The sequence below is a fragment of the Cucurbita maxima genome, unplaced genomic scaffold (genome assembly GCF_002738345.1).
Source record: "Cucurbita maxima cultivar Rimu unplaced genomic scaffold, Cmax_1.0 Cma_Scf00044, whole genome shotgun sequence".
NCBI classification, from domain to species: Eukaryota; Viridiplantae; Streptophyta; class Magnoliopsida; order Cucurbitales; family Cucurbitaceae; genus Cucurbita; species Cucurbita maxima.
In genome coordinates this window covers 876,408-946,512 of record NW_019272060.1, presented here as the reverse complement: position 1 = coordinate 946,512, position 70,105 = coordinate 876,408, and the positions used below count along the sequence as shown (strand labels likewise).

Genomic DNA, 70,105 nt, shown 5'->3' with positions numbered 1-70,105 from the left:
TTTGTTGTCTAGTTTCCCCTTTCTTTTGTGGGTTTTTTATGTATGTCCTTGTATTTTTTCACTTTTTCTTATCGAAGGTTCGGTGTATCCTTTAGTTAATTGCCCAACTTAATTGCTTCAGAACGAATTAGAAAAGATGTAAAATTTTAAACTATACTGTTTCCAGTTTCAGCTAACCGAAGGATCTACTATACTAATATCTAACAAACCTTCTTTCCAGATTCAGATGACTCTGCAAGAGAGGAAAAGCGGCAAAAGAAAGGGAAATCTGGTTTTCTTGCTCCTCTTCAACTTTCGGATGCTCTGGTGACATTTCTTGGTACTGGAGAGAATTCATTGTCTCGCTCTGATGTAGTGAAAAGAATGTGGGATTACATAAAGCAAAATAACCTTCAGGTAGTTGGCCTTTAGAAAGAAAGAAAGATTCTTTGATAGTATAGTAACAATATCTGCTTATGAGTCGGCGGATAGCTTAGCTATTATTTGGGAAATTAGAGAGAATATGTGAATCTTGGAAAACATGCTTGATTTTAGTATTTTTGTAGGTGTTCAAATCATATGCTAGTATTCATCCATCATTCATGGCTTTTGTTTTCAGTTAGGTGATCAACTTGGTTGTTTCTTCATCGCATTAATCAATTTTTTCTCATTGTATTTTGACTTGCATGTTCTTTTATCATGCATTATCGCTCCAAACCAATGTGATTTATGACCAGAATATATATCTATCTATCTAGATATATATATATATTGTTCTTACCCAGCCATTGTTTTCATGCTATTTAGTTATATATTCCATCCTCTATGTGTAGCATATAATTGTACCTATTTTTTAGAAGTTTTTAGAATATGTGGATTCTCTTAGCTGACATTGTTTACATACCCCAGCTCTTGATCTTGGGATAGTTTTTTTTTTCCCCCTTGTTTTTGTGTATGGCTTGAGCTTTTAGAAGCGTAACTTATTATAATGGAATAAATGTTAAAAGTTCTCTGTTGGACCTTTCATTTCTAAAGATTATTGTTATCATTGTTTAAAAATTCTTGTTCCTTTTCATTTTATGAGTGAAAAATTCATATTGGTAGAATCTGGAAAGTTCTAATAGTTGAGTGAAAAGTTACGTGAGGAACACCCCAGCCCAGGAAAGCTTTCAAGAATTTCTCCAAGTTGAATTAATAAAAATCAATGCTCACAAGAGGCTAGAGGGAGTAAATCAATAGGAACTCAAGTGCTGGCTCTACTCTCACTCTTTCTGCTGCTCCCTCCTTTCTCTCGTTCCGATTGGTAGTCATCATAGGCAGTACTTTTGAGGAATCTTTTCTTATTTGAATATGATTTTAATGGTCTATAAGTAGGTCAACTTATGGTGATTTCACGTAGTATTAAAGCTGAAATCTTGAATTCAAATCTGTCTGTTTGGGGTTAGCAAGTTAAATTCGATATCCAAGCCTACATGTTAGGCATAATGTTGAGGATATTCACATATATTGAATTGATTAGTTCTGTAATACAATCATTTTAGCTTGGATTTAGTGCTCTGATTTATTGGCAATCCTATCCCATTTCTTCATTATTTTGGATTCCACTTGTTTAGAAGGTAGCCAAATTCCTTGGAAGGTGGGAAATGCCTCGTTTTACTTGAGAGGATAGACGTGCCTTTATTCACTGTATTTTTCCACGTACCATCTCTCTTTTTATGTCGCCTTGCACACCAGTTCTATCATGCGAGTTCAATCTAGTGAACTAGTTTGTTGTAATAGCTAAGTCCACCGCTAGCATATATTGTCCTCTTTGACCTTTTCCTTTTGGGCTTTCCCTCCGTTTTTAAAACGTCTATTAGGGAGAGATTTCCACACCCTTATAAAGAATGTTTCGTTCTCGATCTCACCTTTATAGTCTCCAAGAATTCATTTTTCATAGTGAAAATAGGGTTACCTTTCCAAAAGAAGGAAAAGAAAACCCCAGCTTTTCTGTTGGAATCCTGGCACTATTTGGAGGCACAGAATTCCTTGGAGCAAATAAGAGTAGTTATTATGGGTGCCCATCTTTTGTGTGTTTGCGCTCGTGCAAGAAAAATGTTGATAATGAACATAGAAATTATGTTATTTTGACGATGCATCATTTAACATCTGAAAATGTTTCTTAATTGTTCTTGAAGGACCCTTCTGACAAAAGGAGAGTAATTTGTGACGAGAAGCTAAAGGAACTCTTCGATGTCGATTCCTTTCACGGCTTCACCGTTTCGAAACTCCTGGCCACTCATTTTGTAAAGACAAAATAGTGAGTTTCTCCTACACATTGTCTTTGAATGATGCAAGAGAATCTGGAATTTTGCTTGAGATAGTTTTAATCGCCTCTTCTTTCTGCTCTGTTCTCTGGAATTCACCAACAAGGCAATGGAAATCTATTTTATTGACCTTGAGTTATCTCCTCTTTGGTTGCTGGGTATGTTGCAAAATCCTTCAGAATTATTGAATCAACGATTAATAGTTCTTCTATGCTTCCTTACCTTTCAAGTAGCTGTTACATTTACAAAAAAAGGATGAGAATTTGCCTGCATGTTGGCCGAACTACATTTCTTTTGTTACTATTCATAGTTTTGGTTTGTTCTCTCTCTCGTTCTTCTCTCTCTAACACTTCTATTAAAGGTTCTTGACTGAAGCATGTGGTAAAGCATGAGAAAGGAAAACAAAACATTTTCTCCTGATATTAAGCTTATTGTCTGTTGTATACTGTGCTTGTTATCCTATTATGTTTGACCACAACTAGGCAACATTCGCGAATAAAGACTGGCATGACACTCTAAAATGCATGTTGGGTCGAGTAGACAGTGACTCGAGACCCTACAAGCAGGATTGCATGGAGATTATTTATTTATTTATGTATTTTTCGTTTATATTTTCTACTGAGATTCTGATTATTGTTTAATTGGTTATATGCCCTTAAGGACATACTCTTCGTTGTTTATGTTCGTTTTTTGAAAAAGAACGGTTGTAATGATTTGATCTTCTTATCTATTATGTGTGGAAATGATTAGGTTTGCTCTTGAATAAAAGGAGCAGTATAGAGGAGATGGAAAAGTTGATCCAACTGCTATAATAATCATGGTGACAAAATGATTTTCTTTTGCTCTTAATATTGATTACTATCTTTAAATTTTGGCAATTAATTTATTATGGTTATTTGTGATGGTAACTGCTCACTTTGCATATTCATTACCAATCTTGTTATTTAAATTAAATTGGCAGTTTGAAATTATTATTGTTAATTTCTTGATTATTTTGAGTTGAATTTATTTGCATGAATTCTTCATCTATATTCACTACCATCTCTTTAAACTCGTTTTGGAGATATACGATTTCATTCATAACTATCTTCGTGCCTCCTTTTGTAGGCAAACATTGCGCCGAGCTCACCCAACTAATATTGAAAATTGAGTAGATAACTCGTGTTGAGTCTTTTAAAAATTTCATTTTTTCACTACCTCTATTGTAATACGACCGAGGCATCATTGACTCAAGAAGACTAATTAGCTCACTTAGAGTATGAGCTCGTTACCTAGAGTGAGATCATTTTCTCTTTATCTTCGATAGTGCAACTTTCTTGTATTTTCCTACTCATTATTCTTTTGCTAGTTTGATATAATTGAGAATTTTCTCGAAAACTTCCATTAATGGAACGTTGACATGTGTCCACTTGATAATGTCCTAGAATTTCTTGAACTCTACTATTCTTCAATTTTGTTTCTAGCTAATCCATCTAGACCCTCCATATTTTGCAACGAACCATTCACTCTTTCACGAGACTTTTGACGTTGATGCTTTGAGTCAATTCTTATGGTGTTGCTTGTGACTTCCTTCTCTATTGGGCATACTGTTGTGGTTGAAAAAATCAATTTAAACTGATCCGACCTAACTTGAAACGCCAATAGAAATCAACTATATAATTCGGGTTGGATTAGTTCAAATTGTTGGGTTATCGGGTTAAATATACACCCCTATTCTTGATTATACTATTCGAATATGAATTTGATTCCCTTTATTTTTGGACACGTAATTTCAACAAATTGGATTTAATGTTATTAGTAGTTACGAAAAATATGTGGAAGATCCATGTAATGACGTCGTTGAAGGCGGTGATGTCATGATGATTTTACTGACTTCAATGATGAAGAGTTTTAAGCTCAATTAAAATTTCATAAAAAAAAGTGATGATAGACAATAACAACATCAATAACACAACGTAAAAGTCGTAGCTAATATTATCGACCCTGTCAACGGTCTTACAAAGGACAATTTTAAAAGCCTTTAATTGAAATATAAACTTAGTGGAGAAAGGGTAAATTGATACTTTTGTTCAAATTTAAGATTTAATTAGATAAAATTAAAATCAATTTAATGAAATATAAAGTTTGTAATTAAAATGGATAAAATATATTAAATGAATTTGTTTTGCTATGATTGATAAAATATATAATATTTGATTTGATTGGTGTAATGTCAAATCCATGCAGGATACAGACAGAACAATAAAGGGTTTTTTTTTTTTTAATTATAATTTTTGACCATTCGGTCTGAATTTGAAAAGTCAAACAGTGAAAACGGCACGAAAACATAGGAACCATTTATTTATTTATTTATTTTTTTATTTACATAAATTGGTGGGACCCACTGCCACCCCCTCGTCCTTCCTCCTGAAAATCTCCCTATAAATGTTCTCCACAATTATTATTAGATTAGGTTGGATATGAATTTATTGAATTGTGTTTTATTTCCATAAAAATACTAATTTTATTCATTAATTATATATATATATATATAATATATATATTAATACAATTATATATACCTACATAATTTTGAGTTATTTGAAAGATAATTTTTCAAATATATATTTAAATTAAATTGTTAATTATAAACTAAGGAATAAACTACGTATTTATAACCCACCATACTTCTCTCAAAATTATAAGCTCATGCGTTCTTCGACCCGAGAAGTCATTTTTGGGTGGAGAGACTATGCGTTTTTGGGATCTGCGTGCTCCTTGGTTAGAACCACTAAGGGGTCCTAATGGTTTGGACTTGAGTAGGCTGAAAAAAGATATACAACGTTGACAAGAACGACGTTCCGCGGAATATATGACCCATTCTCCTTTAGGTTCTTTAAATTCCGTGGGTGGTGTAGCTACCGAAATTAATGCAGTCAATTATGTCTCTCTTAGAAGTTGGTTAGCTGAAGTAACAAACTAAGGATTCATAACCCACCATACTTTTTTAAAAGAGGTAGAGATCAAATATAGTGTGCTTGAAGTTGATGGAGAAGAAGAAAATGGTGATAGAGGGTGTAAGTAGCTCGACTAGACTGTAAAGTCTAGGATGTAAGCTGCTCATTAAGTCGGTCATCGATTGCTAAGAACTCGTGATATCCAACAGTAGCATCTCATTGCATGCGAGAGATAACTATGCAAGTCGTTATTCTTGGCTCTGTTATATGCGAAGCCAGGAAAAGTTCGTTGCGGAGAAACTTGAGTGTGAAGATAAGAAAACATGTCTTTAATGCCTAGACTTATATAGGTGCAAACACCCTCGGTATAGTCTATACCATGTTGTTGTGCATAACCTTTTGCTACCAACCTAGCCTTATATTTGTCAACTTCGTCATTTTCATTGAGTTTGGTTTTGAAAACCGGCTTTACTCCAATCTTCTTCATTCCTTTAGGCAAATCTATCAACTCTCAAGCCTCATTTTGCTCGATGGCTTCTATCTCCAAGTCCATTGCAATTCTCCATTTTGATATTTGAACAACTTCTTCAAAGGTAGTCGGATCTGTAATTGAGGTTAATAAAATTAAATTGTTGTTTCAGCTTCTTCAGAAAATTCTTCCCCGCTCACATAATCATCCATTCGTAATGGTGCTCTTCTGTTCCTCACTTTTGGTGTGATCTCTTCACATGTTGAAGAATTTAATTCAAATGACTCACGGGAAGATATACTAACTTCCCCTTCTACTATCTTCTCATTCAATGGTATCTAGTCTAGCTTCTTCCTTACTATTTTCCCAATTCCAACACTTATTCTCTTCACTCCTCCCTAGCAACACACACCGAAAAGTTTTAACATCTAACTTCTTTCTCTTACTGTCTGATGCATGAACATGGCCAATGCATCCAAAAACTCGAAAGTAATCAACATTAGATTTTACGTCACTTCAAGCCTCCTTAGGAGACATATTTTTGCACTGTCCAGTTTACTGCTTCCAGCCAGAAATCCTTTGGAACTTGCTTCTCTAATAATATACTTCTAATCATGTTCTTGCACTCAGCTACACCATTTTGTTGGGGAGTGTAGGCTGCAGTAAGTTGTCTATTGATACCATTAGTTTTGCAAAAAAATATTGAACTGTGAGAAGTGAACTCTCCACCCTTATCTGTGCAACAACGAATAAAATCTCCAGTCTTATTCTCAACAAGATTTTTGTAATTCTTGAAGATAGTAAAGGCTTCAGATTTTTCAGTAAGAAAATATATCCACACATTGTCGGTGTAATCATCTATAAAGCTTATAAAATATCTATTCTTACGGTTGGAAATAGGTTTAATGGGTCCACAGATGTCTACATGTACCAATTACAGCATTGGTGCTGCTCTCCATAAACTTCTCTTTAGAAATGCATCCCTATGTTGCTTTCCCACCATGCAATCAGTGCATATGTTAGACGATGCTTTCAATTGGGGTAACCCTCTCACCATTTACTTATGTTGCAATGTTCTCGAACCCTTGAAACCTAGATGCCCATATCTGCGGTGCCAAAGATGAGTGTTGTTTTCTATAATTATTTGGAAGCAAGTGGCGGTTTGTGACATGATTCTTGCAAGTAATATCAACATTCTATTCGCAGACATTATTGTTTGCATAATAAGCCCCATCTTGGGATGATGGATTTTGCATTCTCCATGTTGTATCAAAATAGATACACCTCTTTCTTGCAATTGTCCAAGACTTAATAGGTTGTTTTTCAACTCAGGTATATAGAAAACATCTTCGATTACCTGAGTGACTCCAGCAACTTGCAACCTAATGTTAGGTTTTCCCAACACCACCATCTTGAAATTATTTCCATGCCTCACAGATTGTCGGAATTCCTCAGATTTGAGAATCATTCCTTGTTTGCACACATATGATTGCTACACTCTGAATCAAGAAACCAAACATTTTCCCTCATTTATTGATTGAGTTTCACATATGACATCAGCAACATTTCTTCTTCCCCCTCAAGCACAACATAATTTGCTCCATTCTTCCATTGAGTACACTCATATCTAAAGTGTCCTAACCGATGACACTTGTAACACTCAACTGTAGTTTTGTTGAATGGATGTCTACCTTTACCTCTTCCTCGAAAAGCTTCATGAGCTCGATCACCTCCTCTTCCATCAATTCTATTATTGTATGTCACATTTTGTGCTTTTTCATCACCTACACGTTCATTCAGTCTTTGCTCATGTACCAGCAAGTTGCTTTGCAATTCATTGATAGTTAAAGTGTCTAAGTTATTAGACTCCTCATCCGTATATAGAACTGCCTTACTTTTATCTGAAATGTAAGAATAGCACATGGCTGGAAATACTCAGTAAATAACCTCATTATTGGGGTTGAAAAATGCAAACACATGCAACATGGTGAGACCTATCCTTTTAACATAGCATAGTATGGCCTTAAGCAGCTTTTTCAGTCCGGGTAAGATTGGATGTGTAGTACTTTTCTAAACATGACTCACGCGTGTGAGCATGAGAATGTACATGTCCATACTCATCATAGTGGAGGAGTATCCCAATGCACGTGTCACACAAATATGCATGAGGTCCTCATAGCTTATAATCATAGCATAATGTATGATACAGTACAAACCTTCATATATCTATAACATAATAAGTCTATAAACTATGCTAACATAATTTCGGTACATACTGTAATACATAGCATAGCTTTCATGGCATGGTCTACAAAGATTTATGCATCATAGATTAACAATTTCATAACAACTTTATACAACATGGCATGGTCTCAAAATAGCATAGCTTTATTATATGACATAGCGCGGCATAACATAGCATTCCTAGTATATCATGGCATAACATTACATAGCATGGCATAACTTAGCATAGTATAGCATATCAATCATACATATGACATACCACGAGACACACATCATCATACATAGTATAATCATACCACCAAGTTTGTTTCAAAGTTTGTTCGACCTAGGTGGACCCACAACATCATATAGTACACCCTTTGTTCAACATTTGAGGATACATATGACATACCACGAGACACACATCATCATACATAGTATAATCATCCCACCAAGTTTGTTTCAAAGTTTGTTCGACCTAGGTGGACCCACAACATCATATAGTACACCCTTTGTTCAACATTTGAGGATTCTATTGATATAGTTAAGTCTAATACTATATTAGGAATCACTACTCTCCACAATGATATGATATTGTCCACTTCGAGCATAAACTCTCATACCTTTGCTTTTGGTTTCCCAAAGAGCCTCATACCAATGAAAATAGCATTTCTTACTTATAATCTCATGATTGTCGTCTTAATTAGCCAATGTGGGCTAATCCAATGACTAGTAGAACAAAAGAAATGATGTTCGAACACAGCAAAACTCATGACGAGGGGATGAAATTTGGGAGAGGGTTAGAGGGGTAAATTTATATATATATATATTATTGTAAAGTAATTAATATGAGATAAGTAACATAGAGGTACCCAAAAAGCTATGGCTACCATTGCTCATGTCTTCCTATTTTGGCAGTTAGCCCTATTTAATTCATGAAAGTACCTTTGGGGGATGTGAAACTCATAGTACTTAAAACCCTAACCCACAACCTGATGCTTCTCATGTGCCTACCATATACTCATTATTCTTTCAACTTTCATTCTCCTATAATTATCTCTATCAAAATCTAATACCAACTCCGTCTTCGCCTCATTCGAACGGAACTATGATTTTTTTAAATAATTAAAAAAAAAAGAACAATAACACAACCGGATGATTGGGTCGTGAGCTCTATCTCGGTTCTTCAGAAAATCGTGAGGCTAATGACAAATGGTATCAGAGCTAGACATCGAACAGTATATTAGCGAGGACGCTGGCTCCCAAGGGAGATGGATTATGAAATTGTACATCAGTTTGAGAGGAGAACGAAACATTCCTTGCAAGATTGTGAAAACCTCTCTCTAGCATGCGCGTTTCAAAACTGTGAGGTAACGATAATACGTAACGGGTCAAAGCAGACAATATATGTTAGCGGTTAGCTTGGACAATTACAAAAATTCAACCAACCCAAAATTTTGGATCGGTCTAAAACATTTTTACAACCTAACTCGATCCAAAAGCTATTCCAATAATGTTTAAAATTTTAAAAATAAAAAATTAAATGGTTATCAACTTTTGTAATTTTTTTTTTCTAAATTAATTGAATTATTTAAAATATTAATACACAAGTATTCATGTATAAAACACCAAGAGAAACCTGAAGCCGTAGAAATAGTAGTTGAAAAAAGTAAATATAAATAAATATTTAAGAAATAAATAAAGAAGAGAAAATAAAATAAAATAAAATAGACCACGTGAGTGCATTAATTTTGTTTTTTTTAAGGAAAAAAAAAAAAAAACCAACCTGATGTTCTCCTAATTTTCTGTAATACAGTTTTCTTAATTTCAATAAACAGAAATCACGTTGAATAAAGGGTAATAAATGTGCAAAGTTTTTCAAATTTTAAAAATATTAATATTTTTTTAATAAAAAATAAATAATAATATAAAAAATATTTAATTTTAGTCTAATTATTCCGACCCTTTATTCACATTTTGTTAAATTTAATATTATTTATGTTTTGTTCCCCTCTCTAACTAATGCAGAATGTTATATGTCTGTCCATTCAGATATGACAAATTTAATATTGTTTATGTTTTGTTCCCCTCTCTGACTAATGTATGACTAATTCAGATATGACAAATTTAATATTATTTATGTTTTGTTCCCCTCTCTAACTAATGTATGACTAATGTAGAATGTTACATGTCTGTCCATTCAAATATGACAAATTTAATATTGTTTGTGTTTTGTTCCCCTGTCTAACTAATGTATGACTAATGTAGAATGTTACATGTCGGTCCATTTAGATATTTAAATTTCATGTAATTTTAAGAAAATTTATAATTCAATTTAAATTGAAATTAAGAATAGGAGAGAGAAAATGGGGGAAGGGGGCAAAAAGAATAATAATAATGGAAGAAAATAAAGAGAGGGGAAAGTATGGGCAGAAGAAGCGCAGAAGGGTAAAAGGGATATTACAATAAATGGATTCAATAACTCTGCACGCAATTGCTCACCAACACACTGTCACCCTCTTCTTCTTCTTCTTCTCATTTTATTCCCTCATTTTTGTCTGTGGGCCCCATCTTCCCTACAAAATACATCATCACGGGTGTTCGCGAGTTCAGTTACAACATTTTTTGAACACGACTCTCCACAATAGTATGATATTGTTCATTTTGAGTATAAACTCTCATGGCTTTGGACTTCCCAAAAGGCTTCATACCAATGAAGTTAGTATTCCTCACTTATAAATCCATGATCATTCCCTAAATTAGTCGGAGAATAAATAATAATAATGAAATTAAATAAATATATATAATTATAATGTAAATAAAAATGTATTTATTTAATTTTATTACTAATAAAATATTTATTTATTTATTTTCGTGAGGAAGAATAAACCCATTTCGTGAGATGGCGCGTTTGCGTTCTAGAGCGGTTCCCAATTGTGGTGAGGAATGCTCCAATTCGGTTCGATTGGGTTCAACTCAAACTAGTTTTAAGATAATCCATGAACCAAAGTTAGATTGGGTTGATCGAGTTTTTAAGATCAAATCATTAACTCGTGACTCGTTAAGTAGTAATCGATGGTTGACTGGTTGGAAGAGTTATGGAGAGAGAGAGAGAGAGAGAGAGATGAATGCGTCAGTGATTAGAGGGAAAACTTAAGGATTTGTCACTTCCAAATGAATGGAAAACCAATATGTATACCCAAACACACACATCCAAACAAACCGTACGCTTTTTATATGGTCAATCAATACGACTGTGCACTGTTCTTCACTTTGTGTGTGCCTACGCCTTTGACCCTCTCTCTCTCTTTTTACCTTCCTCTTTTCCTCAATTCCGATGGTTCGATTTCATTCGATTTTTGGTTCGTTAATGGTTAGACAAGAGTTTCAAGACATTAACTATAACAACCCGAGGCTACTACTAGTAGATATTGTCCATTTTAACCCGTTACGTGTCACCATCAATCTCATAATTTTAAAACGTATTTTGTCGAAAGTAGGATTGATGATTCAGATATGTATACTTTATGATTTCCAATATGTGGTGTCGTTGTTTATCCACGTGAGCACGTTTATTGATTTGCTAGCTTATCTTCAATAGTGATATGTCAAGACAAGAGCCGCACAACATGTTTAGTGAATTGTGAGATGAGACGATGTGATCCTGTTGTCATGTAGGTGAGGTTAAGGGTTAGTTAGCTTATTCTCAACCATGAACCGTTGATAAGAGAGTTGTGTCCTTAATGTCCTTAATGTCTAAGACTCTAGGTAACCCTAACGAGAACGATGAGCTCCAAGAAGATAGATTGTGAGAAATGATAAGCTCTAAAAAGATAGATTATGAGAGACGACGTATAACATTCACCATCAAGGTACACTTTCCTTTTCGATGGTTAAATCATAAAAACTTCATGGTAAAACGAGTTTTTCTTTGAGTAATTCTACGTTGAGTGATCTTCTATAAATTTTTTCGGATGCATGTGAGCGAGTATAAAACATACAAGAATAACTCGTGTTGTTTTGTGGTGATAGTTTTCACTCTTAAGAAGCAAGGAGAACGTCGGGGTCATCAGGTGTCGAATCTAGAATCAAAAGCTAGAGTGACCATGTCAAAGTGAATGCAGGTGAATGTCAAGGCCATCGGGTGTCAAATCTAGAATCAGAAGCTAGAGTGACCATGTCACAGGACATGCAGAAGAATGTCGGGGCCTTCAAGTATAGTATCTATAATAAAAGCTCGAAGGTGTTGGATGATGAAAGTCCCACATCGGTTAATTTAGGGAATGATCATGGGTTTATAATCTAAGAATACACTCTCCATTGGTATGAGGCATTTTGGGGAAGCTCAAAGCAAAGCCATGAGAGCTTATGCTCAAAGTGGACAATATCATACCATTGTGGAGAGTCGTGTTCGTCTAACAGAAGGGACGTAATTAATGATAATAATATATGATTTTAGTTAAGATAGACGTACATGATAATGTAATTTAATGAGGGGAAAAAATGGAGGCTTCCCCTGAATTTAATTAAAAAAAAAAAAAAAAAGATTTTATTATTGTTCTTATAATTGGTGGGTGAGGCTGTAGCGTCTAGTGAATCGTGCGCGCTGAATCGAGGAAGGGAAGGTTGGAGAGAGTATTAATGAGCGAATCGAGAAACGATGTGCTGGAGTATGGTCATTCTGCTTTTACCAAAATACCCTCCACACAACTCTCCAAATACACAGCCGGGGTTCTTCTCTGTTTTGTTCTCTTTCGTACGAAATGACAAAAATATCCTTTTCCCCATTTATTCAATTTTTCGTTTTTTTTTTTGGTACAAAAATCAAAAGTCAATGTTAGCCTTTTACGTCTTGTCCAAATCTCAGATTTTCCAACATTCTTTTCATATTATTATTATTATTATTATTATTATTATTTTAGGGTATTTTTTCTCTCAAAAATTAACATTTGTTTTTTACTATTTTTGTCTCTCATTATTATTATTATTATTATTACTTTTCTCCATTTTAGTTCATTTATTTAAATTTTAAATTAAAATAAATCTCATCCGTTACAAATATCAAATATTCTTAATCCTCGTACTAATCTTAAAAGTAACAAAGGGTTAGATTCGGGTTGACTTAACTAAAAAATGTCTTCTAGATTGGTCTAGATAGTTGGGTTAATATGACAAAAAAAAATGAAAATAAAAAATGTGAACGATTACAGTTAGTTGGGTTAATATGACAAAAAAAAATGTCTGCCTGGATTTTTATCCCAAAAAAAATAAAAATATATTAGTTTAATTGTTAATAGGCGTTCATTGGTTTTTCTGTATAGAGTTGAGTTGGAGAAATCTTTTTAACCCAATTAAAAATTTTGAATTAGTTAAGTTGGTAATTCTAGCAATTTGGATAGAGTTTACAACCCAATTCTCTATTCTCAGGTTAGGTTGAGTTGGATTGGATTTATGAGTTGTTTTTTTTTTTTAATATAATATTAGTAACTAAATCTTATAAAATTTTTAATTAAAAAGAGATTTATGGTAAATAATGTTGTGGCTGATTCAAACTTCTAATATATAATATTTTTTTATATCAATTTAAAGTAAAAAATTTCAATAATATTTATGGAAAAAAATTTAATTAAAAAATAAAAATAAAACTTTTCAAAATCTACTAACATAATTAGAATATTTTGTTTAATTTAATTAATTATAACTTGACATAATAAACATATTTACAAAGATTTGGAAGATAAAAATATTAGGACTAAATTGGAAATTTTATTTAATAAATATGTAATAAATAAAGGTTTAGTAGGAAATTTTGTTTAATTTAATTTTGGTTTTTTTTTTAAAATTTTTTATTTTTAATGATTTTGGCTTTTCAATTTTGGTGGCTAAATTTTTGTCCATTTCTCACCGCAATCTTTTAATGGTTAGCCTTTTAGCTTTTAATTAAATTTTATATTTAATTCAAATTTTAATTTTATGTGTCTAATAAAATTTTAATTTATTTTCTTTCTTTAAAACAAAAATAAAATAAAATTGAAAATAATGGTGAGAGAAACTTGGAAGGGGAGGGGTATTTTGGGTATTAAAAAGGGACAGTACAGGGACAAAGAGGTAACTCAGAGACGCATTGAATAGCTGCTCAGAATGAGAGGTCCATCCAACGGCCGTCCTTCCTCTCTTCCAATCTTAACGCCTCTGATTTCCCCATGTTTTTTAAAAATATTTTAATTTTAAAAAAATATTTGACGTCGACGCCACAGTTATGATCCTTCAATTTTTTTTTTTTTTTCTCTAACAATTTTATTTCTTTAATTAATTAAATAATTAATTATTTGATTTCCCTTTTCTCTCTTTCTGTTCTTCTTCTGTTGGGGATTGTGAAACTCGAAGATCGGATCCAGCGCTTTCTCTCGCTTTCCAAACCCTAAAACCAGAAGAACCAGAACAAGAACAAGAACCAGAAGAAGAAGAAGAAGAAGAATACCGAAGGTTTTCCACCTTTTCGCCATTGACGTTTCTTTTCGATCTGTTCCTTCTTCAATTCTTGAGTTTTTTCTGCTCAGGTTTTCGTTTGTTTCCGTTTTATCCATGGACTTTACTGCGATTCAAACCAGTTGAGGACGAACGAGCAATAATCTCAGGTGAGTTTTTCGTCCTTTCTTCTTCAAATATATTTGGAAAGCAAACGAAGCTTCTCGCAATAATCTCAGATTGAATCGCTACTTTCAACGTTGACGCTCATTTTAGTTTTGATTCTTATGTTTCATTGTTTTCTGTTCCACTGTCGCTCTCTCTCTCTCTTTTTCTTTTTCTTTTCCTGAAATCTGTGTTGTTGGAAGCTATTTTGGCCGATCAGATTCTTCGCTTTTGTTTTTTTCCTCTCTTTAATTTAATCCTTTTCACAAGAATCCAATTCCATGGCTACATATATATGTGTGTGTGTGTGTGTGTGTGTGTATATATATATACATTTTTTTTTTTTTTTTTTTTTTTTTTTTTTTTTTTTTTTTTTGTTTTTCAGTCGTTGAAGAAAAAACGGAAAGTGATTTGGTAATAGAAGAATGTCATCGTCGAATTCACCATGTGCGGCGTGTAAATTTCTTCGGCGAAAATGCACACAAGAATGCGTATTCGCGCCGTACTTCCCACCGGATCAGCCGCAGAAATTCGCTAATGTTCACAAGGTGTTTGGCGCAAGCAACGTGGCGAAGCTTTTGAATGAGTTGAACGCGTCGCAGCGTGAAGACGCAGTGAACTCATTAGCCTATGAGGCAGAGTTTCGTCTGCGAGACCCAGTGTACGGATGTGTCGGCCTTATCTCTGTCCTACAACACAAGCTAAAGCAAATGCAAAGCGACCTGTACAATGCCAAAAAGGAACTGGCCAGTTATGTTGGCCCTCAAGCAATGATTCCAATTCTTCAGCCTTCCACTGCCATTATGACCTCTAACCCTCAAGGACCCGTCACTAGCCCTTCCTCCTCCGTCCTACTTCCTTACAACATGTCCCCCATGTTTGGGATTCCCTCTTCTGGCGGCGGTGGCTCCTCCCAACAGATGCTCATTCGTGAATCGCCCCATCAGCAACAACAACATCACCACCAGATACAGCAGCAGCAGCAGTTGTTTGAGGCACAGCAATTGGCTGCGGCAGTGGCGGCCAGAGAGCAGCAAGAAATGTTCAGAGCGTACGAGCAGAAGCAAACCCAGCAGCATCAGCAGCAACAGCATTCTCCTTCCCAACGCCAGCACGAGCTCTTGAGGTTCAATGGGTTTGACCCGGCTGGTGTTGGTGCCGGTGCCGGTACCGGTGCTGGTGGGTTTAATAATCAGATGAATTCGCCTTCAGATTTGACATTGGGAACTTTTCCAGACAATAGCTACCAAATTCAAACGCAACCAGAACACTCCCATTCCCATTCCCATTCCCATTCCCACCATCATCATCCGCTTCAAGTACAGCTATTTCCTCAACCTCAGCAAACTCAGCTTGACCAATCACAGCAACAACAGCAGCAACCCCATCCACACCGATCGCAGCAAATCCACAAGCCTGAAGCTACTGCAGATGATGGTAGGAATATTAACATTGGACCCTCTTGTTGATTCTTTTTTTTTTTTTTTTTAATGAATTTTCTCGTCTAGGTATTAATTTTTTGTTGTTACATTTTAGCATCTGGTTTATGATATATCCTTGTGCATGCCCCAAGGTGTTTTTTGTTTTTGGATGGTGATTAAGACAAGACAGTTTCATGGGAGGGTTTAGTTTTAATGGGTCGGAGCATAGAGCATGCACAGGAGGATAGTTCTTAAACACTAGATGCGTTTTGCATTTATGAATCCATTTTCATGCTCTTTTTTTTCTAAAAAAAAATAATGGTGTTTTTAAGCTCTGTCTGATCGATCTGATGATGCCTTTTTTCTTTTTCTTTTTTTTTTTTTTTTTTTTTCTTTCTCACAAATGGTGCAATATTATTTGGTAGCAGCCGAAAGGCTAATTTACTGTTTATTGAATAGAGACATGAGAGAGGGGGCTGTGTTGTTGGGGGTCCTAGAAGAGGAATTATTGTCTTTTCACTGCCATGGGATATGTCTCAGTCATTGCCTATAAATGGAACCCCCATTTCAGAAACTAAACTCCCCATTCCTTTCCTACACTGTTTCTTCCTGTTTCAATACCATTTTTTGTTGCTTAACAAACAGGACAGATCTTCTATTATCTTTTAGGCTACACCACACTCTTTTCTTTTTCCCCCCCCCTTTCGCTGTTTCATTCTTCTTCTATGTCTGCTGCTTATTGCATTCAAACAACTCAAATAGTGAATTTGCACCATAAGACCCTCAATCCACCCCGTTTGGGGTCAGCATCCTTACCGGCACACTGTCTCGTGTCCACTCCCTTTGAGGCTTGGCCTACTCACTGGCACATCGCCTAGTGTCCGACTCTGATACCATTTGATAAAACACATTTGTTAGTGAGAGATTTTTACACCCATATAAAAAATGAATGTTTTGTTCTACTCCCAACAAAATGTTTAGCTTGAAGCCTTAGATAGGGGTAGCTCTTGATTACAATACGGGGGTGGGGAGAATTCTTCTCCTTAAAAAGTTTCCTGTTTTTGTTTTTTATTAATTCATTCGGTCATTCATATTGGGATCCGTTGAATGAAAAGCCATCGAGTGATCAAATCAAATAGAGTTGGGGGCATTGGAACTGTAATAGATAGATAGATAGATCACGTTCATACAAAGAGAGACAGGGGTGAAGAGGGTGAAGTGTTTTGAAAAGGGATGGAAGTTTATAAATGGATATGCATGTGCGTTGATGTTTAAAATAATGGGTGGGAGATCCACCAAATTCACATCGGAAAACAAATATTAGATTAATTAATATATATAATTATTATTATGAATCAAAGTAAATAACGTCGTTGTGGCATCCAATGAATTTTCAAGTTCCATCCACTTGCCTCTTCCTCTCTTCCTCCTCCATTAATGTTCTTCAATCACAAGTTTCTTCCACTCCATTTTTCGATGATTTCTTTTTTATTTTAAATAATATAATACATATATATATATATATATATATATATATATATATATANGAGAGAGAGAGAGAGAGAGAGAGAGAGAGAGAGAGAGAGAGAGAGTCAACTAGTTCATATTGAGAAATTGGAGATTCAGTGTGGTAGGTTGCTGTTTTAAGAAGACTTGGAGAATTTGGATTTTTTTTTTTTTTATATCATTGATTCATTTAAAAACTATAAAGGCTAAGGTTTTTTTATTAATATTTTGGACTCAATTCAATTATTAGATATTTGAAGGGTAAAAATTAAATAATTATAAAAGTTTCGGATTTAAAAGTGTAATTTCACATTTAAAAGAATCTCGTTTGGACCATTTTTTAATAGGTGAACATGTTATTTAGATATAAAGAAGAAAAAAACGAAGACGGGATTATACATGCATATATTCAACGAGGATAAAATAGTCATTCTCATGATTGTAAGATATAACGATCCAAACTATATAAATACAAATATTAACCTTCTCCGAGATTAAATATTTCGCAATATAGTCTTCTACAAATTCACTATGTATATGTACATCCATCACATGTCTCAACATGAATGATTTATAGTGTTACTAGGATAAGATACCAACCTTATTCATATACTGTATGATACTCTCTTATGTCAACCACATACTGTTTACGATTATACTTAATAACACTAAATTCGTCATACAGTGGATACTAAACGGTAAATAAAATAATCAAGATTATCATTAGAAAATAAATAATAAATTACATGACGTTAATGCATAAATCCCAACACAAGGTTCATTTCGTATTAGACTTTATTTTGAGAAACTAACATGATTCGAACAAAGTCGGTATAACATTGGACAACATGAAGTCAAATGCATGTACCATTCCCTCCCTTAGATGGATGCATGCATGCGAGAATATTGTTCATTAGTTTTCTAGGCTAGAACAAACAAACAAACAAACAAAAAAAAAAAAAAAAAAAAAAAAAAAAAAAAAAAAAAAAAAAAAAAAAAAAAAAAAAAAAATTATCTTCCGACATTTTCGGTCGTTAAAAAAATTAATTTTAAAATTTTTATTTATTTATTTATAAATAAATAAATAAACTTATTTAAATTTTTATTTATTTATTTATTTATAAACTTATCTTCCGACAATTAACTCAAACTCTCAACTCTAGTCGGCCCAAAGGCCCATACTCAAAACCCCATGCTCCACTTTGCATAAACCCTCGTACAGCTTGTTGCTCCGCTCAACTCTTCGCTATTCCGGCTGCCATTGTTAATACCCCCGACCGATTATGGCCAAGTGGTGGCGCTCCACCGGAACGAACCTTAGGTTGTTGGCGCTTTCCAGCGCTAGATCGGAACCGTTTCCATTTTCATCATCTCGAGCTGCTTCTTACCATACTATCCAAGCCATCCCCAGAGAGTGCAGCGGCAGCAGAATTTCAAGCAGAGATAGAGCGCAGGGAAGAATCCCCGCTGTTGTTTTCAGTCAACAACTCCTTGAGAAAAACTCCATCCACGGATCGCCTTCGCGGAAGCATCTGCTCACTGCAGAGCGAAAGCAAATCCACTCCATTCTCAAGTCCGTTGAGCTCCCTTTCTTTTGCTCCACTAGGTTACAACTCCAAATCCGTGCTGGTTCTGGATCTTCAGTCCTTCTTGAATCAGGATCGATCCTTCCAATCAAAGTAAGCCATTCGTTTGTCTCCACCGGTTTGTTTGTGTTTAATTCAACTTGATTTTTCTTTCATTTTCTTGTTATGGAGTAATTGCTTGGGATTTTTCAGGTTCACAGGGATGAAGAGACCGGGAAGATCTTGAATATGGTGTTTGTATGGGCTGATGAAGGCTCGGAGTTGAAGGTAGATGTGCCAATTGTTTTCAAAGGGGAAGAGGCTTGCCCTGGTCTTCAGAAAGGTAACCAACGAAGATATCTTACTTTAATTCCCAAGCTGACGTAGACGTATTCTTGGTTTCTTAGAGCAAGATATATGTAGTCGTAGTCTTGTGGAATTAATTTACAAAAATAAGGCGAAGGTGCAATTGTCTAAGAATTTGTGTCCTTACACGGTGTTATCAAAATTCCCCCTGGAGGGTGCTTTCATCGAAGAAGAGGTAGGGAAGGGGATTAAGCTTTTGGGCCCCGATAAAACTCCGGGGACTGGATGGTTTTACCTCTAATTCTTTAAAAAATGTTGGAACATTCTGAGAGAAGATACATGAGAGTGTTCCAAGAAACATATATCTATTTGATTTCAAAGAAGTGATTTCTTTTGCCCCATAAATCTTGTGATAGAACTTCTCCATCATAAGATTTATGATTACTAGGCAGCATATAACATGTGAGAGGGATGTTAGATTCTTGATACATTCCTCATGACAAATGAGTTAATAGACTGTTGGAAAAGGAGGAAACAAACCAGTGTAGTCATCAAACTTGACCTAGAAAAAACCTTCAGTTAGACTTTTCTCGAGGCGCAAAATGGTATGGTGGATAAAAGGTTGTTTCTCATCCACAAACTTCTCCACCATCATCAAAGGAAAGCTGAAAGGAAAGATCTAGGCTACTCTGGGTCTTCGACAAGAGAATTTACTATCCCCTTGTCTTTTCATATTGATAATGGATTGCCATAGTCGCTTACTCACCTAGGTAGAATACGAATGCATACTAAGGGCTTTTTGGTTGGTAACATAAACTTAAAGTATCGACCACTTTTAGTTTGTTGATGACACAATTCTTTTCTCTAAATGCTGATGACATAATTCTATTCTCTAAATGCTGATGACATAATTCTATTCTCTAAATGCTGATGACATAATTCTATTCTCTGAATTGACTAATGTCTCTTCCATAAAAACATGTTTGAGACGGTGAAAATTTTCGAAAAATTCTTGGGACAAAACATCAACCTTCAAAAAACAAGGATCATGGGCATTGATGTTAGCACAAAGGATATCAAAGACTTTGTCAATAAATATGGTTTAAAAAGCGTGAATGATCGAATATGTTCCTTGGATTACCCTTAAATGGGAACCCCAAATCCTTCCAAAATTACCCTTAAATGGGAACCCCAAATCCTTCTCTTTTTGGAAGACCATTATTGAAAAAATAAAAAAAGTTACCACTATGGTCATCTTGTTATGCTTCTATAGGCAAAAGACTCACCCTAATATAAGTTACATTGTCCAACATTCCCACTTACTACATGTCTTTATTCAAAATGCCTAGTGGCTATGGAAATATAAAGATCATTCAGAAACTCTCTGAAGAAAGATAACCACACCTCTTGATATGAACCAAGACCAAAAAATTTTCATACGGTCCAATTACAAGAACAAGAGCTAAGAAGTTACAACGAGCTTTAGTCACTTATATTCAAGCTATGGTAAGCTCGTCAAAGAAAATTCTAAAATGGTTACTAGTAACACATTTTTTTTATTGCATTATTTAATTGTAATTTCAATATTTGTTTACCATTTAAGCTAGTTTTAATATGGGAGTTAAAGGTTATATTGTAATCCACAGACATCATTAACTAGCCATTTTGATAGGGAGGTCATAGGTATAAGCTAGTCTTGGGAGTTAAAGGTCATATTGTGATCCACAGATGTTACCATGTTCCATCATTAACTAACCATTTTGTTAGGGAGGTCATAGGTATATTTCTCATTTAACTCCCCATTTTAATAGGGAGGCCATATGTATACTTCTCATTAACTAGCCATTTTAATAGGGAGGTCATAGGTATACTTCTCATTAACTACCCATTTTAATAGGGAGGTCATAGGTATATTTCTCATTAACTAGCCATTTTAATATGGAGGTTATGTGTGTATTTAACTCACATAGGTTAAGGTTGTAAAAGACTCTATAAAGTGTTAGATTTGAGTCTTATCTATTCTTTGTTCTTCTTTAAGATCTTCCAAATTGGTTTTCTTGATGGTAACCTTATTGGATTTTGAAAACCGGTTAAAAAAAAAAGCTTTATATAACCTTTGACAGTTTGACAACCTTAATCTATGTGAGTTAAATCCTTCCTATTAAAATGGCTAGTTAATGAGAAATACACCCATAACCTCCCTATTAAAATGATTAGTTAGTTAACTATGAAATATGGTAACCTAGGTGGGTTATAATATAACCTTTACTCTCATATTAAAACTAGCTTAAATGATAATAAATATTAAATTTACAAATATAATAATGCAATAAAAGAAATGCGCTATCTAGTAACATCTTTGGACTAAGTTTCATAAATTCATCTATGAGTTTATTAAATGCATTTAATGTATCTCTTCTCTATCTTGAAGCTCAACTTTGCACCATATGTAGGAAAGGACCCCAACCTCATCTAAAATTTCCTATGACGAATTCACCATAGCTTGAATATAAGTGACTAAAGCTCGTTGTAACTTCTTGGCTCTCATTCTTGTAATTGAACCTTGTGGTATGGAAATTCCTTGGTCTTGGTTCATATCACCTTATCTGATAGAATACTATAAACCTCCCAATAGACGAGGGAGGACTCGACCTATATTTGATACAGGAGAAGAACAAAGCTCTCCTCTCATCGAATGACCACAAAGGCGCCACCTTGTCTATAAATCATATGAAGGTTAAATATGCTCCTACATCATGGACAAGTCACAAAGGAGTCATGGAAGTATATAAAAAAGCTCCAAAACCTTATCACCAACCGCATTTGCCAAAGAGTGGGAGATGGAGGAAACTCATCTTTTTGGATTGACAACACCACAATAGCCTTGTGGTATCCTCTTTTGTATAGATTCTCAAAATGCAAAATGGCCTTGACCAAAGAAACATGGGAAGACGTAAACAAATTTGGGACTTGAAGCTCAAAAGGAACATATGGGATAATAAAGCTAAGAAATGAATCGAATTAAGCCTCGACTTTACTTCAATTGTATTGTCTCAAAATCCAAACTCATTGAAATGGTACCTTGGTACGTTGTGTTGACCGTGTCTTCTCCACAAAGTCTTTTACTATCGATATGGAGGAAAAGGTAGAAGCAATAAGCTCCTCACTAGCAAAGGAAATATGGAAAGAAAATCACCCTTAAAAGGGTAAAGTTTTTTTTTCTATGGAGAATGGTGCCTAAAGCCATTAGCACAATTGGAAACCTACATCAAATAATGTCGTACATTATTTCCTAATTGGTGCCCATTATGCAAGAAAGACAATAAATCACAAAATTATTTATTTAGTCAGTGTGTCACCAACCATACTATGAAGAGAGTAGGTTGTGATCCTCATGTAGAGACAGATAAGGTGGCGATACGGAAATGGCACCCAACTGACCAAGCATGGGCTGAGGTAGACAAGTGTCGTGATGCGACCGAGGAGGACGATGCATCATCTAACACATCATAGAGATGTGCATGAAAGCCAAGATGTGGCATAGACAAGAAAAAGGCAAAAATGTTGACGTGAGTGTCAAAGATAGGCTTGGTAAGGGTCAGGTAGGGCCTTGGGCATTAACCTCAAAAGTTAGGGTTCAGGAGGGCATTCAAGCATGTGACTTTGGTGTTAATCCCGTCCATATGAAGTATGAATGCTCGCCAAATTTGGTGTCAATTAGACACTGGACGGACACTCCACAAAGTCATATGACTGATTGTCAAAATCACGTCTACTCCAGGAAGACTGGAAATGACTCAAAATGTACCTTAGGGGGAGACATGTTATTAGCTCTCCACCACCCCTGGATCCTGTGGCATGTGTGTCATAGTGAGGGCGAGCGTTGCGAGATGAGTGTCTCGGACGACTTCCTTTGAATGGGTCTTTCAAGGGCAGTGTAAGACAACAGAGCTATGCCGACATTGTGCCCCAGTCCATGTGTTGGAGGTTGGATCATACGCCTGCTATCTAGTACAGAGTCCGTAAATGATATGACATGGACACAGGAGGGTCCAATGCCTTAATAGACCCTAAATGGATGGATGTTCAGGATGTCCCGATGTTATGAACGACAAATGGGCCTATTCTTGATGAGCATGACCAAGCAATCTAAGTTGGCTGATGGCATCTCAGTACTTGGGATGGCATCGTGACATGAAAGTCATGTTAATTAGGAACCTAAATGATGTTGGGTTGCGACGTTGCTTACAAGAGACCTTGGCCTGATTAAAGACAAGGTCAAGCCGAATGATTTGGTCTAGTGTAGAGGCAAGTCAGGTTGAGTTGCAGATGATTAAACATGAACGCACGAGCAACATGTGTGGTCGTGCCGGACGAGTTTGATTCTGCACAAGTTGTGTTTGGTGGGTGAAGACAACCTTGCTTAAGGTCCGACAAAGCCACAAAGATGGGTGAAAAATGAATATGGGGGCTTGAGCTCCCCTCAAGGCTTGTCGTGAGCATGTTAAGATCACGACGCCACATGGTTGAAAATGTATGACCGTGACATAGTGCAATATACTTGTGACATTTGGACAACAAATCTCAACATCAGATGACATCTGAAAGGAGTTATTAGACCTGACCTTAATGTACCACCCATTTAAAGAAGCTTTGCCATGGACACATCTCATTATGGTTTCCTTTTGGAATCTATGGAAAGAATGAAATCAAAGAGTATTCATGGAGAAAACACATACCTATACTAGGCTTTTTGAAAATGTTTACGTCATTTCTTGGTGTAAACTTTTGCTACCTCTCTCGTTGTAAATTGGGAAGGTATATTGTAAGCATCATGGATAACATACCCCTTCGGTAAATTTTAAATATTAATGAAATTTTTTCTTATATAAAAATAAATAAACAAATGGGATCGCAAGTTATTGAGGAATTAATTTATTGAATCCAGAAAATTTACTTAGCCGTCTATGCACTTCTTATTGTTGCCGAGATGACACCGAAGTTTTATCTTAAGAGAAGCAAATTTTTTTTTTTGTTGTAGTTGGTTAATACAACAAGAAGCTGTGCAATGTTTAATCATCTCAAATCTTTCTTTCCTCCTGGGTTGCTCGAAGATTCTCTGTTTTCAAGTCTAAAGACCTCGCAGAAAATAGATTAACCAATTGTTAATCCCAGGAACTTTAGCTTTCGTTTTTAATCAATGCCTCAGAGTGACATAAAAATGTTGTTTTTAGCCATTAAATCATACACTTAATATCAGAATCCAACTCGGGAATGCTTTGAATGTGAACTTAACCATGATAGTTTCTACATCTCAGGTGATTGTGGAGTTCATTGAGACTTGAGAGTTTGCATCGACCACATTTCTTTAGTTCTTACTTTTAAGTATTTTGGACCATTTTTGTGAGCCATGTTAGACCCTGTTAGTCATTGATGATGAGCAATGATCTTGAGATGCATTGGCTGATGAGTTGTATCATGAAGCATTGACATTTTGGGAAATATACGGTTTTTCCTAAAGTTCGAACTATGAACTATGGTCAAACTTAGGTAGATGATACACCATTAGCTTTTTCAACTTTTGCTCTATAATAATGGTACCCTCTGGCCTGCAAGGCTTTTGCAAATTTGCTGCCTGTTGAATTTGATAGCCACAGTTCAGTGTATGATTATGCTGTTTAAACATGGTAAATAAAAGGTCTTGATTGCTATCTGATCGTAGCTAGGATGATAAAGAGTTGGACAATTGATATTTTATAATTAAGCAAAACTTGTATTGTGGTCTTTGTCAGCCTGTCAACTGTTCTTCTGAAGTCTGATACTTTACTTTTGTGGAAAACAGGAGGTCAACTGAATAGGATAAGAACTAGCCTGAGATACCTTTGCCCGGCCGAGCACATTCCTTCCAAGATTGAGGTGGATGTAAGTAATCTGGAGATCGGGGAGAGAATTTTCATTCGCGATATAGACGTCCATCCTTCTTTGAAGCTACTTAGCAAGAACGAAGTCATGCCTATTTGTAAAATAGTCACAACAATCCAGAAACCGGCCATCACAGAAGCTTCAGAGCCTTCATGACTACTACGGATTCATTGACATTTAGGTTCATTTGGTTTACTAAACAACTTATGGTTGAAGAGGCCAAAGAATAACATCTAGTTGGCTTCAAGTGAATCACAACTCATGGTTAAATTGTTATGTTCTTTGTATAAATTTGAAACCTTTTTTCCTGTTTCGATTCCTCGCTTTACTGACTTTTGATTTGCAAGCTGAGAATTTTGCTGAAGCTCAGGTTCATATTAGCTCAAGAGACCTCTTTCTTGCTGGAAAAAAATTATCAGAGAAGATAAATGTTTAAAGAATTATTCATTATTGTAGGAAGGAAAAGGAATAATGATTGCACTAGAGATAAAACTGTCAAATTAATGGCCATTGATGGCCATTGCTAATTCTGAAATCTGTTTTGGTCTTGAAGTCTTTATATTTTCTCCTCTCTACTTTCTTCTCCACTCTACTTTGCTCTATAAATGACTTCTCTTGGTTCTGGTTCTTATTTTATTACATGTTATCAACATGATCATCTTCTACCACTTTACTTTGTTAAAGGTTGATTGTGTTGTTTTTGTGATTTGTGTTACGAACGTTTTATGCATGCCATTGTATATGTATTGTATATATATTATGGATGTTCGAGTTATTAAGTACTGAGTTGTTGAGTTTAAAAAATTTAGAAGGTTATTTATCTGAGTAAAATAAATCGATAGTCTTTGGATGTTCTAAAATTCATTATTACCATTTTTTTTAGTGTCAACAATTGGCTTAGTTTAGTATGCAGTGAGAATTTGTGAAGTCAGACGTTCATTATGAGCAACAACATACAACCACACAAAACGTATGGCAGGGGATAGTGTACTCGCCAAGTCAAGAATGAAAGATAGGCCGAACAACTCCAACTGTGAAGCCCCAGTGGCAGCCCAAGGAGGTTTTGACGCCTCAAGGGGTTGGCCAAGGCTCAAGAAGACCGACACCACGATTGGCTAAAGGCCTACAAGGCTGACCCCTTGGTTGGTATAAGGCCATCAAGACTGACCTTTAGAGGAGTCCATTAATATGTCGACCTCTAGGAGGGTACGCCCGCGAACATAAGAGGCTGGCCCAAGGAGTTTGAGGTGTGTCCTAGGAACCATATTAAGCTCGAGTGGTCACTCCTAGTAGGGGTCAAACTAAAGGAGAGGCGAATTGAACCAGCTCAACTTAAGGAAATTGATTCGAGTTTCAAACGGTTGATTAACTGTTTGGAAAATGAATAGCCAAGTTGTTAAGAATAGCCAAAATTTAAGGTGGAGATCATGGTTTGAGCACGACGTGTAACAGTTCAAGGAGTCCGCTAGATTCTTGAAAGCTATATGAATCTGTATTTCAGTTACCGATCTGAGGAAAAAGGAAACCGATTGAATAATCCAGCTATTGATCTCATCAACAATGAGAAAAGTGGTGGTTTTCATTCTTCTCCTTAATTGGAGCGATGCTCCCAACAATAACACGTTATGACTTACATCAGAGATTCAATCCATTAATCTACCACTGTAATGACCCAAATCCACTACTAGCAGATATTATCCTCTTTGAGCTTTCCCTTTCAGGCTTCCCTTCAAGGTTTTTAAAACGCGTCAACTATGGAGAGGTTTTCACACCCTTATAGAGAATGTCTTGTTCTCCTCCCCAACGGATGTGGGATCACACAATCTATCCCCTCTAGAGTCAAGTGTGAGATCTCACATCGAGAGGAAGTTCAAAAGGAAGAACTTAAAGAAAACAATATCCACTAGCGGCAGGCTTGAGCTGTTACAAAAAAAAAAAAAAAAAAAAAAATTATAATAAAGTTATAATGATAACCTTGTACTCACATTGTCACATGGCCGACAAGGCTGCGGAAAAGGATTCCAATCAGCATCAATAGAAGAGAAGAATAGTGAAGTCAAAAATATCTCAAAGCTCAATGAATCATGAATTTTAGGAACCGTTCTTCACAAGAATGTTTCCTTTAATTTCATATCTCAATCATTGGCTTCAAGAATTGTGGTATCAAGTACATGACCTGCATCTTTCATCTGCACAGTTAATTCATCCAAAGCTAAATAAATTAAATCACTCTCCTCATGGTCTCTGTCTCTTGAAACAAACACATGAACTTCACCGTTCACCTCAATCCAACTCTGTCCAGGTTCTTTAACTACACCACTAACATCCATTTTCAACCTCAACCTTTTCACATCTCCCCACATACCTTTAGATGCAAAAATATTTGAAAGCATAATATACGATCCACTGTCCATGGGGTCGATCGAGATTGCCATCTCTGCAGCATGTTTCGCTAACTTGACGTTGCCAAAAACTCGGCATGCACTGAGCAAGCTTCTCCATACTAATGCTGCAGGTCTTATTGTCATCTTCTCAATGAATTCTCGAGCTTCAGATAACCGACCCGCTCTTCCCAAAAGAGTAACGACCGAAGCGTAATGTTCCATTCCTGGTTCAATTCCATATCTGGCCATTGAATTGAAATGTTGAAGGCCATCTTCAACAAATCCAACATGACTGCAAGCTGTTAGAACACTCACAAAAGTGACATAATTGGGAGATATGTCATTGTTCATCATTGTTTCAAACATCCAAAGAGCTTCTTCTGCTTTTCCATGTTGTGCATACATTGAAATCATCGAGTTCCAGCATGTCGTATCTTTCCATACCGAGGAAAATGTTTTTTCAGCTTCTTCCACACTCCCACACTTAGCGTACATATCGACAAGAGCATTCGTGATGAAAGGGTCTAATCCGAGACCCATCTTCAAGACTTGATTATGGAACTGTTGACCATGCTGGAGACTTGCCAGGTTGCTGGCTGCTGTAATCAGGGCTGCAAAAGTAAACTCATTTGGCCTTTCTCTTGAAAATTGTAAATCCGTGTATAGTTCGAAAACCTCCTCACTTTCGAATTGTAGGTTATACCCAGAAAACAGTGCATTCCAAACAACAATGTCTTTATTAGTTGTCTCTTCAAACACATACCTAGCATCTCTAATGCATGAACATTTAGAATAAACATCTATAAGAGCACTGCTAGTGAACTTATCTAAAGAGACACCATATTTGATGGTAAGGCCATGGATTTGCTTGCTCAATTGCAAGCAGAACAATGCAGCTGACATACCTAGAAGGCTTACAAATGTTAAAAAGCTTGGTGAAACATGTTTTACCCTCATCTCACGGAAGATTTCCAATGCTTGATCTAAGTACTCTTGTCTCGAGTATCCTTCAATCATTGCATTGTACGAGACCACACTGTGACTAGTCGTGCCATCAAAGACTTGTTCTGCATCATCCAAGGAATTGCATTTTGAATACATGTCAATTAAAGCATTTATCACAAAGTTATCATGTTCAAGACAAACCTTAATAATATAAGAATGTATTTGTCTTCCATGTTGTAAAGCATCAACTGAACCACATGATGTAAGAATGCTTGAACAAACATACTCATCTGGCTTCCATCCCATTCTGAACATTTCACTACCTAATTCCACAGCCTCCCAATCATATGAATTTTGCATGTACCCGGATATCATGGTAGTCCAAGAAATAATATTCTTGATATCCATTCGATCGAAAAGTGCTTTCCCAGCTTTCACTCTACCACATTTTGTATAGAAATCTATAAGAACGTTATATGTCAACACATCCATCTTTGTTTCCCTTCTCAGAACATAAGCATGTATTTGCTTACCGCCTTCCAGAAAACCAAGCATTGAACACGCATTTAGAACGCTAGATAGCACATATTTATCAGGTACAACATTACTTTCTCTCATTAAGTTAAACAATTGCAATGAAACCTCACTCCTTCCACTTTTTGTGTACCCTGTAATAATAGCAGTCCAAGTCACAGCACTCTTCATGACTAAACCATCAAATATCAATCTGGCTTTTTCTATCTCACCATGTTTCGCATACAAGTCGACCAACGAGGTTCCTACATAAACATCCTCATCAAATCCTGCTTTAACAATGTAACTATGGACCTGGGAGCCAGGTTCACCACCATCACGTTGAACACATGCTCTGATAGTGCTAGCTAAAATATATTCATTCAGATTATGATCCGAGGTCCTCCGAAATTCCAAGAAATATAGCAACGCTTTTTCGTTATAGCCTAATCGAGTATACATAGAAACCACAGAAGACCAAGATACTAGGTTTCTATTAGGCATTTTGTCGAACAATGTCCCTGCATCAAAAACACTCCCAATTTTGAAATATGAATGCAGGAGAAGGTTTGATAAAAACACATCAAATTGTAAGCCCCACAAGACAACTTGACAATGAACTTTCCTGTAGTATAAAATCGATTTGTTTGAAACAGGAACGAGCAACAGATTGGCAAGTGCCTTCCCTTTCACTCGTCCATTTAGGGAAGAGAAAGAAGGAAGCACTGGTTGAACAGGCGGCGCGGTAGAACTACAAAATTTGCAACTTCTCAATTTGGTAATTGGAAGATGGGTCCAATAGATATTGAAGAAAAAATGGCGTCCCATAATTCTTATAAAACAGGCAACTCATGGGCATCTAGAGAATTGTATTTTACGCATTCAAAGAAACTCCAATCATTCTCTTCCTCCCCACCATTGTCTCATCAAATAAATGATTTAAAACTTGTAGACGAATATGAATCATTGCTTCACGAATAAACACTGATTAAAAGCTAGTAAGTTGTAGCCATATACTTCATACATAATAAGCTTAATAGCCACTATTTTTCAAGCAGAAGAACAGAAAAACCTATTATCCAAGCTTCAATGACCGTGTTCATAAACTGGAGGCTGAAGGCTGAAGGCTTGGGCGAGTCAATTGGACTTAGTTTCGACTAAGCTCCATTCAACAGAGAATTCAGAACACACTAATTTCAGTAAGCAATGTGGAACCAGCACCAATCTACCTCAATTTCGATGACCGGAGCCTGAGAATTCGTCGTCGCTGGCACCGGCACGGCAAAAGTAATGTTTTACGTATTGGGGTTTTTTGGGTTGAAAATCAGGAGGCAGCAGGGGATTTTGGCTCGAACTTACGAAGCAAACGAAGCCATATGGCAGCGTGAATATCACCAACAATAAATACATTTGTAACCGATCTTAATGGTAGTTTGTAATTTGTGAATGCCGCTCAAGCTAGTAGAAATTATTTGCTTCGATCTGTTATGTATCGCCGTCAGTTTCACGATTTTAAAATGATGTCTTAAGAAATGTTTTCGCATTCTAATAAGAAATGATTTGTTCTCCTTTCTAACCAATATGGAATCTCACAATCCATCCCCTCAAGCCTGGGACTTGGGGTTAGCGTCCTCGTTGGCACACCCGATGTTTGACTCTGATATCATTTGTAATAACTCAAACTCACCGCTGACAGATATTGTTTTCTTTGGATTTTTCCTTTCGAGCTTCCCCTCAAAGTATTAAATGCCTCAGAATGTACCTTAGTAGGAGACAAGTAGTCATCTCTCCACCACCCTTACGCCCAGTGGCCTAAGTGAGTTACCTTGTGACAAATGTGTGTGTTACAGTGAGGGCGAGCGTTGCGAGACAAGTATCTCGGGCAACTTCCTCTGAAATGGGTCTTCCTAAGACAGTATCGGGCGACATGGGTGTGTCGGTGTTGCACCCTAGCCTGAGTGTTGGAAGTTGGATTTTGCACCAGCTATCCGCTACCATATTCGTAAATGACATGGCATGGGCAAGGGAGACCCAATGCCTTGATAGAATCCGAATGGATAGATCTTCGGGATGTCCCGATGTTATGAACAATATATGGGACCGTTCTCAATGATATGACCAAAAACTAAGATGGCCAACAACACACCACGACTTGGAATGATGTCAAGACTTATGTGCCATGTTAATTGGGAGCCAAGATGATGTTGGATGCGACATTGCATTGAGAAACCTTGGCCCAAAGTAGAGGTAAGGTCAAACCGAATGACTTAGCCTAGTGTAAATACAAGTCGGTTGTGCCACAGACGATTGAACATGCACGCACAAGTAGCATATGTGGGCGAACAAACTTAGACTACACACTAGTGACATTTCGTTGGCAAAGACAAACCTGACTTAAGGTTCATATAGAAGCCCGCTACAAAAATTCAGTTACATTAGATATATATATTAAATATAATATGATACTAGAACAATGACACGTGTAACGAAATTATTGGAAATTCTCCTTCAATTGTGGCGGCAAAATACTTATCCTCCGGTGTCCAAACCGAACTCAGAAACCCCAAAATTGAACCATGCTGGACGTAGCCACCGTTGGCTCCACCTATTCCTCTGCTCTCTCCTTCCAATTTCGCCGTTCAAAGTCCTTCAACTTCCCCCATCAATGGCGGATCAGAGCTTCCTCTGCTGCTTCCACTGTTGATCTCACCGCTCTTCAATCCGCCATCGACAAGGTTCATTTCCTCCGTTTAATCTCATTTCTCTACAAATTAAACCTACCATTGTTGCCCGAAACGTATTGTGAGTGAACAACTTAATATCATTTCTGCGCCATTGTTCACTTACACAATTTCTTTATATATATATATATATATGCAGAAAGATAGTAACGCCGTTAAGGAGGCGCTGGACCAGTTGAGGGAAGTTGGTTGGGCCAAGAAATGGAGTTCTCAGCCGTATGTCTCCCGCCGTACGGTCAGTCTCCATTTCAAGTCTGCAGTTCTTCTAGGAAACTGCTATCCATTACCAAATTTTTACCAATTTTATGTATATATGTTGATTCTCTTTACACCAGACTACTCTACGGGAGCTGACAACGCTTGGAATTAAAAATGCGGAGAATCTTGCTATTCCTAGTGTTAGAAATGATGTGAGTTCCTTTTGAACATCATTGTATCTTTATTGTTCATCTTTTGGCATTTTTGGTTTTGAGATGACAAAGCGTTGGTACTCCAAAGATAATATTAGATTGGAGTTTTAGGGTTATTGTAATAGTTCAAGCCCACTTCTAGCCCATATTGTCTTCTTTGGGCTTTCTTCTTTAGGCTTCTCCTCAAGATTTTTAAAACACATATGTTAGGGAGAGGTCTCCATACCCTTACAAAGAATGTTTCGTTCCCCTCTCCATCCAATGTGGGATCTCACAATACACCCCTCCCACCTTCGGGGCCAGCGTCCTTGTTGGCACACCGCCTTATGTCCACTCCCTTTGGGGCTCAGCCTCCTCGCTGCTACATCACCCAATGTCTAGTTCTGATACCATTTGTAACAGCCCTAGCCCACTACTAGCCTATATTGTCCTCTTTGAGCTCTCTTTCAGGCTTCCCCTCAAGGTTTTTAAAATGCTTCTGCTAGGGAGAGGTTTCCACACCCTTATAAAGAATGCTTCGTTTCCCTCTCCCACCAATGTTGGATCTCACAATTCACCCCTTACGAGACCCAGCGTTCTCGCTGGCACACCGCTCGGTGCCTAACTTTGATACTATTTGTAACAGACCAAGTCCACCGCTAGCAGATATCGTATTCTTTGAGCTTTCCCTTTCGGACTTCCTCTCAAAGTTTTAAAATGCATATGGTAGGGAAATGTATTCACATCCTTATAAAGAATGCTTTGTTCCCCTTTCCAAACCAAGAATGTTTTGTTTCCCTTTCCAAACCGAGGTGGGATCTCAAAGTTATAATGCTTCAATGGGTCTGTTTTCTCTGTTTGCATATCAAGTTTCTTGAAACTTATGTGGATTTTGTGCTCTCAACACAGGCAGCTTTCCTTTTCACTGTGGTGGGTACGACTGGATTCTTGGGCGTCCTTGCAGGGCAGCTTCCTGGGGTAACATAGACAGCATTTTTTGTTGTTTAACCTGTTTGTTCTTGTACTTTAGTTCCTCATATAATCACCTTTTAACCAATGAGCTGTTCCTTAATCTTATCGTGAGGGCAAACTCTTATTGAAAATTTGGATTCATAATAGGATTGGGGCTTCTTTGTGCCATACTTGATTGGCAGCATCTCGCTAATTGTTTTGGCTGTTGGAAGCATTTCTCCTGGGTAAAATTTCACTTGAAGTGTATAGTTATCTCACTTTTCTCGTCCATGACATTTTGTATGTGCCTTTCCTTTCTCTTAGGCTTCTTCAAGCTGCCATAGATGGCTTCTCATCATTTTTTCCTGATTATCAAGAACGAATTGCTGGACATGAAGCTGCACATTTCTTGGGTAAAGTCTTGCATGAAACGTCATCATGAGTTATGCCTAGTTTACTTGGAACTAATAATGATCTCCTTTAAATTTTAGTTGCTTACTTGCTTGGACTTCCTATTCTGGATTATTCACTAGACATTGGAAAGGAGCATGTCAATCTCATTGACGAAAGACTAGAAAAATTGATATATAGTGGCCAGCTTGATGATAAGGAACTTGACAGGTAAATGGCTACTTACTAATATTCTGAAAGGTCGCAATGTTCTCCTCTATGAGATATGTAACGCTCTGAATTTTAGGAAAATGTCAGAAAATATGTGTTATAATCATTAGAAGATTAGATTGAAAATTTGAAATCAAAATTAGAAAATCTTATCAGTGTTGGAGATTGAGTTTAAATCCTATGGAATTACCTTCGAAAACTTTTATTGAAATGTCTACCCCCTTCGGAGCTCAACCTCCTCGCTGGTACATCGCCCGGTGTTTGACTCAAATATCAACTGTAATAGCTCCAGTCCATTGCTAGCAAATATTGTTCATTTTGGACTTTCCCTTTTGGGCTTCCTCTCAAGGGGTGGATTGTGAGATCCCACATCGGTTGGGGAGGAGAACGAAACATTCTTTATAAAGATGTGGAAACCTCTCTCTAACATACGCGTTTTAAAACCTTGAGGGGAAGGCCGGAAGGGAAAGTCCAAAGAGGACAATATCTGCTAGCAATGGACTTGGGCTATTACAAATAGTATCAGAGCTAGGCACCGAGCAGTTTGTCAGCGAGGATGCTGGGCTTTGTAGGGGGGTGGATTGTGAGATCCCACATTAGTTGGAGAGGGGAACAAAACATTTCTTATAAAAGTGTGAAAACCTCTCTCTAGCAGACGCTTTTTAAAAACCGTGAGGCTGATGACGATACGTAAAGGACCAAAGCAGATAATATTTACTAGTGGTGAGCTTAGGATATGTGATATTACCGAGTAGGAGCAAATAAGCATGAATTGCAATTTGGGTAGCATTTTGATTTCAGGTTGGCAGTGGTGGCAATGGCTGGACTTGCATCCGAAGGTTTAAAATATGAAAAAGTGGTTGGCCAATCTGCTGATCTCTTCACTCTGCAGGTTTCAGATTGCTATTAAATTCATGAAACAGATCCTTTACATCTGTCCCGTTAGCAATCTAACATTTATCTATACATATTTTTTTCTATCAGAGGTTCATCAATAGATCAAAACCAAAACTTGGTAAGGATCAACAACAGAACCTGACCAGATGGGCTGTAAGTATCACGACTCTGGATAGCTTCATAAAATCTTTTTGTTCAACAACTTGAGCGTTTTGATTACTTCCTAGTACTACATTAAAATAGTCCCTAAAATCTAGTGTTTTTTTTTTTTCAATTTTGTTTAAAAAAATTCACTTTTGTCTCGTTGTTCGTAAATGTTAATATGAGCTAATGAGAAGCGTAGATGACATAAATACTTAGAAATTGAGTTTTCCTCTCGTAGATGTCTAGTTTGTACTCTAAATTTTTGTGAACTCACTTAGTATGATGATTTAATCATCGGCTAATTTTAATATTCATTTACATGTTAAAATACGACAAACTAAGTTGAGACTTTTTAAGCAATAGTGACTAAATGGTAAGAAAAATGCTGAAACATTCGGATCAAAAGCTTATATCCAGCCTGAATAGTTTTTTAAAAAAGGTCATTATTAGTTACTGAATACTAAAGCAAATCCCTTGGAGTTTGCTGTAGGTTCTATTTTCTGGTTCCCTTCTGAAGAATAACAAATCTATATATGAAGCCCTCATCAAAGCAATGTCAGAGAAAGCATCTGTAATAGAATGCTTTGAAGCAATTGAGAAAGGTGCGTAGCTGATTCGAACCTCTAATCTTTCTCGTTGGGTTCTTAATTTTTAACGAGTATCATTTTTTATTGGAGATTGCTACATTCTCTTGCGCCTGTAACATTTACCGGACAAATGGATAATAAATCAATAGCAGTCATATTTCTAAAGAGGAGGTCATTGTAGATAAATTTGGTCTAGTTTTGGTTGTATTTCTGTTCATCATTGATAATATTTAACTGATCTTAAAATGTTCATGGAGAAATTAATATGAGAAATAAGTTCATATCTTTGCTAGCAAAATTATTAACGATAGGATGAATATTTAAAATATTCAATAAGGGATCCTACGGTTGAAAAATATATTCACATACAACATGTATCATGTTTCATGGGACCTAAATTCACGACTATCCTTGGACTTTACTTTCATTTTTTTAGTAGGATTGAATGCATATTACTCCAATATACACCTTCTAAAAGGTATCTTATAATTATACTAATTCATATATAATTATACTAAGTAATATCTACTTGAGTATATATAGAAAATGAATGAGGAATGTCGAATTAAATAAATGGACTTACTCATCTTTCGACCTGGAATATATGTATCATAATAGACTTTTGTATTATTTTATTTATTATCTTGTCTTATAAGATCTTGCATTAATTAGAGAGGAGAACGAAGTATTTTTTATAAGAGTGTGGAAACCTCTCCCTATTAGACGCATTTTAAAATCGTGAGGGTAACGACGATACGTAACGGGCCAAAGCGGACAATATTTGCTAGCGGTGGGCTTGAGCTGTTACATGCATGTAGGTGCATTAGGTAGGCATGTTAACGTACTTTTTAGGTCTAACTATGGGCAAGTGTATGCTCACGTGGTAGAAATCGACAGAAAATAAAGGAACACGAATAACATTATGGGTGTACACGTCTATTCATAACTATATAAGCATACAATATGCATGCCCCCACAATCCATCTTTATACATTTCATGAATTCATCATTTCACAATCATGTTTATAATCATGGTCTTTTGTATGGTATGTATAAATTCATGTACATAATCATGTTTATAGTATCTCATATAACACATGCACATACATAATCGATCAATTGAAGAACACGTAAATAAAAGTCACATGGTACATGTTATTTATGTACAAAAACAAAGTTCATTTTATCCTACTACATTTATAAGTTGATTGTATGTAGTACATGGTTCATATGGTACATGATATGATGTTCTTAAACTTTCATTAGTTATCCAATACCATCATACTTAACGTGTATCATTAACCAATGAGATTGGAGAGTGAGAACTAATACTGGAGATTGATGCATTTAAGTTAAAAAACCTGAAGTAGCAAAACCTTGGATAAAAATAGTACTTGGTGCCGTTATTGCGCTTACACCTAGATGGTTTTTATATTTTGTAAAATACGTAAATAGATGAATAATGGAGAAACCTCATGAAAGAAAGAGTAATGATTCATATAAATCATTTAATGGTAAATGCCTCAAATAAATCCACATTTTTTTTTAATAGAAAAGAAAGTAAAGTTTTTCGATTTTTAGTTTTAGATATTGTGTTGTAAGATACTATCAATCGAAGAGATAGAGCCAATCCAATATTTTGTATCGTTTTGGCGGCATGGCCAAGCGGTAAGACGGGGGACTGCAACTCCCTTTTTCCCTGTTCAAATTCGGGTGTCTCATCAACAAACAAAAAAACTCCTTTTGTCTCCATTTTATATGAAATTCATTTTTTGTAGGATACATAAAAAAAAATACAAGGATTGACCTTGGGGAAAATAAGAATCGTCACCTAAACTCAACCTTAACGAAGTTCATTTTATCCTACCACATTCAAATCAATCGTGCAAATTGATGGTAGAAACCATTATAGGGTTAATATAACTTAATTGTCTATTATCAATCCAAATAAAACAAATTAAATTGAATTATACCCACCTTGAGTTTGATCCAAAACATATAAAATGGAGAAAAATCATTTAAAAATCACTGTTCAAAAGATTGACTAATTATCACTTGAGAAGTGATTATAAATTCTTTTAAAATCATTTATCTTCTATTACCAAACACATTTATCCTACAAATCCATTCGGATGATTTCAAAATCAAAAATGCATTTTTTAAATGAGTTAATAAGCATAGAGGTCATAAGCATCTATACGATAAAATCAATTTTTGACCGAATAAAAAGGACGTGGTAGAATCATAAATATAGAATACGACACTATTGACACTATTCCAATAGTGAGAAAAGATATAATTGGAGATACCGTAGTTTATGGTACAAAAATTCCTATAAAAATGAAAAATGTCCTACCTTTGAATTAGGTCTAAACTGCAATTGGAAGTAATCAATGTTTACAACAAAACCAACAAAACCTAGAAATCGATCACTGAGCCAATTTGCCCTCCACAAGATGAAACTCAACAAAATCCGAAAAAATGAGTGAGTTCCTCAGGTAAAATTGCTCTAGAGTTTGGATCAAACGAATTGTGGACTAAAAAGATCATTATTCCCACTTCTAATTTATAACTCAATAATAAATATGGTACAAAACTAAAGAAATGAAAGACTTTATTCATTACTTCAAATAATGTTTATAAATGGTCACAAGCTTGTAGTTTCTCCTGTGACTCGCACATCACCACATCCAGATTATTGGTGGGAGATCTTATTAAATTAAACAATCTGAAAGCTCAGACAACTATTTACTATCTAATACTAAAGGCCCCTACAGCAACAATTTGGGATCACAAGGCCAGCCTTTTTCACCTAAAGACGCCCATACAATGAAAGCATATCCTTCAATTCAGTGGCTTCAGTCTCCAAACTCTCAAAGCTTACGGAACTAGGTATTCTCCATTTCCAGTTTCCGAACTGTGACAATTACAAACATATCTTACTTACACATGGAACCATCATAACAATCAAATAATTCATACACAATCTAAAATTGTTCACATTTTTCTTCTAAATAAAGTTTCCTATTGAATGCAAGGTCTTTTTTTCCAGCACTGCATAGACTGAGATGGTTAAAATCAAAGAATCAAAAGATGGGGGCTACTGAAAACACCAGTGGTACCATCTTCATTGTAATCAAAGATGAAAGAAGAGGCATTGCAATGGCGGAATGGCATTCAACTTAGATACTTAATGCTGAGCTTTATGATAGTCAACAACCAGAGTAATCGGAGATTTGAGTATGAAGGTACACTTACCTGTGTTGCTGGAATGTTCATCCTTGCAGAATTCCCTAGCCGAAGAACATCTTGTATAGGTATTATAGCAGTTTGTGCCACAGAAGACAATGCTGTCCGGATGAGAGCCCAGGGGATGTCATCTTTCTCAGTAATTGAGAGATACTTCTGTACCTGTATTAACAATCGAAAAAACGTCAAGTACAACAAATGTGGGGATATGAGGATTCAAACCTCTGACCTCAAGTGAAGAAGCTAGACTCATGTTGGCAGCAAATCGTTTTTTTTTTTTTTTTTTTTAGTTTTTCTATGGGTTTTCTTTTCTTTACGCTTTTCATTGAATTAGCAAAACGTTCGCCCCCAAAAAGAAAAAAAGAAGTCACCAGAAAAAGGAAAAACAGGTGTGCTTGGTCTTCCATACATAATATCCTGCAATTTAAGCTCAACTTAGTTAACTGTAAAGGGGCATTTGCTTTGCAACCTTTTCGTAGTACTCAAACCTTCTGTCACTCCCCACATACAATACGTACCCCATTAATCTCTTGTAAAAGTTTCATTAACTTTTTCATCTTCTCATGTGAATTTTTTCTTGCAGTAAGTCTCCGAAGTAGTACTTCCAGACTTGACCAATAGTATCATTTTTCTGCTCCATGATTGCATAAAATCTGTAGAACCATAACAACAGTGACTGATTTCCCACCCATTTAACATTCCAAAAGAAAGCCCTTCCATTCCCATTCTTGATTACCACAAAATTCTCCATGTGGCCTTTCAGATTCTTAATATTCCATTGAGGTTTCTTGCACATCCTGCTTTCTTTTCTTTAGTATAGTAGCCGTTCTCTCTTCTACCAAGAACGCTAATCGTTTCGCTAGCAACCATTTTGTGGCATAAATTATTTATTTCCTTTGAATCCTCCAGACATTTAGATAATGAAGCCTCATTCTTCTTCCTCAAGTCGTCAATTCCCAGTTGTCTGTCCTCCATAGATTCGGTAACTTATTCCGAATGTTCTAGTTTGAAGAGATCATCAAAAGAGAAGCATTCCGACCAAAAGATCGTGCAGTTTTTAACACACATTGGTAACTAGGCTTGGGTGAAAGTCGCTAATCTTCACTGCCTTCTCCTTTTTCTTTGAGCACAAGTTAAAGTACTCATTCCAAAAGAATTCCTTAAACAAATCAGCTTTCAAGGTGTTCTAAAACACTGTAAGGAACTCTTGATATCCATATGGCCAGAGACATCTAATCTGCCCAAATGTTTAATAGCCTCAACCATCTCTAGCTCCCAAGGGGTCTCCATATGTGTGGTCTATTGCAGTTATAGGCTCTAGAATTATCTTTACTGGTATCAAACCTGAAGAATGGACACAAATAGTAAAATAGCAAAAAAGAGACTTCTAAGCAATTCTAAGGATCTAACGGCTCTCCCTGCATCTATGTCACTTGGCCTACAAAGAATTGCAAAACAATCATCTTCCTTCCATATATAGTACTACGGCTTGCCCGTTCCAACTAATTTATAGGGCTAATATCTTTAGTACTCTTTTATAAAAAAAAAAAAAAAAAGAACTCTTCTGGAATTGAATAACCTGCAATTAATAGCTTTGTCCAAGAAATGACTAATGAATATATTAACTTCATCAAAGATAAACAATAGGGGAACCCCAGGGAGACATACTACTTTCAAAAGAAACCGGCCACAGTTTTAGCACTAAAAGGTTGGCGGAGGAAAATGAAATGACCATACTAAAGTAATCCACAACAGAAATAGTGCCATAGCCCTTGGACTTGGGTCGGTCATCAATGAAAATCATGGTGATAACATCCCAAATAAGATTGAAAATCAGCAAGGTATTCAATAGATTAACATTCCCATATAGATCTAGCGTATGGTTCAACTTCTACTCATCCAATTCCCAACAGGTTTCATAATGATGTAACTACCCTTCTGTCCACACGCCACTTCCTGGAATCGCGCTCGACTATTGTTCTATTACTATAGTCCTTGAAAACCCTTTATGTTTCAAGTCCCAATCTATATATTTTGATCTTATCCTGCACAGCATAGCATCTAACCTATCTGAGTGATAATTTATTTCTGAAACGAGATAACGTTCCCAACAACCGTTTTCTTCACACAAAACCAGACTACCTCCTAAACATGGTCTTCTATTTTTCTCAGACTTCCCTTTCATCCTTTTAAAACGCTTAGGTTGTTCCAACAGAGTCGCCCACATTCTCCCATCCTCCATTCTTTCAAAGTGGTTATGTAAAATACACACCGTAATACCATCATTTTCTCCCCTTACTTCGCTGTTTGTAGCTCGACTGTATAAATTAAATTTTCATGTTTCTCATCTTTGAGGCCCCATTTTCTTTCCTTGGGAACATAACCTGTGGAGTTCATGTGACATTCATTACGGTGGTTGTCAGTGGCCTTTCCCGTGAAGCTTTATCCTTCAATGGGCCTCTCTTTGGATTTCTTCAAATATTTATTTTATTCTTTTCTTATTGTTACTAATGTTAATATGTTTTCATTTATGTTCAAACTAATACAAAAACTAGTAGCTTTGCAACAATATACAGAAACCATTGTAGTTTTTGCATGTGTGAATGTGTTAGGTTCAGAGAAGGAGTGACAAACATTGGCCTTTTCTCCTTCATTCAAATTGTCCCACCAGCCAAGACTCTGCATTAAAACACTACAACAATTAACAGAATGACACCAAGAGAGAAGAATCTGCATTAGTTATTATGCAGATAAGATAAACAAATTGCAAAAAACTATAAATTTGACCAATTAAATATACTTGAATCAGATTAACATGCTTATTTGAAAACATCAGAATTTGCGACATATTGCAAGGAAAGGCAAGCAAAGAAATTATTACTGTATCATTATCATGAGTTCCCGTGTAGACAACTTGGCTAGATTCATGATTGTGGGGCGAATGCGGATTAGCAGAATCATTTCCAAAACCTGTTTGAACAAGATACATAAATAGCCAAGAATAACTTCAAGACAATCTCTTCAAAACAGAGACAATATATAACACTATACCAAACTGGAGGACAGCCATCCCAGGTGCTCCGATAGATTTTCTGAGACGAACCACATCTTCGGTAATAACTCCCTGTCATGAGATGGTATTACAAAGTTTAAACCAATGTAGCTAAAACTAAAAGAAAACGGAGTCCAAGTGGAACTATGTTCTGATACTTTCCAAAATAAAAGTGCACATTACTTAATTCATGAGGGACATTTTAAACACCAAACAGAGGGTTTTTGGTGAGATAGGGGCAAGTTCAACCTCTGAAGCTTATGGCTTCAAAGATAAATTCAGAACCGATGTCGTTAGTCTGGAAACTTCGAACACGAAGGATGTGCAACCAATACAAGAAATCACATTGACACACTCAATTGGTCGAATTCATTACTTGATTATTATAAAAACATACCAAATCTTCTGCAATTATGTTGATCTTCCCAACTGCTCTGAATATGGCATCAAATAAAGATTTTCCTGGCCCTGCCTACTATCATAAAAAAATGCTACTGAAGAAGATACTATGATGTCAAAGTACAATCTAAAAGAATCAGGAAAGTTGTAAGTCTGACCTTCCAACGTCCAATTGTAGCAATTTTTGCCTCTGTACATTTGCAACATATTAGCACAAACTACAAACCAGAGAAACAACACGTGAAGTAAGCTGACATGTTTGTTTCATAAAAGCCTACCAGAAGGAACTGCCCAGTACCCAGCAAATCCTCTAAAATGATCAATCCTGAATTCATCATATAGATTCTGTGCACGTTTAATGCGCTGTATCCACCAAGAAAAACCATCTTTCTCCATGGCGTTCCAATCATATAGAGGACTTTCAAGTTCCAAGAAAAAATCAATTAGTTAGAAAGCTATTTCTTGGCAGGTTTACTACAAATAAAATTTACAAACAAGAATTAACACAAATGGCGGAAACCTTTTGAGAAGTATTAGATAAAAGAAAATAACAGGAAACATTTACGGTGATATAATGAAAAATCACAGGATCTTTTTAGCATACAAAAATTTAGCTTCTTGGTTGAATGCAAATCGCCAAGATTCTTTTTGCAATTACAGCCAATCTATGATTATCACAAATTAGAAGGCTTTCATTTGACAGCTTTGGCATTAGTGTAAATATTGAAAAAAACTTGTTAAACTAAAATAAACTCAAAACCTTAAGTTAGTAGGTAAAATAGGTTAAATTTCATCTTAATATTTTATTTCTTAACACTAGTCACAAAAAAAACACCAAAAACTTGTAGGAAGATTCATTTATTTGTCTCGCACATGTTCAAACATTGCTTTTACAGTTAGTATGGTAAGTCAGTTAATGCATGCCCCAGGACCAACTCACTTTGAAGCAATTTACAAGATCCTAAGATACTTAAAAGAAACCAGGAAAAGGCACACTGTTTAAGAAACATGACCATCTACCTGTGGAAATTTACACTAATGCTAACTGGACAAGTAGCATCACTGATAGAAGATTTAATTTTGGTTGTTTTCAGTTTGTTCAAGGGAATCTAGTTACTTGGCGAAGCAAAAAATAAAGTATGGTGCCAAAAGTAGTGTTGAAGCTGAATTTAGGACTTTAGCACATGTATATGGATAATGAGCCTATTGGAAGAATTGTGATGAATTGTGGTGGCCAAAAGTAGTGTTGAAGTTGTTGAAGCTATTGAAGCTGAAATTAGAACTTTAGCACACGTATATCCATATACTTATTGAAACTGAATGGTGGTGGCCAAAAAGTGTTGAAGCTGAAAATAGGACTTTAGCACAAGTATATGGATAAAGAGACTGTTCAACGTACTTAGATTTTCCTAGGTGATGCCTATGCATATTTATTATGGCAATAAGGCAGATATCTCTACCGCTCATAATCTAGTCCTTCATGATAGAACAAAATACATTGAGGTAGATAAACATTCCATAGAAAGGAAAATTGATGTATAATATGTATTCCTTATCATCCAACTATAGAGCAAATTGCTGATGTTCTGACTAAGGGACTTCTGAAGCTACAGTTCGACAAACTAGTAAACAAGCTATAATGAAAAGATATCTTTAAAAGCTTAAGAGGGAGTGTTCGTTATTTCTTTTTTTAAAGGAAAAAAATTAGGAATCTCTTTGTATTTATTGTATTAGAATTCATCTTTATAGTAGATAATGCCCTTATTTGTAAAGAGTTTTTCCTCCTATTTAAGAGGACATTTTCTTTGATTATGATATGCATAAAGTATTTTACCTCTAAATATTTATTGAACAAAGAAAATTAGAAAATGAGACAACAAAAGGTGGAATATTTGTTATGATCAATTAATTTGCATTAATAGAGAACATTAAAAACAGTCATTATGTGAACTTCAAAACTGACATGATTTAGTCAAGGAGAAATTATGTACCCATCATCAACATTTTCCATTAAAAGCCAAATGACGACCATGTGAAAGGCATTTGGAGCTGTTTTCCTAGCTAACCTCACTCCTCTATCCTACATTGCCAAGAATTTAAGAAAGAAAACAAAAGAAAAAAGGAAATCGCTAGATGAAAGAGTTCTTAACTGGCTACCAGATTGTGATCGAAGCTAAAATTCATAGAAACCTTTTCCCTCACTGCAGCTGTTAACAACAACCTGATCTTCGCCAGTTTATTTTACTATTTTGTTCGTAGGACATTTAGCAGTTAGTTCACTACTTTGTATTGTTAATTAGATTTAGTTTAGTTAGTTTGTTAATAGTTAAATGATAGACAACTATATATTGAGTTGCTAAGCATATATGATAGACAACTATATGTGTTGGGTATCACCAATTTTTTTATTTTTGATAGGAAATAAAGGTCTTCTTTTTTCAAAATATCACATCACATGTATGTAGATTCAAGCTCACAATCTTATAGAGGAAGTAGAGATGTCTCAACAAGTTGGCCATGCTGATAAGAAATGAAGGGTTTTAGCAGAAGTTGAGATACCTTAACCACTAAGCAATGCTAACGATGGGCTACCCATGATTATGTTCCTTTCTTTACGTTTTTTCTTTTTTTTTTTCCCTTTGATTCAAATCAATTCCCTATACAATATCCACTTCAGAATGAATTTGCTTTAAAAATCTAGATTAAAAAATTTAATTCTATGACACAATCACACCAAACAAGAAAAAATGACCATATGTAATAACTACGGGAAAAAAAAAACATATTTCATAAAATAAAAATAAAAACACAAAATGTAACAATCAACCATTTGAATGAGACAAGCACATTACACACCTTCCCCATAGTTGACCAGTTTCACTGAATGCATCTGGAGGCACACCACTCACTAGCACAGGAAAACCTTTCTTGTTCTGCCAGAAGATTAGTAGCATTAGCAACCAACATAATGGAAATATTTCATACAACATAGTCACTGTATCTACTCATCAAGAAGCACTATATACCAGCAAAAATTGCTTTTTATTAGCCCACACGTCTGCACTCTGATAGCCAACATATATAGGCATATCTCCCATTATAGTAATACCCTTCATATTTGCGTAGCTGCGAACTCTTTGCCATTGTCTCTGGAATAAAAACTGTTGAGCAATGAATATATTTATCTGCAAAAACAAAGGTACATGTGAGCAATAAGGCTACGACTATAGAAATCAGAAGCTCAAAAGTTGAATTCGCCCAAATCTTACGAAATCTCTTTCCCTTCGGTAAACATCTACTAAAGCTGAAAGATGCCGATTTTTTAAGGGTTCTGGCCATTCATACCAACTGAAACAATTTAGTCTGTTATCAATAGCAGCAAAATAAGCTGCATCTTCAAGCCAGCCTGCATAATCCAACAAGAAGAACAACAGAGAGAGTTAAAGGAAGTACAAAGAGCTGTACATACATACATATATATACATTCCATTGGTGTGTGAAATTACACAAAAGATGGAGAGAAAGCCCAAGGCCGAAGGAGTTATAAAAGAATTCTTCAATTGTCAAGTGTAGAAAAATTAAAAGAGAAACAGAGAATTCAATCACACAAAGTAATAGCAAGAAAAAACAACACTAAAAGAAAAAACCAAGCATTCCATAGAAGCTCCTTATTTTCCTTGAAGGGTTGATCCAAAAGAAGAAAATTGATGAGAGAATGTGGGTCATTTGGAAGCACAACCAACCAGTTGAAAAGTTTGACATCATTCCAAAATCTTTGTCCAAAAGGACAGTGAATATATAAGTGAGATTGGTCCTCTCCACTGTGAATAACTGAGTTCGGTCCTCTCCACTGTGCTTTGCATAGGATGCACCCACCAACTAGAAGATATAGCCATGAAGGGAATGTGCCTCTGGATACTATCTCACCAGTGTTTAGGGCTTCGTGTGAACGCTCCAAAAATTAAGGGAGGAACTCTCCATCAAGTGATCAAGGCTATTGAGCAAGGACTCTACATAAAAACCACCGTTTATTTTGTGTGGCCAAACCCAATCATCACCATCCAAAGTCAAATAAAATTTGGAGGCTTAGGCTTAAATTAGCCCATTCAGTGTTCATCATTCATCAATAATCTTCTGAAATTCAAATCCCAATAGGCTAAAACTTCGTGTCACATATCTTTGACAAATACCGCATTTCTAGTGGTAATATAAAAGAATTGAGGAAAACAAAGGGCCAGAGGTCTATCACACAACCAGGAGCCATGCCAAAAGTTTGTAGATTCCCTGTTGCCAACAGTGGTCCGGACATTAGTATGGATTAAGGCTTGGTGCTTCTAATACTCTTCTATGGGCCACAAGAGAAGTGAAGAGAGCCTTCTCCTTTTCTCCATAGTCACTTGGCTAAATGGACATGGTTTTTGTCTTTAATATATTGGACGCCTAAAACCTCGATGTCGATGGGGAGGAGGACTTTTATCGTTTAATCAGATGCTTATAGTTGCTGCACAGTAGGGTCTTTCAAAGGAAATTCCTAAAAAAGTCTTTTTTTCTGTAAGAAACAGAACATATATTAAGCAAACAAAAATAGACTGACTAGGGACAGGGGTGAGCAACCCTCTTCCCAAGAGAAACTAATGAAGCACAGCCTCCCATCTTGGAGAATTTGACCTAGGCTATAATTGCAAAAGAAAAACAAAATAAAACAAAACAAAACAAAAATCTTGCTGAAGACGACAAAGTGAAGAATTGGTTTGTACAATATTAAAAAAGAACTCAAAAGTATGACTTGTCTTCGAAAACCCTCCAGTTTCATTCCTTCAAAATTTCAATAAACATGGCCGCTGAACAGTGAACACCTCCACAACACCGTTGCTTTTCTGCTAAGGTTCCATCCCCTTAAAGCTTCAGTAAGCCACTCTCATAAAGAATTCGGAAAACAAAAGGCCAAACCAAAGGTTTTGAGCAAAAGGTACCAGCCCCTCAAGGAGAAAGGACATTGAAGGAACAAATGGTCCACATTTTCATTGCCCCTAACACAAAAACTGCACACCGAGGAAGAAAGAGTCCATGCTTGAAACTTCCTTTGGATCCCACTCCAAAGGAACACTTCTATACTTTTTGGAACACTGGAATTCCATATCAAATCAATCATGGGAGGAAAAAAACCCTGATTTCTCAAGGGACCGCAAGCTCTATCCATATTGTCGCCCAACCTCACAGTGTCGATCAAGCCAACTTTACTTATCCAGCTAGCAAATTCTCTGTCCAGGATGCCTCATCTAAAACTGAGGTCCCAATCATTTGTATCTGCCTTCCAGAAATCAGCAACCGTGGCTTCTTTTTTCTGGGAGATAATAAAACTGAGGTCCCAATCATTTGCATCGTTAAATGACTAAAATAGTCCATTATAAGAATAAAGAGAAATGCTGATAGGGAAAACCTTGCCGAAGGGATCTAGTAGCGTATTTTACCACAAGGTGGCCCATTAATGAGAATGGAGAAGTTTGGCAATGAGATACATCCTTTGATCCACTTTCTCCATAATTACCCATAGTTTCTTGCCACAAGATTATTGTTGAGGGAAGTTTAATCCACATTATCAAAAGTTTTCTTAGTATCAAGCAATAAGATAGTCCCTTTTTTTCTCTCTTCCATTCATTCACAAGTTCATTGGCAAAGGGAGATGCATTAAGGATTTGATGACCTTCAACAAAAGACGATTGATAATCAAAAACCGTGAGAGGAAGTACCTTCTTGAATCTTTTTAAGACAACCTTAGCAATGATCTGGTACAGGTGTGAAGTTAAGCAGATAAATCTGTAATCATTGACTTTACATGTGCCCACTTTCTTAGGGATGAGGCAAATGTAGATCTCAATTGATGTGGCATTGATAATCCCATTCTTAAAAAAAGTCTTGGAACTCATGAGGTTCCGTTTAAGGATGTTCCAAAATTTTGGAGGAATTCAACCGTAAAGCCATTGGAACCAGAAGATTTATTGGCGCCTAAATAAACTACAGCATGTTTAACCTCATCCCCTCAAAAGTCGGTTTCCAAAGATGAAACTTGCGTGGCTGAAATGAGATCCCAATGTGTGATCTGTGGAAGGGATAGATTAGCCTGTTTCTTGGAATAGAGCTGGAAAAAAATGAACTTTCATTATCTGAGAGATAATTCCGGCCCTGTAGAGGTATAATTTTTGCAATGGTGCTTTTTCTATTCTTTGTGGCCATAATTTGGTGAAAGAAAGAACAGTCTATATCCCCGTACTTAAGCCATCTGGTCTTGCATTTTTGCCTCCAAAGAGGCTCCTCATTTTTTTTCAATACCAACTTTCATTGAGAAAAATGAGAGAAAACAAAGGCATACAAAAAACCAAGCTCACAGAAGGGAGCCCAACTAAGAAAAAGGCTCCAACTATGCATGATAAAGCCTATAGAATAATTAAAAAAAAAATTAGAAACTGAAATCTAACAGAGAGAAGGATAGAGTAGCGATCAGATTTTGTTGGATAGAAAGGATAGAAAGAAGCTCTAAGAAAGATATTAGAAATCGAAACCCATATGGCTCTAAGAAACCCAGATGATATCGGAAGGATAGAAAGAGGTCCCAACTAAGAAAGGAATGCCTCTCGATTTTGTTCGTTTGGGATCAAGTCACCCAATTCTTCAATATTATCAATAATGGGGATCTCATATATAACCTGATTTTTAGGCAGTTCAGCACCCAAGCATATCACCGTTCCTTCAGACATTTGAATTTTGCATAAAACCATGGACCGACCATCCATTCGGAAAAAAGAGTGATGCTGCATCCACATATTTTCAAAGCAAAATAGGGTAGGACCCCAATTTGCATGGCCAACAAAGAGAAGGATAGATCAGAAGTGGATCTGTCAAGCCTTCTTACTGTAGCTACAACAAATTTTTTCTAAGATCTTATCTGTAGAGAAAAGCAGTCAATCAAAGTAAGGGAAGGTGAGTCACGGAAATCAAACCAGTGTATAGACCAACTTGAAGGGGAAATCCTTGAGTGATGACTTTTCAATAGAGTTACAAAACCTCATATTCCTTGCGTTTTATCCTCCATTTGAATTCTCAAAAGACCACCTCCTAACATTGAAAATTGCCTCCCGACAGACAATAATCAGGCTCTTGCCAATCTATTAAGTTAGATGATTAATTAATTAGCCCGCAGACTTTATTAGATGGTCAAGCTAACGCAAGCATATTGTTGAGCTGCCATTCAGTAAAACTGAAAACTAGGGGATAACTACCGAAGTATCCATGCAAACTAGAATCATTTTGGACAACCATCTCAAAATCTTTGAATTGTTTCTCTTTTTCTTCTTCTACATCCAACAGTGGCAAAGAAAAATTTTAGTGAGAGCTGTGGAAGATCTGTGTTTGCCTACACTAAAGGAGGAACAACTTGACAATTAATTACGTATTAAAAATCCGGTTCATGAGAGGATTTATGCTCAAGTAACTTTTGTAGTTCAGCATAACTGAATTTTGGTAGCAGTTACCAACTCTACAGCTGACCAGATCCAGCCATTGAAGAGGTTAGCAGGCTAATTTGAACCTCTTTTCTTGAAGCAATTGAGGCTTGAATTAAATTGACAGGTCTAAGAAAGAATCAAGTGATTTATTGTCTGGGAAACTTTCACTAAATTAATGCCCTCTAGTAAGTTGATAGAAAGGATCTGCTCGCATATAATTTTTAACAAACAGCAAGATGAGCTAAATATTGCTACAAACTAAAAGGTTTTCTGCAAAGTATTAAAGGTGAACAGTGAGATCAGTTCAATTATATTAAAAACTCACTTGATATATTAGGGTCTCTACAAAATTCTTCAAGCTGCCTTTTAAGTTTACCGTCACTGTGAATTAACCTTTCTGCAGCCTATGACAGAACCAAAGAAAACCATCAAATAAATTTGCAGGTTATATTAAAATATTAAAAAAAAAAAAAAAAACACTATAGAAAGTAACTTTTTGCTGGAAAATCTGTATTGAGATCATGAAAAAATATGCACTGGAATGTAAACATAAGATCAACCCTCTGAATCAGACGATGAAACAGGTTACCTCCACAGCAAGTTCCTTTTATCTCGCTTGCATAGTTTTAACTGTGTAAAACTTCATAGTTTCTACCCTGGCTGTTACGTTGTTTCTCCTTTCTTTTTGAATATAATGTAACACACACACACACAGACAATTTCCTGTCCAAAACTAATAATGATAACTTTACAAAAATGGAGGAAGTTTGGGAGACAGATTGCATGTTGAAATTCATTTTCAAGTCACTTCTCATATCAAGCAATACTTAAATTTTGACATGCAACCACTCATGAGGGAGGAGACGGGAAAGATTAATTACAAACCTTTGCTATTAAGGGATCCTTTAAATCAGCAACAGCAGAGAAGTCTACATGGTTATCGTCGCTGCAAGTAACAATTCAGGGGCAGGATTACTTCATAGTGCTCCTTCATGAGAGATTACAACTGGATGCTAACAATTAATCTCAATCTGCCAAAGAGTAAAGTTTCTTACACTGGTTTTGGCAGCTCATCTTTTGCGAGCAACCCATCCTTGACAAGCTCATCAAGAGAGATCAAGAGAGTGTTTCCGCAATTTGCATCCTGGAAGTTTGCATCAGATACAACAGAGAAACAGTGCATATCAGGGAAAAGTAACCAGATCAATAAAATTGTTGAAATTTATCTTGTAAATGAACATTTTTTTAATGTAAAACCAAGTGCCCATTAAGACAAATGGAAGAATACAACTCGGCAATAAAAAGAATACTTCTAAATAATTTTTTTAAAATAGAAACCCACGAAAAAAAGAGCCTAACAAGCTTGTACAAAGTAAAATACTCAAAGATTACAAAAGAGGCTTCCACTACTAACCTAAGAGATAATAAATAGCTATAAATAATCTTTAGAAATAGACACCGAAAAAGTGGCAAGAAAAACTATCCATAAATCATCCTTCCTCCAAGGGAGAACCATTCTAAAACTTCCCCTATTCTTCTGGAGGCAAATATTCTTTGAAATAGAAGGGGAAAAAAGTTGCAGGCCATAGGATCTCTCCCTTGACCTGAAATGGCAAGTGATAAAACACCCCACTTGAGTATACCAATTATTAAAAACTGGACGCCACTCTGGGAAACACATCCAAACAGCCACCCTATCAACAGAGCTAAAAGTCAGCCAAAGGGTCTTTTCTCTATTGAGTCGCCTCACCTCCACCATCAATGTGTGACGTGATCTATTACAACCAGACACGCCAAGAGTCCCGTAGAAATAAATATTTTGATGATTGCTATGGTCCAGAAAACATAACAAGCACAGAAAGTGGCCAAATGAGGGAATGAAAGAAACAACCACTAGCAGGATCCGAGCTATATACACGAGCATGACCACCTAAAAACCACCATTTATCACTTATCACAACTATTCACGTTTATCTCCCAATTTGGGAGTAAAGGAACTATATTATTTATAGAAGGACCTCCAGCAAAAACCTTTGATCCACCATATTAACCTGATCGCATCTATCCCCATTTATGCTTTACAATTTGTGGAGGTTTTACATGATGCATAAAGATCTTTAAATGTAGCCAACATTAACATAGTTTAGCGGTAAGACAACCACACATTCCTTTGAGGTCTTAGTTTAAATTATCACCCCACATTTGTCGTAAGGAACTTCAAATAACGCCATGGCTGGCAGTATCATTGTGAATTTTAGTGAAGGAAATAACAGCCTCGAGGGGCAATATCATTCAAAGTAAATAGAATGTCTGCTGCATTCATGTTTTTAATTCCAGACAATACTAGGTGCAATCTGGGCTTAATCTCCAATAAATTAAACATTCCAAAATTGCGTAAAAAATGGGGAAAAATAAAGTGGCAACTCCAACAAAGAAGGCAATCCAGACCCAGGGGTAATACTGAGCCTAACTCAAGGCAATACATATTGGGATGTAAATAAACAAATGTATCAACCAGTTCCCAAATGGCAAAACCTATTTTATGGCATTCATGGAGATGGTGTTCAAGTACATTCTTTTATGAGTATTCTCTATTGCCATATTGTTGTAAACTGCATTTCCTCACCAGTCACATCATCCCAACCCCCACCCCAAACATAGGAAAGATAAAGAAACAGAAGATAGAAGAGGGCAGACGGGAAGAAAGAGAATTATAAGATTGGTTGACAGGAAAAGTCCTCACCTGGCCTGAGTAGGGCGATCCCTCTTCGTTAGCCTTCCTTCCTGGGGGAACCAAAGGCAGAACCTGAAAAGCGGCATCAGTCAACCAAAATTGATCAAATTCCAAAATTAACACAGATTTTCCCTATCCTGTAAACAAATATATATGTTCCCCTCAACATTTTCAAGTTCATGCTCATTGTGCTAGACTTTCAAGTACAACACTACAAAAAGTTACCAAGACTATGGAATCCTATATGTCTCAGCTTCTTTTGACATTCATTTCCATTTTTCTCAAACCGATCCCACCTTGGTTGGGAAGGAGAACGGAACACCCTTTACAAGGATGTGGAAACCTCTCCTAGCAAATGCGTTTTAAAAACCTTGAGGGGAAGCCCGAATGGCGGAAAGCCTAAAGAGGACAATATCCGCTACCAGTGGGCTTCGGCCGTTACAAATGGTATTAGAGCCAAACACAGAGTAATGTGCAAGCGAGGAGACTGAGCCCCAAAGGGTGGACACGAGGCGGTGTGCCAGCAAGGATGCTGGCCCAAAGAGGGTGGATTTGGGGGGTCTCACATCGATTGAAGAAGGGAATAAGTATCAGTAAGGACGCCGTGCCCCGAAGGGGTGGATTGTGAGATCCCACATCGGTTGGGAAGGAGAACGAAACACCCTTATACGAAATCTCTCCCTAGAAGAGGCATTTTAGAAACCTTGAGGGGAAGCCCGAAAAGGAAAGCCGAAGAGGACAATATCTGCTGGCAGTGGGTCTGGGCCATTATAAAGACTCCCATAAACTAATAAAAGAAAGATACACAAGCCATAATTTATTTTTCTTGCCCCTGGTTGGACGACCGAACAAATGGGCAATCAGATGTGAAATTCTTGAAGAGGAACAGGGTAAATGCCACTTAAGTTTGCTGCTTCCTAGATTCAAGAAATTGCAGTATTTATGCATTGAACATTTTGAAAATTTGCCTCAAGGGCCCAATTACTTATCTAATAATCCAAGGCAACCAAGAGACGAGTGGTAAGAACCAAACCTGCCAAACAGAGAATCCCGCTTCATGAAGCCAGTCGATAAATCTAAACGCCTCATCTCCAAGATCACCAATGCCATAAGGTCCGCGAAACGACGTAGGATGTAGGAGAACACCCGCTCTTCGCCGAACGTCAGGATCCGACTTCGGAAACCATTCGCCATATCCGACCGGAAAATCTTCCCCCACAGTAACTGCATCGAAAACGGTGCTCACTTTCAGATTGTGGGAAGAGGAAGAAGAAGAGAGAATGTTGAATCTCCTGGTGGACAGGGACGTAGTAATGGCGTTGAGAGGTACGGGCGGCGACAATGGGGAATTCCGAAGCTTGGGAAATAGAGGAAAAGGGGAGAGAGAGGTTGAGATCGCCATTGTTGCAGAATTGAGCTCGAAAACAGAGAGTTAGGCAGGAAAGTAGGAGAGATGAGGTGACTGAGTAGCAATCTTCTGGATCTGTTGGGTAGCAAAGGGCATTAAATACTTAAATTTGTAAATCATGCATTTTTTTTTTTTTTAATTATTATTAATGATAAATTGTCTTAAATTTTAGATTTTAAAAGTTACTAATAATAGAAAGAAAAAAAAAACTAAAATCCCAAAAACTCATTATAATTTTTTTTTTTTTTAAGAAATTGTTTCACAATATATGTAATTCATTCTATTTAACTTTTTTTTAATGTAAAATGTATATATTTTAAAAATAAAGATATTTATATTTTTTTTAAAAAAAATCATGTATTTTTATAAATAAAAATATCTTTATATTTTAGGAATAAATCGTCTTGCTCCGTAAATACTTCTCCACCAAGTGTCTTGTAATTTCCACTTGATTGATCTTAATAAATAAAAAAATGTGAATATTTTCCAGAAAGACAATTTTGTTCAGTATTGTACACCGGAACAAATTAAAGAGCAAGGAGATGAAGCGTGAGAAACTGGTGAGTAGCCAAAGGTGATTAGGCGCGTGAAGGCATGTATGAACACATGAGCGTGCACGAGCTGGTTCGTGACTATCTTAGATGTTTTTCAACTCTAAATTTATAAGTTTTCATTCAAGTTTTAACTTATAAAATGGTATGAACATGTTGAGATTTGTGACTATCTTAGATGCTATGCTTCTCTATTTTCTACTTAATGACCTACCATGACACCTAAATTATTAGGTGGAGTCGTGTGAAGTTTGAGTCAGCTTACCCTTGCACGTGATAGTAGCTAGATAGACTATAGAACCTACTTTGAGGAATGGGGGTTTACAAACGTGCTTTATAGGTTGATAGATGATAGATCGAAGCGGTAAATTGCCTATTAATTTACTAGAGCTCGTGGATCCTGACTGACGTGTTGAGTGTTAAGTTAGAGCCATAAATATGGTTGACCATCGAGCCTACTATTTTTTTTTACACGCTTATATTTAAATTATATTACGGTTTTTATACATTTTCTATTTATCATTATTTCTCTTAAATTAATGTGTCAATAGTAATAGATCGTGAAACGAATGTTACACTATATCTAGGTCAACTTTATAAATAACGATTAATGGGCGTAATATCAAATTATTCATTTATCGATTATATATATATATCGTGTTTTAAGTTCTAATTAAATTTAAAAAGTTGTTATGAAAATAATATTAAAGTTTTTATTCCCCAATGTCGTTAAATTCTTACAAAAAAGATGCTAAGCTCCGGCCCGTTATTTTCCTCCGGGCTCAACATGTAAAACGTCTCCGAATCCCTGGACCCCACCACCCGTTCAAAGTGGGCTCTCATGTATGCCATCTCACCATCGGGGCCCTCCACGTCAGAGTTTCCCGGCAACACCCCGGCACCCATGGACACCGGCCGGAGAATCTCCATAACTTTAAGATCTTCATCGGAGGCTGCCCTTTTAACGCCATACCCAGTTTTCTTACCGTTACAGAACATGGACCATAACGGCTCCTCCATGAGCTTGGTCTTGTCGGCCTTGTCGGTTCTCTTCTCGCACTCAAGCGCGATCCTAACCATCCCCGAGCTCATCTCCCTCTGCAGCACGTTGGTATGCATGGCTAGCTCGATCACCATGCTGGGGAAACTCCGTGGAGTCTCTTGCATCGATAAGCTCACGCGCCCTTTTCGGTACCCGAAGAGCGTCCCGGTCACGCGGCTCCCCGACGGCGTTCGGAGCGTTTCTGTTATCCCGGAGGGGAGGGGGGGGATCTTGCATGCCGGAGTTATGATGGGGAATGATCGGAAAACCGATCGGAAAACTCGGAAGACTTTGGTTTTGTTCTTCTTTCTCTTGGATGGGGGAACGAGGGAGGTCGATTGCAATAGCGACGGGGCTTTTGGCGGCGGTGGCGGAGGCGGCGGTGGAGCTGACGAATCTATCGCAATGATGGCGGTGGAGGTGGTTTTTGGGTCTCCCATGAACCGACGGTAATGAAGCAATACGGTCATTGAGGAGAGCGTGAGAGAGCGAGAGGGAGAGAGAGAGGGTGGGGATGGCCGGTATAGACAGTTATTGGCCTGTGTTTTAGAATGGGTCTAGCCTCCTTAATTTTTGGAGCCATCAATCAATTTTGTCTACCAAAAAATAGAATTTTTCTTCTATGTTTTATGTTTTATTTCTACAATTATTTGATGCAACCACGTAGGTCAATATGATTGTTTGTAACCTCGGGAACATATAACAAACATTACGCAACATGAAAATAGAGGGTTGAGTTGGGTTGGGTTGAGTTGGATTATCAATCCAGGAAACGGGAACTTTTGGGTTGATCTAACCTAGACTATGAACACCCCTAGTTCCCAATTAACATGGTCCATACAGGTCTTGATGTCATCCTTTATGGGGTGTCGTCTGTCACTGCAACTCATATGGTCATGCCATTGAGAATCGGCCCACATGTCGTTTCTAACATCAAGACATCCCGAACATCCATCCATCCAGGTTCTATCTAGGAATTGGCCCTCTCGTGCCCATGTCATGCCGTTTATGGATATCGTACCAAATAGTGGGTACAAAAATCCAACCTTTGTTACATGGACAAAGGCTCAATACTGGCACACTCATGCCGTCCAATACTATCCTTAAAAATCAATTTCAAAGGAAGTCGCCTGAGACACTTATCTCGGAACACTTGCCGCACTGTGACACACACATGTAAAGATGGAAAGTTCAAAAATTGGATTTGAGAAGTTTGATGGATTCAAGATTAGTTTCTGGAAGATGTGATATGGAAAATCAACCCAAGGGAAAGTATGGAACGGATTACCTTGATGATCAAGATCAAGAGTAAAGAAAACTCGTTTCTAAACTCGTGATTCGAATCACTCCACAAGAGGTTTGATCAATACCACTTGAATGACTCTACATGCAAGTTCTAAACACAAGAATTTGCAAAGAAAGTTTAGCTCTCAACAAATCTAAAATAGAAATTCTATTCTTAATTCCAAAATCTGATGTCTAATCAAAGAAAAGAAGGCTTTATATAGCCCTTACAACCTTAACGTATGGATATATAACTCCCAAATTAAATGGGCTAGTAAATGAAAAATACCCATAACCTCCATATTAAAATGGCTAGTTAATGGTGGAATAGAGTAACCTATGTGGGTGACAATATAACCTTAACTCCTATATTTAAAACTAGCTTAAATATGACAAACAAATATTTAAAGTATAATATGTTAAACGTAGAGTAAATCATATTTGTGTATAGTAAGATAATCTAGTGATTTACTAGATTGTTACCAAATCTATGATTTACTAGTTTGTTATCAAATCTATGATTTACTGGTTTGTTACCAAATATATGATTTCATAGTTATTTGGTTTGTTACCAAATCTATGATTTCATAGTTTTGTTACCAAATCTATGATTTCATAGTTTGTTAACAAATCTATGATTTAGAATGTAATCTTCATTATACACATCTATAAATACATGAGGTCGTGACCCTAGGTCGGGTCATTGAGCCATTCAACCTAACATAATATAATAATGCAATTAATAAAATGTGCTTATTGACTCATCCTTGGACTAGTTTCATAAATTCAGTGGAGTTCATTAAATGCAACTTAAAGTGCATTTAATTCATCTCTTTCTTGAAGCTCAACTTTGCACAACATATAAGGGAGGTCTCCAGCGTCTTCTAGAATTTCCTTTGATGAGCTCACCATAGTTTGAATATAACTGTATAAGGTTTGTTGTAGCTTCTTAGCTCTCGTCCTTGTAATTGGACCTTCAGGTATGGAAATTCCTTGGTCGTGGTTCATATCAAGATGTAAATTGAAGATTATATGTACAAAAAATATCTTCGCGAACCCCTGTCTGGGGTGAAGCCGAATACCATGACCACGGAGTAGTGGAAGCTCAAGGATCGACAGACCCTATGGTTGATCCAGTTGACACTGTCCAGAAATGTGGCGTTCAACATCATTAAGGAGAAGACAACGTCAGACTTGTTGAAGGCGCTATCGAATACGTATGAAAAACCATCAACTTTGAACAAGGTGTATTTGATAGGGAGATTGTTCAATCTACGAATGTCTAATGGTGGATCTATTGCAGATCATATAAATGAATCACTATGATTGTAAGTCAATTGAGCTCGGAGAAAATTATTTTCGAAGATAAAATTAAAGCATTGATTTTGCATCTTTATCCGAGTTGTGGGATACTGTTATTGTCACGATCTACAGTTCTTGAGAACTCGAGAAACTGAAGATTGATAAAATTTGAGATGTAGTTCTCATAAAAAAATGTTCACAAACGGGAACTTGGAGATTCATCGGGCAGTCTTAGTGTTGATCGAAGGGGAAGAAGTAAATTAAAGAGCCCAAACAAACCTGAGCGATCAAAATTAGAAAAGAAATGGAAAAAACTCTAAGGAGACCAAATGAAATGTGTTAGAATTGGGATGAGTTCGTGGAAAATTGTAAGGGTGTCATGATGGTAGTACTTGACACAAAATCTGAACCTATTATACCACGGCAGGATTATAAACATGGCTGCTGTTACTGTGAGTGCATATTAACGTCAAAGAAATGAAAATGTTTTGGGCATATTAACATATTATTGTGCCATGGTGCATATTAGCGTCAAAGTCTATGACACAATAGATTTGGATATATTAGCGTCAAAGGAATGAAAATGTTGGCTATGAAATGAGTTGAAGTCTGTTGAGATGGGTCTTTGCGAGAGTTGCGTTATAAGCAAACAGAAACGAGTTAGCTTCACAGAGGTTGTTAGAGAACCGAAGAATGTTGAGATGGGTCTTTGTGAGAGTTACGTTATAGTAAGTGATTATGTAACGGTCCCGATCCACCAGAAGCAGATATTGTTCTCTTGGGTTTTCCCTTTTGGGCTTCTCAAGGTTTTAAAAACGCGTTTGGCTAGGGGATGTGGGACCGCTACCAAATCCACCCCCTTCGGGGCCCAGCGTCCTTACTGGCTCACCGCCTCGTGTTTGGCTATGATACCATTTGTAACGCCCCAAATCCACGGCTAGCAGATATTGTTCTCTTTGGACTTTCCCTCTCAGACTTCCCTTTTCCCTCTCAGACTTCCCCTCAAAGCTTTAAAATACGTCTGTGGACTTTCCCTCTCAGACTTCCCTTTTCCCTCTCAGACTTCCCCTCAAAGCTTTAAAATACGTCTGTTAGGAGAAGGTTTCCATACCCTTATAATTAGTGTTTTGTTTTCTCTCCAATGGTGTTTTGTTCTCTTCCCAACCAATGTGGGACATCACATATTATATCGGCTAAAGAGTTATATGTGGTAGATAAGACCGTGTTGTTGGATGTGAATAGAGATAAACAAACATGGACCATCTCATGCCTAACCTTCGTAATGTTTCTCCATGACTTGCACACTAAAGCACAAAAGACGGCACAAAAGACGATAACAGTCCTAGCAGGCCACGAGGTTTCACTCTCTTCAACTCTTCGGATTATGTTCAAAAGCAACTCTAGAGCCAAATGTACCCACCGCCCTTTTTGAACTACTTCGGGCTAAGGAAACACTTCATCTATCTAAAACAAATTTGTATCAATTTTCTTTAAAAAGAAATTATATTCTCTGTCTTTTTCGACTCATTTTGTGTGTATATTTATATATATAATATATGTTTATTATTCACGTCTTTTTTCGTTTTTCTCTCGACAAAAGGATCCATGTTTTATATATAGTTTTAGTTTGAATATAGTTAATTAGTTTATTAGCTACAACTTAGCCCAAAGTACAAAAAAAAAAAAAAATGCTCAATTTGAATGCACCCTAAGTGAGTCCAAGAAACTTAACTCATCATCTCGAACACGAATGTTTCCTTGAAGCAAAAAAACTAGCTCGACTGAAGGTGATGGTAGGTACAACTTAGCCCAATTCTGCGTGTCTTTTAAATGCTAAAAGGAACTTGATTGCACCCTAACCGAGTCCAAGAAACTTAACCCCTATGCCTACATGCTTCTTGAAGCCAAAAACTAGCTCGAATGGAGCTCAGAGCGTCTAATTCACGCCCCAAAAGCTACAACTTAAACCCAAAAGTACAAAATTCGTCTGTCTAAGTATATCTCACTCGTTCGGGTTTTACTTGATTTGATCCGTGCCAGTTAGCCTAAACCTAACTCTTCCCTTCTTTGTTGAAAAGAATGGAATGTATAAAGAAACAAAATTGAAATAATTTTTGTAATTTTGTTTTTTAATAGAAAAAAGGTGTAAACGTGAAGGGGTGAATGTGATGGCCGATGGGTCCATTTTCTGTACGCTCTCAAGGACCGTAACAAGGAAACCGTTGGAGGTCGGAAGTCCTCCGATCATACCTTTTTGTTGCCTTTCACGCTCTGTACTCATACCTTCCTTCACCCTTCTTCTTCTCCTCAAATCCACACCCACCAACCAATTTCATTGCAAAAATTCATCCTCTCTATGAGATTTTACTTCGCCTCAACATGTTCAATTTTGAAGATGAGCTGATTCTTGAACCCGGAGTTTCGTGGTTAATCTGGATCCAGCTGCTTGTTATCATCCTCATCTTCGCGCTTTATTGTCTTACCGTTTTCGCTGTTGATTTCTCCAAAAGCAGTACTGAGAGCAACTCCTCTGCCGCAATTGCTTCGTCTTCTACTACTCGGTTTGTTTGTGACGCTGCTCGCAAGGGGAAGAATCTTCCGAATCAGAACTTCAGAATTGACTCTAATCGACCGCGGAAAGCGCAGGTATGGCGTTTCTCGGCTTGTGTTTTTTACGACTTGTGTAAGAATCTTTGTATTTGTGGCTGGTTATTCTCGGAAATTTAGGAATTTTTCTTCTGCAGAATCCGGTCAAATCTGTTGCTATTTCACTCTATTTTCCAATTTTGGATTTCTAGATTCCACGATTGCTTCAGAATCGATTTTATGGGTTTTCCCCCTAGATTGATTGGATTTTTGCAGAGTAATGGGTGAGAATATAGGGTGTACAGAATGTTTGGGTTTCATTATCAATTGAATATTTCGTTTAGGCTACAGGAAAATCAGTGTTGATAGTGTCGAGGGGTTCCTGTGATGCTTGAGAATCCGGGAGGGGTTTTCCATTTTGTAGAGTTCCTTGGTAACCCATGCGAGCCGTCTGTCTAATGCCCAAAAGTTTCTCTGATTCAACTACCTTTCCAGCGTAGAACCCTAATTCTTGAGTAATAGTTGGCAGAGAACGAACAACCTGCCCTAAGGCCTCGCGAAACTGTAATGTATGCACAATTGGATGGATCCATATTTCTGCAGGAAGGTCTTGCGCTACCTATCCAAAATGATTCAGAATGAAAAATTAGTTCGGAGTAACTTTGAATAAGTCTTTTATTGTTAGTGGGTTGTTATTATTAGGTTTAGAAGAGAAATTGTTGGGATTGTTAGTGGATTGTTACGACCGCTCAAGGTATTTTTAGGGTTTCCTCTTTTTAGAAGTTCATTAATTTTTTCTTCTTGTTAGGCCTATAATTTTCTAAGCATTCAATATCAGATATTTACTTTGAGTTAATATGTGTGTCCACAATATTTGGTATCAGAGTCAATCATAGGCCTGATAAAGCATAGTTGCAGCTAACTGAAATTCAAAGATTGATAAAAGAGTGATGACAACAAAAAAAATAAGTTTGTGCAACCTTCTTGGATGGTCACTACGATCATTGGAACAATTTTGATGGGAATTTTCTACATTCAAAAGGATATTAGAGCTTGGTTGAAATAGGAATCCGAGTTGCACCTCTTGAATAGACATGGATAGAGGCATAACATCGTCTTGATGATGAGCAAAAACTCAAGGACATGAAAGCAAAGAATTATTTTTTTTCAGGCATTGGATCATTCCATGTTTGAAACTATTTTCAAGAAAGACACATCCAAGGAGGATATATGAGTCTCTATGAAGAAATGTCAAATTCAACTCGGGTTAAACGAGTTCACTTACTGGAGGAAGGAATTTGAGACACTCCACATAAAGGCAGAAGAGACGCTCCAAAGTTGAAACTCTCACATTCATTGACCTCACCAATTCCTTTTTCGAGGGACTCAACTCTTTACTTCATCTTCTTCTATGCAATGGTAAAGGAATGGACAGCTTCAATACCATGGATGCAATGCTGACATCAAAGAAGAAAAACAAACATAAATAATCAGTTCTGTGAATGCTCGAAAGGTACAATTCAGAGCAATGGTGTTAGCCTTTGGAGAGGATTACTCTCTCTCTACTTGATTCTTTCTGCCCTGTTGATCACCCCTTCCTATATTCCTATCTCCTGTGATTAACTAGCCAGCCCAACAAAAGGTGGTAATGGACGATGTGATCCTGTTCTCAAAGAAGAAAACAAGTACGGATTGGGTGTTTTATTAATGCTTCCAGAGCAATGGTGTTAGCTTTTCGTGAGGATTAACTATCGACTAGATTCTTCCTGGCCCCCTTAGATCACCCCTTTTAAGCCAACATTTTTGTAACTAGAGTTTATTTTATCATTTACATATGGAGTGTTTACTATCCAGGTAAGCATTGCTGCCTAATTAGTGTCGATTACTGACCTTCGACTATTAGATGGTGAAACGAAATTAGTCAATCCCTTGAACCGGAGTTTTATGTTTTTCATTAAATTAACAGTTCTACTACAGAGTCGGATACTCTTTACTGTTAATAGATGCTAAATTGATTTACATTCTGTGGCTAATTGCTGTTGATTCTGTGGCTAATTGCGGTTGAGTCTGTGGCTAATTGCTATTGTGAGAACCCATGTTGGTTGGGGTGTTGTTCTACTACAGAGTCAGTTACTCTTTGCTGTTAATTCTGTGGCTAATTGCTGTTGATTCTGTGGCTAATTGCTATTGTGAGAACCCATGTTGGCTGGGGTGTTGTTCTACTACAGAGTCAGTTACTCTTTGCTGTTAATAGATGCTAAATTGATTTACTTTTAAAAACCCTCAAGGAATTTTAAAAACTTTGAAGGAAAGCCTAAAAAGGAAAGCACAAAGAGAACCGTTTTTAAAAACCTTGAAGGAAAGCCCAAAAAAGAAAGGGTTTTTAAAAACCTTGAAGGAAGCCCAAAAAAGAAAGGGTTTTTAAAACCTTGAAGGAAAGCCCAACGAGAACCATATTTGCTAGTAGGGAGTTTGGCGGTTACAAGTTTGTTATATATGTCTTCCTAGGGTGTGCCTTGTGCATTCCCCTTTTAGTTTTATGTAAAGGAAGAATTGAATTCAAGTTGGCTTGTAGCATATATATTGTAAAAACAAATTTCGGTAGCCTCACTTGAAGTGAGCTCTTGCATGTTTTGTGTATTGGAGCCTAGAATTTACCATTCTGAGTGCATTGGATCTCTAGATTCAAAATGTCTGAAAGTGTAACAAAACAACATGCAGGTCTCTAAGGATCAAAGCATCAGGGGGGAGATAACAAGTAGTACGAGCAGGAGAGTCACACAAGTGGTAGAAGGCGCTGTAGTAGGAGGGGACGGCTCTCAAGAAACCAAGGTAGATCTTCACCCTTGCAGTTATTTCAGGCTTGCTAAATCAGCTTTTCTCAGGTGCCTGGGCTTGGACTCTTCAACTGAGATCTCAGTCTCAGATGAAATACAAGGACAGGAATCAAGAAAGTCCCAATAAAGTTGATGTATGTGCCACTTTTCCCATTATATGAATCCTTAAACATTTTGTTCGTCAGCTAATTATGTCTTTATACCCTAATATATCTTTTCAAAAAGGTGAAAAAAAGAGAAGAATTATGATTCTTATACTGCATGAGAGATCGAAATTGACTGATCCATCCAAATACATACGCCATTCTCAAAGCATATAATTCTGGATTAGAGTCTGTTTCATTGTCATAACATGAACTTAATACTTGTTAGGCGAGGATTAGGAGTGATATTATGAGTTGATGCCCCTTTGCATTTAATCAATTTGGTTTGAGAGTGTTTTTAATACTTGTGTTTGTGTTTGTATGCTTACACAACCCCTTGTGGGAAGAATATTACCCATTTAAACTATTTTGCAAGGCTGGCTAGTGCGAGAGGGTGGGAGGAGGGGGCAGAGTGACGGAGAGGTTTCGTTTTGAACAAGAGGAAGTAGAAAAGGAGCTATAATTAGGGTGAGATTGATCTTCAAGATGGAGAGGAGAACGATGTGTGGAAACCTCTCCTCGCTCTAGCAGGCATGCTTTAAAATTGTGAAGGTGATGACAATACATAAAAGCCCGAGAAGCGGACGATATTTACTACCCGTGGGTTTAAGCTGTTACAATTTCATGTGAAGTAAACAACATTAATCACTTTCTTTTGGTTCTATTCTCATTTCGATTGATTCATTTTAATTAAGTTTAAGAAAATAAGCCGAAAAAGTCTTTCTTTGATCTTGCACATTTAGTAACGATGAAGTATAGGTTGATTTCTTAATTTATAGAACGTTTTAGCATTAGATAAAAACAAGTAATGTGTTGGTTGATTTCTTAATTAATTTTTATGTTGAAATGTCCACGTAACCAATTCAATTTTTTACCTGTATATTAAAATTCTGAGTGATGTAACAAATAAAAGTCATTTTTAAAGAAATCAACTTGATTTATCTTTTATAAAAATCACTTGAAAATTGATTCTTTGAAACATAGTTCCAAAAGTGAACACGAAAAGCTATTTTCTAACCCACTTTGTAGTAAATTGAAATTTGTCGAAATCATTTTAATTTAGATGTAACGTAACCTAACAAATAAAACAAAATGACAGTGATTTAAGTCGAACTATTTGCATAAAAAGTTAGAAATGCTATATTTATTATAAAATTTTGAATTAAAAGATGTATATTTAAACTTTAAAGACGGGACGTTCTAGGGACCTGTTTCGAATGAGACAAAGAGTAGGTAAAGATTTCTTTTTGTTACCTAAATGGGGCTAGGAGCGAGGTTATTGTCTCCGCCCCCTCATCTGTATACTTATAATGTATATATGCACATACTTTTTTATTGTATATAATGATAAAAATTGAGTTTTTAGACATTATAGTCAATATTATTGGATTTTTTTATGATTTTTTAACCAAAATTATTTTGAAAAATGAAAATGTTAAAAATTCTTCCAAATGATATAAATCAATCAATATATATATATATATATATATATAGATAAGAGAAAATTCCTACACTGTGTTGGATGATGAAAGTCTCACATCGGTTAATTTAGGGAATGGTCATCGGTTTATAATCTAAGAATACACTCTCCATTGGTATGAGGCCTTTTGGGATGCCCAAAGCAAAGCCATGAGAGCTTATGCTCAAAGTGGACAATATCATACCATTGTGGAGAGTCGTGTTCGTCTAACATGGTATCAGAGCCATGCCCTAAACTTAGTCGTGCCAATAGATTGGCAAATCCTCGAATGTCGAACAAAGGAGGTACGAAGGCAGTCAAAAATGACTAAGACTCCTAAGGAGTCAAGCCTCGATTAAGGGGAGGTGTGCTTTGTTCGAGGGGAGGTGTTGGGTGCTTTGTTCGAGGGGAGGTGTTGGATGATGAAAGTCCCACATCGGTTAATTTAGGGAATGGTCATGGGTTTATAATCTAAGAACCACTCAAAGTGTACAATATCATATCATTGTGGAGAGTCGTGTTCGTCTAACACACGGAACCCAATTCGTCAAAAATAAGTTTAAATCACATTTTAAAATATTTAGTTTAGCATCGACGTTAAATAATTTAAAATTTTGGATACCGAATTAATATTTAAATAAAAAACAAATAAATTACACATCATCTAGTTGACTAGCCGGGCGATTGGAATTTTGAGCGGCATCTAATATCTTAACGTCAGGAGGAATAGGAGAGCTTATCAGCCGCATTCATCTTTGTTGACCCCAACAAATTTCTTATACCCAAACTTCAAACGGCCTGATGCTGGATCAACACACAAGTACTCCGATTCGAATGCCAGGTAATCGATTTCATTGATGAAAAAAAATTGAAAAATCGTTATCACAAGGACGATTTTGAATCCCAGAATCGTCTGCTTGTTTACCTGAGATTGGACGAATTTTCTTCTCGAATATTAAAATGGCAATGTCAGAATACACATTTGAATGTTGTTCCCGATGAGATTCAAGCTTCTTCTGGGGTTTCTTCACGCTGAAATTGGGTGCCCCAGATCTGCCGTTCATTCGATTGGATTTCTGAATCTTGACGTGATTTCTCAGCTTCTCACTTCCCTCCTCTGATCTTCGATTGACTTTGGTTCTGAGTTTCCTGGAAAACATGAAGTTAGTACCATGTTTTCTTGCTCTGTTATCTCCTTTTAATCTGTTCTGAATTTGAAGATGTCAGTTAGTGGTTCTGTTTTATATTGGATGTGTTCTAACAGTTGGATTGTTCATGCTTGAGAAATGGATTTGTTTTGTGCTGGTTTAATTTATTCTCTTCATTTCAAGTGGTGGGTTGGATCTAGCTGCTTTTGATGATGCTCTGTATTCATTTGTTCAGTTTTGTTCCAAATTTGGTTGAAATAGTTTCTTATTTATGCAGAAAGATGAAGAAAACATATTCTGTTTTAATTAGTTCAATTATTAGTCTTCCTAGTTTCAAAATGTTCTCTGTTTTGTTAAATTGTGCTCGATGTGCGATCCCGTATTGATTGGGAGGAGAATGAAGCATTCTTTACAAGGGTGTGGAAACCTCTTCCTAGCCGACATGTTTTAAAACCTTGAGTGGAAGTTTGGAAGGGAAAGCCCAAAAAAGACAATATCTACTAGCGGTGGGCTTGAGTTGTTACAAATGGTATCAGAGCCAGGCACCAGGCGATGTGCCAGTAATGGGGCTGAGCCTCGAAGGGGAGTGGACATGAGGCGGTGTGCCATCAAAGACGCTGGGCCTCGAACGGAGGTGGATTAGGAGTCCCATATCGATTGGAGAAGGGAACGAGTGCCAGCGAAGATGCTGGCCCCAAAAGAGGTGGATTGTGAGATCCCACATTGGTTGGGGAGGAGAACGAAGCATTCTTTATAAGGGTGTGGAAACCTCTCCCTAGCATACGCGTTTTAGAACCTTGAGAGGAAGCTTGGAAGAGAAAGCTCGAAGAGGAATATCTACTAGCAATGGGCTTAAGTTGTTACATAGAAGGAAAAGTCCAAAGAGGAAAATATCCTATAGCTCATTTCCTATCTTTTTCTTTATTTTATCTTGTAATCATTTATTTGTTCTTGAGACGTGGGTAAGATTTAATGTTTAAGGAAGTACTATATTAGGCAATACTGTTTTATATTGAATGCTTTTACTCTTAGGCTGCCAACCTTTCCATCCAACTCATAATGACGTTGTGATAGAAACACTATATTTGGTCGCTGAATTCAACAACACTGTTATTCAATTCCTTACACCATCTACTAATGCACAGGAACAAAAAAATGTATGGGGTCTCCATCTCTTTGCTTCTTATCAACCTGGCAGCTATAATGGAACGCGCTGATGAGAATCTCCTACCGTCGGTTTACAAGGAAGTCAGCGAAGCTTTCAACGCCAGCCCATCTGATCTAGGATATCTTACATTCATAAGGAACTTTGTGCAGGGATTATGTTCACCCTTGGCAGGAATTCTAGTTCTTAAATACGACCGTCCTAAAGTTCTTGCGATGGGGACGTTTTGTTGGGCCCTTTCAACTGCTGCGGTCGGTATCAGTCTTGAGTTTAAGCAAGTTGCATTCTGGAGAGCCCTGAATGGCTTTGGCTTGGCTATTGTGATTCCAGCACTCCAATCTTTCATTGCTGATAGCTACATGGACGGCGTTCGGGGTATGGGATTCGGCTTGTTAAGCCTCATCGGTTCGTTGGGGGGCATCGGAGGTGGTGTCCTTGCAACCGTTATGGCTGGCCAACAGTATTTCGGCATACAAGGATGGCGCTGTGCCTTCATTCTGATGGCTACATTGAGTGCAATAATCGGTATCCTTGTTTACATGTTTGTAGTTGATCCTAGAAAAACAATTAGCAACATTCAGGACAGTTCAGATAGGTACCGCCTGAGGTTTGTTAGTTGTTCATTTGATCTCTTTTCACAAGTCTATGTTCTATTATCTAACTTGCTTAGTATCTGGCTACAGGGACAGTTTGATAAACCGAACCTCGTCTAATTCATCGTCGATATGGTTCGAGTCTTGGCATGCTATGAAAGCCGTTATGAAAGTACGTACATTTCAAGTCATTGTCCTGCAGGGGATAGTTGGATCACTGCCTTGGACAGCCATGGTGTTCTTCACTATGTGGTTTGAATTGATCGGTGAGTATCGTTTTCGATTTTCCCTGTCTCCAATGAACCGTATAATAAAATCTTGTGACCGAAAAGTTAGTTAGTATGCTCACTGTATGTTGTTATAAATATGAAATTCCTTGTCGGCTAGGTTCCGACCCGCACGAAACCCCGGTTTAGTTGCTACCGCTGGCTTTTGAAGATAGTCCTTCTATTCTTTCAGGTTTCAGTCATAACAGTACCGCAGTTCTACTTAGTCTTTTTGCAGTGGGGTGTGCATTGGGGTCTCTCATGGGCGGTTTAATTGCGGATAGGTTGTCAAAGATCTATCCTCATTCTGGCAGAATCATGTGTGCTCAATTCAGTGCTAGTATGGGCATACCATTCTCATTGTTCCTCCTCCGAGTCGTTCCGCAGTCTATCGATAGCTATCTCGTCTTCGCCGTTACTCTCTTATTGATGGGATTAACTATCAGCTGGAATGGCACTGCTGTCAATGCTCCCATTTTCGCCGAGGTTGTCCCAATGAAACACCGAACCATGATATATGCGTTTGACCGTGCGTTTGAAGGTTCATTTTCATCGTTTGCTGCTCCTCTGGTTGGTATTCTCTCAGAGAAAATATTCGGTTACGACAACGCAGCTATAGGTTCGTTACCGAAGGCTCTTGCATTGTCGAAGGGACTTCTTGCAATGATGGCAGTTCCTTTCGGCGTTTGTTGTTTGTTCTACACGCCATTGTATATATATTTCAGGCTTGACCGTGAAAATGCTCAAATGCAGAGTTCTAAAGGTACTAAACTCATTGATGACCTTTGAGGAACGGTCTGATATCTCACATCAGTTAGGAAGGAGAATAAAGTATTCTTTATAAGGGTATGGAAACCTCTCCCTAGCAGACGCGTTTTAAAATCCTTGAGGAAAATCTCGAAAGAAAAAGCCTAAAGATGATAGTATTTACTAGCGGTAGACTTGGGCCGTTATGAACTGCATAGGAATATATTTGTAATTCCACTGCCAATGTAGTTTCTTTTTCCCTTTGAAGCTCATTCTTTTTTCCTTTTAAGAATGTTCTGCATATGTACATGACTTAAACATTTCAGGATAAATTAGGCGTTTTGTTGAGAACCATGAAGGATTAGAGACTTAACTGTGCCTTCATTCTTTCTTTTTACTCGCATCGGTAATTAAGAGTGTGTTTGGAAGTGATTTTAACGATATTAGTAGCTTACTCGTAGGTAACAATGCACCTTGATGTTTGGTTCTACACTAGAAGATGTTTTTGTCGATGTTTCTATACTAAGGATTTAAATGTGTTAACGAAACTAGTTTAATGTTTGATTTTACGATTTTAAATATAAATTATATAAACCTTCTGAGCATGTTCGAGAGTGACTTTAAAATAATTGGTGCGAGAAGTTTGAAAATGTCTTTTGACATGTTTTAGGTACTTTTATTGGCTTTAATGAGGAATTAGGCACATCTAGGACTCATAAGTTAATCTAAGTTCATTAGGCTTATGTAGATAGGCACATTGAAGTTCATTTTCGGGTTCATAAGTCATTTAGACACAATGTAGTTAGGTTTTGGTGTGGGTATCGGATGGTCTCGTCATTCCCCTACATTCCTTACGACATGATTGTGTTTTTTACTTCTCGCTTCTATGAGTGAAGAATATGATCCTTTCCAGCATGTTTTGTCCTCACTCACATACATCTTAAAAAAAATTCTCAGGAAGTCACTTAACATAGAATTACTCTAAGCAAAACACGCTTAGAGTGAAGAATACAATCCTTTCCGGCATGATTTGTCCTCACCCACCTACATCCAAAGAAAATTCTCGAGCACGTTTAACTATGAAGTTCTTATAATTGAGCCACCGAAAAGGAAGGTACACCTTGTTGGTATAGAGAGTAACTTTTATTTCCTTTAAACCTTTCTTAGTTATCTCACCTTCAAAATCACTTTCATTCATAC

General features: G+C 36.8%; 9 protein-coding genes across 15 annotated transcripts in view; 6 read left to right on the top strand and 3 right to left on the bottom strand.

Moving 5' to 3' along the window:
* The window catches only part of LOC111470389 (upstream activation factor subunit spp27-like), an 8,918-nt gene extending 6,350 nt beyond the window's left edge, over positions 1-2,568 (top strand). The window contains exons 5-6 of the mRNA XM_023115952.1: positions 221-396; positions 2,157-2,568. Of these exons, the coding sequence (XP_022971720.1) occupies positions 221-396; positions 2,157-2,279 (299 nt within the window). The 3' untranslated portion in view covers positions 2,280-2,568. The remainder of the gene's footprint in view (positions 1-220; positions 397-2,156) is intronic.
* An 11,713-nt stretch (positions 2,569-14,281) lies between these two features.
* Positions 14,282-16,311, top strand: LOC111470410 (LOB domain-containing protein 36-like). 2 transcript variants are annotated; one of them, XM_023115974.1, is made up of 3 exons: positions 14,282-14,399; positions 14,474-14,551; positions 14,932-16,311. In XM_023115974.1, exon 3 carries the CDS (start codon positions 14,972-14,974, stop codon positions 16,013-16,015), a length of 1,044 nt encoding a protein of 347 aa, XP_022971742.1. In that variant the 5' UTR covers positions 14,282-14,399; positions 14,474-14,551; positions 14,932-14,971; the 3' UTR covers positions 16,016-16,311. The 2 variants fall into 2 exon arrangements, with proteins under 2 accessions (XP_022971742.1, XP_022971743.1); XM_023115975.1 differs by lacking the exon at positions 14,282-14,399 and having other exon boundaries at positions 14,406-14,551.
* Positions 16,312-18,666: 2,355 nt separating this feature from the next.
* LOC111470391 (50S ribosomal protein L25) lies at positions 18,667-25,630 on the top strand. The gene is made up of 3 exons (XM_023115954.1): positions 18,667-19,152; positions 19,252-19,381; positions 25,187-25,630. Exons 1-3 carry the CDS (start codon positions 18,757-18,759, stop codon positions 25,420-25,422), a joined length of 762 nt encoding a protein of 253 aa, XP_022971722.1. The 5' UTR covers positions 18,667-18,756; the 3' UTR covers positions 25,423-25,630.
* A 1,699-nt stretch (positions 25,631-27,329) lies between these two features.
* Positions 27,330-30,600, bottom strand: LOC111470394 (pentatricopeptide repeat-containing protein At4g39530). The gene has a single exon (XM_023115957.1). The coding sequence runs from the start codon at positions 29,934-29,936 to the stop codon at positions 27,402-27,404; it is 2,535 nt and encodes an 844-aa protein (XP_022971725.1). The 5' UTR covers positions 29,937-30,600; the 3' UTR covers positions 27,330-27,401.
* Positions 30,601-31,628: 1,028 nt separating this feature from the next.
* On the top strand, positions 31,629-35,605 carry LOC111470395. The gene is made up of 10 exons (XM_023115958.1): positions 31,629-31,843; positions 31,989-32,084; positions 32,185-32,259; positions 33,148-33,216; positions 33,358-33,434; positions 33,514-33,602; positions 33,681-33,810; positions 34,612-34,702; positions 34,795-34,860; positions 35,342-35,605. Exons 1-10 carry the CDS (start codon positions 31,685-31,687, stop codon positions 35,459-35,461), a joined length of 972 nt encoding a protein of 323 aa, XP_022971726.1. The 5' UTR covers positions 31,629-31,684; the 3' UTR covers positions 35,462-35,605.
* Positions 35,606-38,035: 2,430 nt separating this feature from the next.
* On the bottom strand, positions 38,036-53,855 carry LOC111470358 (4-alpha-glucanotransferase, chloroplastic/amyloplastic). Its single transcript, XM_023115917.1, has 16 exons — positions 53,408-53,855; positions 52,384-52,446; positions 50,696-50,784; positions 50,526-50,586; positions 49,966-50,044; positions 45,408-45,544; positions 45,165-45,323; positions 44,995-45,071; positions 42,417-42,556; positions 42,297-42,328; positions 42,137-42,211; positions 41,739-41,811; positions 41,569-41,657; positions 41,322-41,366; positions 38,697-38,849; positions 38,036-38,355 (listed from the first exon to the last, which is right to left on the bottom strand). The coding sequence occupies exons 1-16, from the start codon at positions 53,774-53,776 to the stop codon at positions 38,251-38,253; spliced, it is 1,746 nt and encodes a 581-aa protein (XP_022971685.1). The 5' UTR covers positions 53,777-53,855; the 3' UTR covers positions 38,036-38,250.
* Positions 53,856-55,062: 1,207 nt separating this feature from the next.
* LOC111470333 (protein MIZU-KUSSEI 1-like) lies at positions 55,063-55,845 on the bottom strand. Its single transcript, XM_023115883.1, has one exon. It carries the CDS (start codon positions 55,843-55,845, stop codon positions 55,063-55,065), a length of 783 nt encoding a protein of 260 aa, XP_022971651.1.
* A 4,262-nt stretch (positions 55,846-60,107) lies between these two features.
* LOC111470367 lies at positions 60,108-64,191 on the top strand. 4 transcript variants are annotated; one of them, XM_023115932.1, is made up of 3 exons: positions 60,108-60,607; positions 63,269-63,518; positions 63,913-64,191. In XM_023115932.1, exons 1-2 carry the CDS (start codon positions 60,341-60,343, stop codon positions 63,509-63,511), a joined length of 510 nt encoding a protein of 169 aa, XP_022971700.1. In that variant the 5' UTR covers positions 60,108-60,340; the 3' UTR covers positions 63,512-63,518; positions 63,913-64,191. The 4 variants fall into 4 exon arrangements, with proteins under 4 accessions (XP_022971700.1, XP_022971699.1, XP_022971698.1 ...); XM_023115931.1 differs by having other exon boundaries at positions 63,909-64,191; XM_023115930.1 differs by having other exon boundaries at positions 63,904-64,191.
* LOC111470359 (protein spinster) lies at positions 60,820-69,292 on the top strand. Of its 3 annotated transcripts, XM_023115919.1 has the most exons (5): positions 60,820-60,831; positions 65,717-66,149; positions 67,280-67,906; positions 67,983-68,158; positions 68,352-69,292. In XM_023115919.1, exons 2-5 carry the CDS (start codon positions 66,145-66,147, stop codon positions 68,945-68,947), a joined length of 1,404 nt encoding a protein of 467 aa, XP_022971687.1. In that variant the 5' UTR covers positions 60,820-60,831; positions 65,717-66,144; the 3' UTR covers positions 68,948-69,292. The 3 variants fall into 3 exon arrangements, with proteins under 3 accessions (XP_022971687.1, XP_022971688.1, XP_022971686.1); XM_023115920.1 differs by lacking the exon at positions 60,820-60,831 and having other exon boundaries at positions 65,667-66,149; positions 67,280-67,894; XM_023115918.1 differs by lacking the exons at positions 60,820-60,831; positions 65,717-66,149 and having other exon boundaries at positions 67,272-67,906.
* The last annotated feature ends 813 nt before the right edge of the window (positions 69,293-70,105 follow it).

Coding starts and splice junctions, on each gene's coding strand:
- LOC111470395 (XM_023115958.1), top strand. CDS start 31,685: ATGCTGGACGTAGCCACCGTTGGCTCCACCTATTCCTCTGCTCTCTCC. Junction 32,085..32,184: donor CGTATGTCTCCCGCCGTACG/GTCAGTCTCCAT, acceptor TCTTTACACCAG/ACTACTCTACGGGAGCTGAC. Junction 32,260..33,147: donor TTCCTAGTGTTAGAAATGAT/GTGAGTTCCTTT, acceptor CTCTCAACACAG/GCAGCTTTCCTTTTCACTGT.
- LOC111470410 (XM_023115974.1), top strand. CDS start 14,972: ATGTCATCGTCGAATTCACCATGTGCGGCGTGTAAATTTCTTCGGCGA.
- LOC111470333 (XM_023115883.1), bottom strand. CDS start 55,845: ATGACCGTATTGCTTCATTACCGTCGGTTCATGGGAGACCCAAAAACC.
- LOC111470394 (XM_023115957.1), bottom strand. CDS start 29,936: ATGGGACGCCATTTTTTCTTCAATATCTATTGGACCCATCTTCCAATT.
- LOC111470391 (XM_023115954.1), top strand. CDS start 18,757: ATGGCCAAGTGGTGGCGCTCCACCGGAACGAACCTTAGGTTGTTGGCG. Junction 19,153..19,251: donor GATCGATCCTTCCAATCAAA/GTAAGCCATTCG, acceptor GGGATTTTTCAG/GTTCACAGGGATGAAGAGAC. Junction 19,382..25,186: donor TTGCCCTGGTCTTCAGAAAG/GTAACCAACGAA, acceptor TGTGGAAAACAG/GAGGTCAACTGAATAGGATA.
- LOC111470367 (XM_023115932.1), top strand. CDS start 60,341: ATGTTCAATTTTGAAGATGAGCTGATTCTTGAACCCGGAGTTTCGTGG. Junction 60,608..63,268: donor ATCGACCGCGGAAAGCGCAG/GTATGGCGTTTC, acceptor AACAACATGCAG/GTCTCTAAGGATCAAAGCAT.
- LOC111470358 (XM_023115917.1), bottom strand. CDS start 53,776: ATGGCGATCTCAACCTCTCTCTCCCCTTTTCCTCTATTTCCCAAGCTT. Junction 50,587..50,695: donor GATGAGCTGCCAAAACCAGT/GTAAGAAACTTT, acceptor TGTTACTTGCAG/CGACGATAACCATGTAGACT. Junction 50,045..50,525: donor AGGATCCCTTAATAGCAAAG/GTTTGTAATTAA, acceptor GTTCTGTCATAG/GCTGCAGAAAGGTTAATTCA.
- LOC111470359 (XM_023115918.1), top strand. CDS start 67,272: ATGCACAGGAACAAAAAAATGTATGGGGTCTCCATCTCTTTGCTTCTT. Junction 67,907..67,982: donor TCAGATAGGTACCGCCTGAG/GTTTGTTAGTTG, acceptor ATCTGGCTACAG/GGACAGTTTGATAAACCGAA. Junction 68,159..68,351: donor TATGTGGTTTGAATTGATCG/GTGAGTATCGTT, acceptor CTATTCTTTCAG/GTTTCAGTCATAACAGTACC.